Source organism: Canis lupus, chromosome 24 (assembly GCF_011100685.1).
Source record: "Canis lupus familiaris isolate Mischka breed German Shepherd chromosome 24, alternate assembly UU_Cfam_GSD_1.0, whole genome shotgun sequence".
Lineage (NCBI taxonomy): Eukaryota > Metazoa > Chordata > Mammalia > Carnivora > Canidae > Canis > Canis lupus.
In genome coordinates, this window is record NC_049245.1 from 10,931,904 (window position 1) to 11,003,992 (window position 72,089).

Sequence of the window (72,089 nt, forward strand, 5' to 3'; positions counted from 1 at the left end):
GACCCTGGCATTTCATTATTCTTCTGCATGCTGAGGGCAGAGCAGCACTGCCCTGGACATTTTGAGAGCACATACCATGTCGTATTGGATCCCTGACTTCCCACGGTTTCTCATACTGACTGGGATAAAGCAAAGGATCAATGAATGATCAGTGAGTGAATGAACACTGGGTTAATCCTTGAATTCATTAAACCTTTTTTTTTTTAAGATTTTATTTATTCATTCATGAGAATACACAGAGAGGGGAGAGAGAGAGAGAGAGGCAGAGACACAGGCAGAGGGAGAAGCAGGCTCCATGCAGGGAGCCCCACATGGGACTCGATCCCGGGTCTCCAGGATCACGCCCCGGGCTGTAGGCGGCGCGCTAAACCGCTGAGCCACCGGGGCTGCTCCATTAAACCTTTTTTATCTAGGAAACAGGGAGTAGTCCATCAATGCCTCCAAACATTCTTAGAATTGGAATACGTCTTTAATTTTGAATTGGTTAAGGCTCAGGTGTACTGTTTGTTCTGGCACTATTATAAGGGGCACTGAAATAATTTCAAGTTTAGAGCTGATTAAGCACAGAAATCGAGTATCCCTCAAAAGTACATTTTTTTTAAAAGTACATTTTTATGCTTCTACTGTACAGCAGAAGGTGCTACCCTCTGCTTCAAGCCCTGAAAGACTATTTGCAGCTTTCCTTAAATTGTCTTCTTTCTTTTGACTATTTTTTGAATATAGTAGTTTAGGAAGGAAAATGCAAATTGTACAGCTATGGTAAAGACTGCTACATATCAAAATATCTCATGGCTTCTTTGGTTTCTCACAACAGTCTCTGTGCTAGCTATCTGCTGCTTGTAAAGCTTTCTTGCAGCACTTCATGCTAAAATTAAGGCTACTAGTAGGACTTTTTTGACTTTTTTTCAGGTATAATTGCACTCCTCTAAAACAAACTGATGTAAGACATAGTCTGTTAAATACGAACTGCTCACCAACGCCATAAACAAAAATGTGCCTTAATTTTTTGTGTGTGCCTTAATTTTTAAATAATTTTCTGTACTGTTGTTCCATGAAGGGAAAAGGGACACCATTCTTGAGGTCTAACACACAGCTTTCATAGCAGTTAGACTGGTTACTACCAAAACCAGCTTAAAGAGAAATCAAAAAAAAAAAAAAAAAAAAATAAAAAAAAATATTAAAAAAAAAGAGAAATCAGCTGTGGTAAACTTGTATTAAGTGCTGGTAGTTGAATAGTTAACTTTAATCACATCCAGTACACAGAACTGTTTAAAGTACAGATTTGACAAAGTAAAGAGCAGGTGTTTTAACTCTTTATCTTGAGGTTAAGGACTTTATAGATGGTAGAGTACAAAATAGCATCTGCTAGCAAAACTGCTCTCCAATGGACATTTAAGTGAACAGGCAAACAGAAAACAAGGGTCATAAGGGTAGTTAGGGTTGGCACAGTCAACTCCCCTGCCACTCTTTTTCAAAAAAGGCTTAAAAGAGGCAGCAGAGGGGAGATGCCCAAGCTAGAAATGTACCCAAAGGTTCTTCAGCGACTCATCTATGCTGCTAGTGTCTTATGCTTGGTGTGTGACAGGGTCAACCACCACCTCCAACTCTTCCTCACAAATACTTCCATCCCGCCAACAGGACAGTATCTTAACTGAGAAGCTCTTTTCACCAACACTTACAGTGGTTATAGAAACAAGTAAGGAAATTCTATTTTTGAAAAATTTCCCGTTTTAGTTTTGTTAGATGATATATTTTAAGAAGTGGAGAATAACATGAGGTGAGCAAAGGGAGCAGTTGGTCACTAAACATAAAAAGCTCATTAAAAAAGATGTTGAAATGTATTAATTAGAAATCAAAAGTGTATTCAACTTCCACGGACACATCTCAAAGGCACCCAGAGTCCGACTCTAACGAACACTTAGGGGAACCACAGATTTTTCAGGGCCACTTACTTCTTTTGGCCTCTACGTTTTATGACTTAGTTCCTCAGGAATACTTTCCTCCTTTCAATTTTTTGCCAAGTTTAAGTTCATTGCTTTTGTAGACAAGCCACAGAGTCCACAAGGAAGAAAGTATAATTTCAGTGACATGTTGCTCCTGGATGCCAACAAAGGGGGAGGATCATTTCCAATTGTTTTGGGATACTGAAAACAACCATATGTGGATTAAGTTTAAACAGCAATAGAGAAAACTGCTGACCTTCCTGGATTAAAGACCTTTGCAATTCAGGTTGTATCTGTAATTAAGCTGAGTAGAATGAATATTTTCAGTTTCTTTATTCTCTGGAATAATTCCAAAAATCCTTTGAGTAGGTATGCTGCTGTAGAAGCTGAACCCTGAGTAGATGAAGGATTAAACAAATATAAAGGGTTTCACGATAAACTCTAGTATAAAAGCAACAGAAAGCTGCAGAGAAAAAATATATGTATGTGTATTATATAATTATGTATAAATGTGTACACATGTGTATATATTACTTATATGGGCAAATAAAATGGAAAACTAGTTGAGCACATAAAAATTATATTCAAAATTCTCATATGACATTTATTTTTTTTCATTCAGACACTCCAGCTATTATAACACAGCAGGAACAAGCAGCACTGGTTACATCTAAAGCTAGATGTGATTCAGTATCCACACCCCTTTATACAGTCAGATCCACAGACATGTGAGCAACTATAGCATCAGACTGCCAGCAAAGCACGAGTTTCATATAGGGAATATAAATGCATCCATTCATTTCCTCTCATTAACTTCACAGTCAGGCTTTGAACAATGCGATTGATTAACATATTCATTGTTCTCTTATGCTTTTACCTCAAATTTTTACATCTTTAGGGATCAAAGATATCTGAATACTTAGCAAACAAATGTTCCTGCAAAACCATCTCTGCAAAACGTAGTGGCACCAAAAGTGCCAGAATGGATTTTTTACTGTTTCAAGGGACCTACAAAAATGCTAAGGAAAACAAATCTATGAACCAATTTTATTTTTATTTGCATTTAACATGATTATACACATTCATGTGTCTAACAAGATCTGCACTGTTACATTAAAAATACAGTACAATAACATTCAACATGAGGTACTTCATATTTATATATTTTTCCTTCATAAATAATGCTGTAAGCTACTAAATTCAAGCACTCTGCACAAATGGCTAGTGTCTTGAATTAGCCGAGCTTATTTAAACACCTTAAAAACAAAAAAGACAGTTCAGTGCAATAATTATGTAGAAATTAGACCATTTACTTAAATACTATATTAAGATATGCTTAAAGAATGTTACATTAGAACTGCTAGCCTAGTTCCCCTTTATCCCCAGTATGAACAACGACAAAGACTGCCAGATACATTGGGAAAAGCATCTACAGAGTATTCTGTTTAATAAAGATGTGTTTTTACACTAGAGTTGCCTGTCTTGTCAGAACAATGGTTTTCTAGTTTTAAAAGCTACAAAATTCGAGATTACCAAAGAAAATGAAGCAAGCACATTAGCTTTCATTCCATGTTGAAAATGCAACAGGGAGAATAGGATTCAAAATACAAAATTTCTTATTCTAAATACAATTTTCAAATTTAACTCATGGCTCTCAACACCAGCCAATTAGGTGATGAATCTGTCTTTTGTTTTTTAGGTAATAATAATTAACATAAAATCAAGCTCTTATACCCCCAGTGTACAAGATCTCCCTCGGCTTTCACCCAGCAGTTCCCTAGCCACATGGAGGGCATCTTGCTAACAGGAGTGCTGACAGTGAACGTTACTAAATGAACAATCTTTAATCTAAGGTTATCACACCCACCTCAACAATCTGATCTGATGACATTAGTGTTAAATCAGGTTTCTTCTTCTCTGGCTTAAAAATGAGTGCCTTCTAATCAGGTATATAGTCTACCAATTTGCATGGTAGCTATGAGTTACCGAAATGTTTAATCATAATTTAAAAGCAAAATCCTTTACAGAACTATTTTTAAATTGAAAACACACCTTTATTTCATAAATACTTTGCCAAAACTACTATCTGTCATCTTCCTAATAAGAAATAGTTGTTAGATAATTTTGGAAAGTTGTCCTGGGAGTACTCATCTAAAATCACCAGTAACAGCTTTTGATCACCTATGCTAACAGGCATAGGTAATGGCAAACATGATTAAAACATTTCCCATAATCCAGTGTTCTCCTCCACCAGGGAAGCTGGCCAAAAGCAAAAACCCCACGACTGGGGGGGAAAAGTGGCCCAGAAGCACAGTGAATAAGATAAGGGTAGTCACTTACTGGGGCCTTGCTAGGGCCAGCATGGGGACCATTTCTGTCTGACCTCTTATACTGGCCAGGCAGGGAGGAGACAATGCCTGAGTCGGCAAACACACTTGCATGCACATGGACGTGCATGGACGCCCACGACGTGCACACACCCACCCACCCACCCCAGGACTAACCCCTGGCTCCAGACAAGCCAGCTTGGGACTCGCAGAGCAGGAGAAGGAGGCGGCCAGGGACCACACTCTGGGTGGTGGGGGAAGCCATCTCAGGATCACACTGAGCAGAAAAGCTGCCCAGAAAGACATGGATACTTCAACTGGCAGTGAACACATTGGACACTACCAGGGTCACAGGCACTAAACCATCACAAGCCATCACTGAAGGAGAATTTTTGGATGAGCTTTTCCCTCCTTTGTTTACATTAGCCGTGTAAAAATAAGAGGGCTGGATGTGATGCTGATGCAGTGAATATCAGTTACAATCAAATGTATCGCTCCAGACTTTTTTTAAAAAACCCTGCAGGCATATATTGGCACTTTAAGATAGCCAAAGACCAAATTCTAGCAGTCTAGGAACAGGACATAATTATAACTAAGAAGATAGTATGTGGTCAAAGTAGATCAGGTAAAGTGTATTTTGGATTAAAAAGAAAAAAGAAAAATCAAAGAATAAAAGTATCTTATTACATTAACATGTAGTGCTACAAAACTAATTATTACTCCACACATCTGAAGAATTGTTTGGTCCTCTTTTCATGGGAAAAAGGGCATAAGAATTCTATACAGTATGACTTATAAAAACAAGCAAATAGTGGGGATCAGAAGCAAAGTGGGGAGAAGACTGGCTTTTTCAAATGGTGTGTTCTATCACGCCATCAAATAGACTATTTGTAGAATGGGACTTCTTTAGGTTTCCTTTCTAAGCTGTTTTAGTTTAAATTAATAGGCTTGTGATTTTCCCCAATGACAATAAAAATGTGTAATTTAGTTCCAAAAGAAGTGTCTGTACTGCAATAGTTTGTCTTCTAAACTAAAAGGATAAAAACCTGCTTGTAGTAGAAGTCCTGGCCTAAGCAAACATCCAATTTCCTATTTTACATTGATACTTTGCAGTGTTTAACATTTAACAATCTTATGAATTTTGGATTTAAGAAAAAATAATGCCCAGAGTAAAATACTTAAAATGAAACAAGAGCTAAACAAAACTATCGTCTACTTTCTAAATTATTATTTATTACGAAGCAAAGCTTCTTTCAAAATTGTACACTGAGGTTTACATGTAATTTGGGGAAGGGGGGGAGTTCTCTTTAAAAATAACTCATTATTATTTTAGAATATTTATTTCTATTGTCAAAATAAAGCCCTAAAGGAAATTCAAGGTGACCCAGAAATTCTGAGAGAGACAAAACTGGGAGGTCAATGGAGCAGTTGGAAAAGAGCACAAATTCTCCTCGGGTGTATAGATGCAACTCTAAAAACCACAAAGCCTTAAATAAGAACTTGGCTCTTTTAAGCATATAGTTAAAAGCTGAATGCTGCATTTTTGCCTATACATAATTAAAAGTTTGAAAGAAATTAAGAAACTGCCTACAGCTTCATTCATTACGAATTACCTGCGCTGATCTGCAGATGAGCTAAGTATAAGCAAGTAGGAACCAGATGCGCACCTCAGAGCTCACACTGCTTTGGGAGGTGTTTTCAAGCATAGAATATGAGTTCAGGGATCTGCCCTCCTTGCACCCCAGTGCCATTGGTACTATCTGAGGAGCACTGAAACTGGACAGTCACCTTGCCACACTGAACTTCCGTCATGCCTTCTTGTCCAAAGTAGCTGAGTTCATTTCCATCCAGTATCACGCTGGCTGTGTAGAAGGTGTCTGGTTCAATCTGCACTGGGTACTCAAACCACACGGGGAAAGTATTGCTGGAGCCATCTGAGAAGTACTTGCTCAAGTTCTGCCCCAGAACAACGCCCTGCCGCTTGAGTTCAATCTTGGCGCTATACTCTGCAGAACCACAGCTGGAGCCATACAGCCCAAAGCCAGCAATGAACACTCTCTTATCAACTGCGAACTGGATGCTGTCACAGCGGCCCCGATAACGCCACTGGTTGCTACGATAGGCACATGATTGGAAACGGTGACAGCGCTGGGGGACGAGGCCCTTGCGGGCTTTACTTACAAACTGCAACTCGGGCTTTTTGGCTGCAGTGTACCAGAGGAAAATGTCATTGGTCTCATTGAGAGTTAAAACTCCTGACTGGGCAGCACCATTTGCAAAATCATCCAGGGCCATTGTGGGTATGCGGATTAAGTAAAGTGCCTTTCCAAGGACCTTGCGTTTATTTTCAATGCTCAAAGCTAGATCTTGTCGCTGGCATTCCACTTCAGCCCAGTTGAGAGCTGCCTCAAAAACCACAATTTCTTTGGCATTCAGAGTTTCCCTGCGGAGGATACTTTCTAGAGTCTGGAAGTCGATATCGCAGAATCCCTCAGACTTGAGAGCTAACTCAGCCTGGGCATCGATCACCTCCCAGCAACGCTGGGTCAGGTCTGGCTCCTCAAACAGGCAGCTCTGGGAGAGGAGTACACAGGCGTTCTTGGCGCTCAGGCTGGTCTCCAGGAAATTAACGCAGGCTCGGGCGAGGTGAGGGACAATGTACTTTTTGGCAGCATAAAGAGTGGCCAGCACTGTGTCAGCAGCCAAGTCAATTTCATCACAATAGATATATCTGAAAGAGAGCACACAGCATGTAAATGGAATTTTCACAAAATGAATGTGTCCAACAAGATGCAACTACTTTCAAGTTAGTTCCAAGAAAGTCATCTTATGTGACAGTTATTATAAAAATGATTGGGATTAAGGGAACATCTGAAATATGTTCATTAATTATTAATATTCCAACTCAGCAGTAAATTTGTATAACTAAAGATATTAACTTTCTGTTACCATTCTAGCCTCTATTTTATAACCTGCATTCAATGTCTTCTCAAAACAAAAAAAAAAAAAAAAAGATACTAGAGCTGTTTGAAAAAAAAACTATATACCAAAGTTAGTATTAGCAAAAAATAGCAAAATTTCTGTTAAATACACCATCTTATATTTAATCAAAAAATAATCTCCAGAGTACTTGGTGGCTCAGTTGGTTAAGTGTCTGCCTTTGGCTTAGGTCATGATCCAGAGGTCCTGCCTGGGATTGAGCCCTGTGTCCTGGAGCCTATGTCCTGTTGGGCTCCCTGCTCTGTGGAGAGTCTGCTTCTTTCCCACTGCCACCCCCCTCCTTCCTCATGCTCTCTCTCTCTTTCAAACAAATACGTAAAATCCTTTTTTTTAAAGAATAATCTTATGTTTTAGAAGAGTGCGCTCTCTCTCTCGATATATATACACAGATATACATAGTTTTATTTTTAAATTTTCTCTGTACATTCAGAAAGAAACAAATGCCTTTAATACTATAATGTTGGCAATGATTACATCTTAATTCTTTTAACTAGGCAGGACTTGAATTTTTCCTTAACACAAAATAAAACCTGAAATTAAGCAAGATATTTTTCAAGTAGCTTTAAAGTTCAACAGATTATCAAATATGAATTTCAACAATCCGACATAGGCTTTGTATCTGGCTTTTTTTTTTCCTTCAAACTCTAAACTCTTTCTTCTCCACACATTTCTTCTACCTTCAGAATTAAAGACTATTATTTCTGGATATATTTAATTAAAAGACAAAAAAGCAAGAAAGCCTAAATATGCACTTATTTTTATGATTCTGTAAGGTATCCCTATGTCAGGATGAGAGAACATTTCTTGTGATTTGGGGGAATGGTGGCAGCCTCCCAAAATGGTATGTAAAGACAAAAATCATCTGCTTCTTTTAGACTGGTATGGTTGAGTACGAGAGTCAGTGAGAACTACATACGGGTGAAAAATACATGCTGTTAATACTTAATTTTTATATTTTTCTAGCTAATGCTAAGATGTTTAGCTACTTGCTGTGAAGTTTTCCTTTAATTTCTACATTTTAAAACAGTAAAACATATATGACAAAAAATTAGCAATGGCTTCTGCACAAGTAAAAAATCCCACAGTGATGACAATAAGAAAAACATCCACAATCACAAATGAAACTTCCATTTTTGCTCCCTAGAAGCTCTTCTCTTCTGATATGCTAAGCCATAATATACCTGGCAAGACTAACTCACAACATACCGGCAGCTCAGTGATGTTCTGACCTGAGAACCAGGATGCTGGGGAAGAATCTGAACAAGGTCAGCACGTTGTGCCTCTTACCCCGGATTGTCAAGTGAGCAGTCTTCCCCCTTTTCTTGACAACTCCCTTTCTAGGAATACTGGCTACTCAGCCATACAATGCATGGTCTGGAAAACCTGGCCCCCACTGTCCATGGCAACAGTGCAGTACTAACTATGGCCCAACAGCAAACGGCACCTTACTTCATTTCTGATTCTTACCACTGTATGTATCATTTTAAAAAGCTGTATTGAGATATATTCTAGGTAATGTATTTGTAAGAAAAAATGCCTACAGAATGACTTGAGTGAAATGTAACTTTATAATTCTTACTTGTGTTTCTTAATTATGTATCTATTCTGGCTGAAACAACAGGACACTCTACTGGACTGCAGTGCAGTCAAAATGCTGAACTAGTGTTAGCGTTCTCCTCAGCAAGAGACAATGTCAAATATACAAAGCTGATTTGACTGGAAAAAAAAAAACAAAACCCTCAGGTAAAACTGGTTTCTGTACATGTACCTCTAGAAGATTATAAAGGTCACTAAGTGTTGGTTGTTTAAAAGTGGTGGATTAGTTTACCTTTTGGTACTTCACATGCTCACTTATCTTTCATTTCCCTATTTCCCATTGTGAAGTTTCAGTCAGAAGCAATCTGATTTCAAAACTACAACATAAATAAAGAATTGAATACTTTTAAGTTCTACAATTGACTAGAGTACTTATTTCTCAGTAGAAGTAGACAATAAATATCTTGCAACATTTTAAGCATTTGTGGGATTATCGTCCAATTTGTTGACACAGAAAAATTTAACAAACACATTTATTCCAGGGAACCAAAATGCCCACAGCAGCAGATAACCTTGAACTCTTGATATACTTGGTGTGCTAGAATAAGGATTTAACAAAAATCATAAAACCTTACTTATCACACTAACACCACCAGTGCACATCAAAGAAGCTGATTATATTTTTTAAGTATATATCTTACATGTTTATATTTTTATATTACCAATTAAAATTTTCTTGTAAAAATACATATAAAACTATAGAAAACTATTCATATCTCTCAAAAATGTTTCTTCTACTATCAAATATTTCTTTATCTTTGAGAAATGGTATCTGGTTTTATGTAAGAGTACCTGTATGTATGGTATGTATGTACATACAAAGATCAGATATTTTAACACAGTAAGTTTTAAATAATTTTTTTTTAAGATTTTTTATTTATCTATTCATGAGAGACAGAGAGAGAGAGAGAGAGGCAGAGGGAGAAGCAGGCTCCATGCAGGGAGCCCAATGTGGGACTCGATCCTAGGACTCCAGGATCATGCCCTGGGCCAAAGGCAGACTCTCAACCTCTGAGCCGCCCAGGCATTCCTAACACAGTAAGTTTTATATCTGCTGACAAGAAACAATAATTCCTAGAAAATTCAGCAATCTCTTAACTAATGGTACTTAAATGGAGTGCAGAATTTCTGGAATTGTGAAACAAAATATAATTTATATCTTTAAAGACTTCATACACAATGCTGTCAGAGAGATTGTAATAGACAATCCTCCATGACAAAGTGATTTTTAATTTTAAGTCGTTAAAAATCAAATCACTATACGTGCCACTTGGTCTCAAATCCCATGCCAAGGTGTCATTGCAAATGCCTGCACCATTCCACATGCTTTTGTCCCAAAAGATGCACAGTAGTTTTCTCCAAAAACATTTACAAGGTAAGCAGCACCCTCTTTCTTCATCAGTCTCCCTTTCAGTTACACAGAACTTATATTTAACTGTGAAGCCAGCAGAGTACAAACACAGCATAAACAAACTCTTTCTAAGCAAATGAACGATGCTTACTTCAGCATAGCGAGAAAAGCAGCAGGTTCGACATCTGGTATACGGATTTCATCTTTGTCCTCAGCAAGTTCTCCGTAAAACATTGCATGGAACACAGAGCTCCCAACAGCTAAAACATACTGTGGAGAAAAGGAAATCTTATTTCATGCACTAAACTGAAAGCATTTTCAGTAAATCAGTCCAGAAAAACAACTCCAAGCAATCAGGTTTAGTGGACATGAAGCAACTACACCTGCTCTTTCTTCAAAGCCAAGGTCTAATGTGTATCCTGCTGTGAAAGCAGAAGATAGATGTTCATGCAAGCCAGCCTTTATGCTGCTAATTACCTCAAAGCTTTAAGGAATTAATGTGTAAGTTCCCTCATTACAAAATAAATAAAATAAAAGCTTATCTAACCAAATTTCTAGGGGAAGAGTAAACATGACTTTCCTAACCTGTCACAACAACTTCCCATGACTGGAGAGTTAAGAGGGCATATTTTTGTGTGGGATGTAAAGCAGGGTAGAAAGAAACAAAGAAAAAAAATTAAGCGTGGCTAAAGACCCTTTGGAGAGGCTATGCCTTCTCTGTGATGGGCGAAACACGCACTGCCTGCCATCAGCAAGCTGCCCACCCCAACCAAGTTTCAGGCTTATGAAGAGGAGAGGGTCCCTCTTTGTAAATCTCAGGACTAAACCGGTAATGCAGCTGTTGCTTACTTTGTGTCCTGGCAACCGCTGAGTCCCACCTGGTGGCCCAACCACAAAATGTACATCTGCCATCAAATCATTATTGAACATCACTGCATTTCTATAAACAGAGGCAATTTATTAATTCACAGCAGCCAGCATTTTTAATACCCCCTCCCAACATGCAAATCCCACAAGACTCACAAGCTTAGCAAAGTTTAGTAACTTCAGGGCAGAACTACAAATACAGATTCCACTAAACAACTGTTTGTAATCATTGCAAACACATGGGAAGTAACTAAAGTTAAAAAAAAAAGGCAAAAAGTTATCCAAACTTTTCATAAGACTAAGGACAAATAATAGGTTTCTATCTTCAAACCTTCCATGGTCCGTAGACACAAGCCTGTCACTTAAATGTTACAGCTTGCAGAAACATTTTTATCTAAGAGGAAAACAGCTGTACTGTTTTGGAAAAGATACAAGGCAGTTTTCCATTACCAATAAAGCTTCTGGGAAAAGAGGAAACACAGATTTATGTTAAAATACATTACAGGTTGTGCAAAAGCAGAAACTTCCAACACAGGAAAACTTTTAAAGTAAATATGCTGGTCTGGCACTTACCTTTCTCGAATGGTAGGATAAAGACCCTGCCAGTTTGGGGCCGGAATAAGGTTGTTATTACTGAGATTCTGCTGGTGGTACTGCTGGACAGTGGTGCTGCTGGAGTTGGCTGGTTTTTTACGAGGGAATATATCAGCAGCCATCTTCTTCTTCTTTTTAGTCTTCAAGGTAATTATTTCATAACAAACTGGGGGCAACTTGCTGCTGCTGCCGCTGTTGCTGCTGCTGGTATTTGTCTTCGAGCTTTTCTTGGACCTATTCTTTACCGTCTCTGGAAGCATCAAGAAGAAGGTGAGACATTTCATGTTCTTTTCCTTGTCATCTACCATGAGTACAGTATGTCTTTCTTTATAGCTAGATATCCCAAATTGGTGCAAACATCAAAGAAAAGAGGCTAGCATGAGCCAAGATGTTAACAGAAACCAACAAGCTGCTATTTTGCTTCTTCTCTCAGCCGGACAAGGTGACCTTTTCACTATGTTCAATAGAAACTGGCTTTAAGTTTTATCCAGTACTGGGTCTGCTAAATACATCTCCATCATGATTCCTATTGCTCTTATGTGCTCATAAAAATAACCCAGTTTCCTAGATCACCTGAAAATGCTACGCTGAGCACAGATGACAGGCAGAGAGAGACGTAGCACTTGTTTTCTGAATTAGGTTAGCAAGATGTGCTGGAGCCGTGCGAGTCTGTTCAGCCGGCTGAAGTTGTATGGTGAATGGATCGGAGGAGAGTAGGTATTACAGCCCTGCAGATGGAGTCAGACAGCCAGTGCTGGGAGCCAATAGCTGAAGTCACCAATCATGATTGGACCAAGCAAAACAGTGACACCTATTGTAACGTGCATAGCTCTGATATTAAAGGAACAGTAGTTGCATTCTGTTGTCTCCTGTATTATTGTATATTTAGGTAAGAAAAACAACCTATGAAATACATCTGCAAACAGGAGAGGAATAGTTTGTGCCCACAGATTTCTCTGCAGTAGATGTACATTTTTATTTCCCCAGTTAAACAGGCAGGATCAATTAACAAAGGGTAGGGACTGGTAACTACTCTGTATTTCTAGTAAAATCTTTATCCCAGCAGCATTTAGTTTCAGATACTTCAAACAAAATCCTCCATTCTTCCAGCTAAAAGGGATTATTAATAGCAAAACCATACTCAACAACACATTTATGACAGCTTAATGGAAAGGAATGTTGTTTTTCTTTTTCCAGTCTCTTTGAATGCAAGTTATAGTCTAGTATAAAATAAGAGAGATGAGGTCATGTGTTCATTTTACCTCCTAACATTTTCTAGTTCCTATGTTGATCTTTGACAGGAGTCCCAGATCAGAAAATACTTTTAAATTTGACTAAGATTATACCACTAGGTTTAGCTGCACGTTGAAACAGACAAATTTTAGATATGAAAATAAGATTCAAATGAAACAAATCTGTAACCTTTAATCAGTATTTAAAGGTTATAATTCACTAAAAATACATCAGATGGGCCCTGCGCAGGATCTCAAAATCCAGCCTCAACGTTATGGCTTTATTTAACTTGTAATAAATTGAAAGAATATAATCCACAACTTCTAACACAAACCCAGTAAAAAGGCTATTCAAAATGATAAATGTTCTGATGCTGCCTAATTAAAATGCAAACAGGTTCTCTCTGCTTTGAATCAGAAGAATATAAACTACTACATATGTGGTTTTCATGGATGTGAATCCCACAACAATCTCTGGCTTTGTTGAGCAAGAAAAAACAAACCCTGCTACAGGTTCCACATATATTTATTTCTAAAGAGGGACTAATGAGGAAATTTAATCCCACCCCATCTATCTGGATTACTCTCATCTGTTCCAGGTGCAGCAGCCATTTGCTAACCCCCACTCCTGGCTCAATCTTCTCGGCCACGGCCCTGCTTGTTGCACAGTATTCATCTGAATAATGAGTCCCTGACAGAGTAAGGGCTGAACGAATGCACTATGATGGTCACTGTAACTAATAATCTACTCAAGAGAACAAACCGAAACCAAACTTTTAATCCCTGAGGCCCTAAATCATGAGACTGAACCAAGGAATATCCTCTTTATTGTCATCATTATTACTCTTAAAACTGCAAAGCCAGTACAAGATAGACTGTGTATAGAAGAGAACCAATGGTCTTTACCACAAGGCTATTCATCCCCATTTTAGATGGACCCTGAGTGCTCTTATTATAATTACTGTGTTCCCAATCACAGGGCTACCCACCCCCCTACACACACACACCCTTTCAAGTCACACATCACAGAGAGAGATCTAGAGACTAGTTTTTAAAAGCATGTGGTGAAAGGTATGAAGAAACAAATCTGTTCCCATTTGACCTAACTACCCAGGATATGGTTAAAACCAAAAGATTTTTCTTCTGTTTAACTGCTACTGAGCTTCCTGACACCAACTCCTTGGAAAGCCCCCACCATAGGCAGGTCCTTCTAACCAGGATTAGACCTGGCTTTCAGGTGAGATAGTGACCAATTAAATTTATTTTTTTTTTTTATGATAGTCACAGAGAGAGAAGAGAGAGAGAGAGAGAGAGAGAGGCAGAGACACAGGCAGAGGGAGAAGCAGGCTCCATGCAGGGAGCCCGACGTGGGATTCGATCCCGGGTCTCCAGGATCGCACCCTGGGCCAAAGGCAGGCGCCCAACCGCTGCGCCACCCAGGGATCCCCGATAGTGACCAATTAGAATGGAAAGGGAAATAAGCTGCTTTGAGACAGACATACTAATAATTGTCAACTGGAAAGACAAAATATAACAAGCATAAAAAGCAGATACAAGATAAAAGTAGATATAAGCTCCTTAGAAGGCTTTGTGGTTTTTATTCATTTCATATGCAGTTCAACACCTTTTACCAAGAAAGGCTTGAACACTGCTCTTACACCACTAAAATAAAAAGTGTGCGCAATAGCTTAAGAAAATTATATAATATTTTAGAAAATGTTCTTTCTGACATTAAAGGTTTTAGGTATTTGGAAAATTAAGTTTTGTGGAAAAGCTTGAATATACTAATTACATGAAGCACTGCTCAATCTGAATCCCCTAGAATAATACTGCAAAGAGGGTCATTGTCACTCAAGAAATGTGGGACTGAGGAGTATGGCTGTTTTAAAGAAATGTTAATACAGAAAAATGTTCTTAAATACAAAAATTAAATGGCATTTTAACTTTTATAATCAAATTGAAAAGCATGAAAATGTTAGTAAAATCATGACATAGAAAGCTTCTTAAGAGCTTCGTTTTCCTACCACAGTTTAAAAAGTAACACCAAGTCCTTGCTCCTCAAAGTGTGGTTCATGGAGCAGCCTCAACAGCAGCAGCAGAACCTCCTGGGAGCCTGTCGGAAATCCAGAATCTCATCCAGATTCTGGATCAGAAATGCATTTTAACAGGACCCTCTAGTTAATCTGTAGGACATTCAAGTTTGAGAAAACCTCATATGAGAATAAAATAAGGAAGATTACAGGGTCTCCCAATGATCCAGTATCAACATCTGGAGCCATGTTTCGCATTCAATTATCAAGTGAATGGTGAAAAAATTTAAAATGATTTAACTTGGTTTGATCATAAAACTTAATCTTCATATCTTATTATAAAATTAGGGCCTTCTGATTAGGCCCTAAATGTCAAAATTCTAGGATTCACGTGTGTGGACAGCCAACTAAGAGGCCTCAAAATATTTTTCGACTCTCTGGAAAAGAAGCTCATGCTCAGATTATTTTATAGGACAACAGAGATCACGTTTGTGGGAAAAAATAAAGGATTAAGGAATTCCAAGTTGAAATAAATTAACCATTTAGTATTTTCAAATAATCTACTTCTCAATTTTCTTTCAAAAAATATATATTCTGGTACAGCAAAACCAGCAATCACATAATGTGGTTCAGTCCCCATTCGGCCACAAAAAATTGAAGCGTGTGTGTGTGTGTGTGTGTGTGTGTGTGTGTGTGTGTTGGAGGGGAGGGGAGTCTGATAAATCATTTAGCTTTTAAGGGCCTCAAGTTCTCAGCAATAATATGAAGAGGTTCTCTAGATGACTGTTTCTCAATCTTTACCTTCAATCCTCAGTCAGAAATGCATTATATATTTGGACTCAGTATTAGCACATATTCACGCACAAATGGAAAGATAGTTCACAGAACAAAAACGCTTAGCTTATTAGGATAGTATAGATATTTTCGATCTGATTTTTCTCTTTTCTTTTTAATGTTGGTCTTAATTCATTTTATTGCTTTCATAACCACAGTTTAAGTGATACCGGTCTAGATGATTTCTAATAGCTTTCAGAATTTAACATTCCAGGGCTCTCTTCTATCAAGAACTTGGGCTAAGGGGAAGAAAGCAATAGCTGCATCAACAAATGGAATGAACAACTTGGAGTGTGCATTTATTTTCCTTGAAAAAGGAGCCATAGTTATCATCCATCATTCAGAGCAATCCATGACCCAGACCGAACACAATAAAATGTTATAAAAATTTTTAATTGATTTGATTATACAAAATATTTATATGTCACTTTCCTCTCTGCTTTCATATCTATAGTCCACTTCTTTAAACACAAATTATGGCTTCTTTTCCCCCTGAGAAATTAAATTTGGAGTTAAAACTCCATCTATTGAATCTGCAACCCAAAAACATCACCCATTAAGCTGAAGGGTGGATAAATAAAGGATACCAGCTCCAAATGTACTTTCATATCTTGCCTCCAAAATTTCAACTAGCATTGTATCATTTATTCTTTAAGATTTTATTTATTTATTCATGAGAGAGACAAAGAGACAGAGGCAGAGGGAGAAGCAGGCTCTACGAGGGGAGCCCTATGTGGGAATCCATCCTGGGACTCCAGGGACCACACCCTGAGTCAAAGGCAGATGCTCAATCGCTGAGCCACCCAGGTGTCCCAGTATCATTTATTCTTATAATTCTTATATTCTTATGCCTCCTGAATTTTTTTTTTTTTTTTGCCTCCTGAATTTTAAAGCTGTTATAAGACATGGTTAATCTGCCCTAATGAAGTAAATTGGTCAAGAAGTCCATCAATCTTTTATAAAGTATATACATGTATCTCTCACTTTTTGAAAGTCCACATTTTGAACTTTGCTTTTACGGAAGACCTACATTAGTATCTATTATGACTAGCTAAAGGAAATCCAAAGAATTTTTGCTTTTATGAAAAAAGGTAAAAAGCAAAAATAGCATTCAGCATGTTTTGCAGTGAGCCATTACAGAGGCAGCACACATCCTGAGAAAAGTGGCCCCACCAAAATTCTTCCCTGGGAACTACACTCAGCATCAAGCCATCAGAGCTTTGAACTCTGTGAACATCTGTGCTTTATCTTGATTTATTCTGTGCATCTATTAGCAAGATGTGTTCTACTCTATCAGAAAAGCCAGAGAGAAGTCATTTTTTGGTTCCAGGGACACTCAAAACTTTTTCCAAACGAATTAATGGTATTTGCTTCTTTATGCCTTTTTGGCTTACAAAGGGTTTCACAGGTATGCTGTACTTTCAGATAGAGGCAAAACCTGTACTTAAAATACAACATGCTGATCATGCACTGTGTTAGGTGGCTGGCATATGATAGTGAGCAAGATTAGGAACCAACTTTAAGAGATTAGCCAGTCATTGTGGGTTTTGGATGATTTTTACAATTGTCAGAAAGTTCAATCATCTTTATTTCCTTTCATTCAATTCCCAATAACAAGATTATCAACAGAATTTAGGCTCACTTAGATCATCTTCTTCACCACTGGAAGGTCTGCTTGACATCCCTCTTTATTTGGTAGAATCTTATATATTCAGTTTGGGGACGTGAATGAGGTTTGGAACTTGAAAGGGGCTCTAGAAATCATTTAATGTAACTCTCTCTATAGGTAAGATGACTAGGTATCCAGAAGGGATTTGTGAATGGTTAAGCAGTGGCACAATGTCTGGACTAGAATGCAGATTTCCAGACTGGTCGCCTAATTTTGTCTGTTCCACTCATTCTAATTTCCATCCACAGTTAATTACCCCTCATTTTTACCTTCATATTTCTCATCTACTTAAAATGAAAATATGCAAAATTTACAGATATGAAAAACATGAACATATATATTCTGCACCCTGTAGGAAGAGTTCTAGGATACTTTCTGGGAAGAAATGGAAAGGAACTATAACAGGAAGGAACATAAAAAATGCCTAAGGGCCATGAGTAATCTGCTCAAAAACATAAGAGGCTCTCCAGTAAAATGAAAGTTGGGGAAACCAGGCAGTTATGGTTTATACCAACAAATCCTATGTCGACAACTAATAACGGGGGCAACTCTTGTTTAACTGCTCTAACTCTGAACTCCTTGTCTGGACTTGTATTTGGTTTACCACAAAATATCTAAACAGCTACAGAGTGAGGTTAACTGGGGTTTAAACAAGGTAGGGTAGACTGTGGAAATCAGTATCACTTCCAAAAATTACTGACAGACCATCACAGAGGAGAGTAATTTTAACTTAACCTGATAAGCCGTGATGGAATAGTGTTTTGTTTTTGCTTACTTTTCAATACTGAGCTAAAGTTATGCTTGCAATTTAGGAGGTTAAAAAAAAAAAAAAGGCAACAAAATGTTGGCAGTCCCTAAAGATAGCAACAGCTGCTGGAAAACGGACTATATGCTTTCTAAATATAAAAATAAATATGGAATCAAGCATTGGCAGCATGATATAGTGAAAAAAGCAAGAGCCAACAAGAAGTAACCTTAAGGTTATTTAGTATTAGTATTTAGTATTTAGTATCCATTAGACTCGTTTTTTTTCATCTGCCAAATACCCATTCAACCCTCAGGTTTAAAGAATGAAGGCAAGATTACCTGTTTGGGAAAGCATTTTGATAAATGTTGAAAACATTTTGCAAAAGGCAAGCTTTCACTATTAGTAACAATTGTGCCCAAAGCAGGAAACATTTGTGATACAATCTTCTGGGACAACCAAAACCCAAAGATTAATCTGGCTCCCTGCCTTTATAATCTCCCCGGCCTCACAACTACTGACATTTCATCCCATCTGCAATCTTGCTCAAGCCTCTCTCACTGGCCAAGAAGGTCCTAAATTGCTGACGATCTTACTGGGATTTTGGTGAGGTTCAACTATTAACATCTGTGTTGTACACTGTGATCAGGTCCCCACCCGATGCACAAATCTCCTGCACCTGGAACCCATACTCTAGGCTAGTTGTCCACTGGACTTCAAACCTGTGAGACCACCTGTTGGCAGGTCTCTGCTGTACTCACTTTATGAGAGAGCCCAAAACTACAAGTAGTCCATCTATGGAACACATAATGATGTCTATACTAGCAACTCAACTTGGCCCCTCTCAACAATGAACTAGTTTTAACTGTAGCACCAAGGGTGATAACTAAGACTGATGGCATACCCCAGTGCTGGCTAGAAGAATGAAGCTCATGGACAGATTCACTAAGTCATTTCCTTTTCACCACAGAGCTCCTGTTAATCTTAAATTACACCAACTTGGAAAATATGCAGAAAGGTAGAATGTGTCTATTCTTTGAAGGCAGAAACAATAATTCTTTTAAAAATTCCATATGGTATTTAATATGATATTTCATGCTTATAACTGTGTCTATATGCACACTTGGGATACCAAACAACTTCATCTAAATCCCAAGTTATTTTCTTCCTTCCTTCCTTTTCTTTCTTATTTATTTAACTCATAAAGATTTTATTTATTTATTCATGAGAGACAGAGAGGGGGGGGAGGGGAGAGAGAAAGAGAGAGGTAGAGACAAGCAGAGGGAGAAACAGGCTCCATGCAGGGAACCTGACATAGGACTCAATCCTGGGTCTCCAGGATCACACCCTGGGCTGGAGGCAGTGCTAAACCACTGGGCCACCAGGGTTGCCCTCTCTATCATATTTAAATGAAGTGATCTTGAGAAGGAACAGTATATAAAATTTATCATGAGATACTCTAAAGATAGCTATTTAAAAGGATTACTATGAATTCTTTTATAGAGTTTAATATACTTTGGTAAACGATAATCAATTGCTAATTTTTATATACTCTAGATGTTCTAGTAAATTTCCTCATGTATAAAGTGCTGACTACATAATCTTATTTTAATTTTTTACAATTCTAGATTTCTAGGATTAAAGAAATTTTATGTTTGGCAGAATTACTGATTTATTTAATATAATCTCCTTTACATTTTAATATTATCTTTACTCAACATTACTTGAGTAATCAACTCAGCTAATATTTAATATTTCTGAAATTGGGTTTATCTTATAATTGATGGGAATCTCGTAAGTACAACTACTAGGCCTTTTTCTTCCCTTTCTTCTTGGTATATAGAATAATAGCATATCTTACAACTGATGGCAATTTGTAGTCGGTGAATAAGGTGAATATTCAACAGAAAGAAAAGGTGCTCTTCTTTAGGTTTGTTAATATTCTCCTAACCGGGCAAGATGGCAGCTCAGAATTCTGGCTCAACTACATTAGAATAATTAAGCTTTCATCAAATAGTCATTTTTGAAACAGTATATAATCATAATTCTCAATTGAGACTGCTACTATGATAATCAATGATATGGTAGAACGTCTACATGGAAATTCCAAAATGAGAATTTCTATTAGTAAGAGTTCCAGCATTAATACAATGCATTTCTAACATTTTCTCATGGTGTACAACTATACATTTCTATAAACTTGATTAACAGAAGCCTATTAATTCTCTGGGTAATATCTGCTGAAGATACTTTATCAGTCAATCAAAGAATAACTTACAACAACACTATATATAAATTAAACCTAGAGCTAAATGACTGCTTAGGAGTTATTATTTTCAGGGCACCTGGGTGGCTCAGTCGGTTAAGCAGCAACCTTTGGCTCAGGTCATAATCCCAGGGTCCTGGGATGGACAATGGAGCCCTGCATCCAGAAAGAAACATTAGTATTGTAATACAATGATCCCATTAACATCTGACTTTGATCTGGGTACTTAAAAACAATTTATCCAAACAGAAGTAAAATCAGGCTTCAGGAAGTCTCTTCTGAGAAGGCCAGAAGGGAGACTGTACTGATCCAACAGGGGACATTAATCCTACTGGAAATGCTAGAATGGAACAACTTTGCTGTAGCCTTCTTTAGGTTGGCTGTTGGCTTCAGTTGACAGGAAGAAAATTGTATGCTAATCAAAGAAAAACATTTTTTCATAGTTTTTTTTTTAACTTTAGGCAGGTGCTATTTTTCCCCCTGATATTAGGAATAACAAAAAACATTTCCACAATCAGATTAAAATAAAAGCCAAAGCCCTTTTTCATTAAGAGTTAATGCTTTCCTCTATTTGGGAAAGCCACTCTTTTCCAATAAGCACATGGAATGGGACATGCTCAAACCACCAGATATTGTGTATTGATACTGGTTATTAGTGGGGTAAATGTCACAGACCAATTTCCCCAACATCCACAACTCTTAGTAAAAAATATCTACAGGATTAACATTTTTATCACTGTAAAGTGAACAAGATAAGGTTTTGTAAAGGCAAGGCTGGGGGAAGGTAAGAGGAAGCTTTTATTTCTTATTTTAACAAAATCACATAGAAAAAAATCAGTTACCGATTTTAGGAATTGATTGTCATCCACAAGGGTCTCCAGTAATGAAATGCCTTCCTTCACTTTTACTATGTATATGACTACAATAAAAGATAGTTATTTTAAGCAAATAGTGCAAGATCTAAAAGTAAGAAATCTCCACTGAGAAAAACTGTGCTTTGGGAAAATACAAATACATGTGAAGTTATACAAGGCATCTTCATACCCAATTTCCAACCTATCTCTTCTGGGGTAGAGACCATCAAACGAAAATGAAAAAGGCACCTAACTTTTCTAAACTAAGTCACAAAAATGTTTTCTAACAAGAAATTCAAGTAGAATTAGAAGCCTGTAACAGAGGATTATTATAGAAAGCAACTTCTGGCAAAAACTCAAAGTAAAATCTGTTTTAAAAGCAAATTTAAGAAATGGGTTCTATGCTACTTTTAATTAGCTTTAAAGTATACAATTCCCCATGACTGTTGTGAAGGACACAATATAAAGGCACATTGTCCTATAAAGGTTGGCAAAATCTTAACTATATCAACACCAAGTAACATTCAGAGACTGCTTTCATTTGCTGCAGAAAATAATTATTTGGCACTGATAAAGTACTCCCTTGTTTCCATCCCTCATGCTGTTGTAATCGGAATAAAAGTTGAGAAGGTTCTGTACTTAGTTTCACTGCATGTGCCAGAACTAAGAAAATAAGATATTTTAAACAAAAACTCAATTCTAATATATATTCAGCAAGCATTTCTTTTTTAATTAAGAGCTACCATATAAGTAGGTCAGTACTTGAACTGCCCAGAGGTATAGAATAAAATAATTTAATTGCTCATAAAATAACGCTCAAGTGAGTTTCATTTAGAGTCAAAAGTATTCATAAAAAATGTTTTTAAATTCGGGTTTCCCTAATTTCTACATCACAAAACAACAGGCAGGCAGTATTTACATGTGTACCTGAACTATAATGAGCAGATATTCAAATATATCCTCAACAAGTGGCAATTCAACTGTTACTTTGTTTTTTTAACACAACAACCATGTCACCACAGTTCAGAGTTAATGTGGACCCATACAAGATCTTCGGTAATGATCATGACTGGAACTAGACAAAAGAAAAGCAGACAGTCTCTGAAAATGGTGATAAAAATTAATAGATGTTAGATCTCTGCATAAGCATTTTACTAGCCAGCTATAGGGATGCCATGACCCAGTTAGAGTTTAGGATAGGAGACTTAGTTGATGTCAGTATTTAAGGTAATATGCTCTCATAAAATTTAAAATATAGCATCAAAAAGGAAACAAAAAGGAGTATTTATTAGGTGGTGTATAGCCAAGTTTTAACCAACTATTCTGTGCTGTTCTTCCTGAAGAGGTACCATGTGAAACAAGAATGGGTCTCCCCTGCTCCACTAGTACATCAGGACTGCAGACCAAGCATCTACACAGGAAGAAAAGAAACTCTGTCTCGCCTTTTTCAGAGAGAGAAAGTCACATGTTTTACAACACATTCTGAATCACCACAACATGTCTGTAAGCTCTATCTTATCTTCTTCATGGACTCACCTAGCAAACCAGACTGTTCCCACACTGCAAATGAGCCTGTTGCCTCTTGCAATCTTCACTGCTCTTTCTTCCCTACAAATCTACCTACCAGATGACTATCCATGCTTCACAATGCAGTCCAAAGACAACTCAATAAGGAAGATTTCCTGGTGCTTAGAGGCTCTCCATGCAGCCTTTTCTCACATTCCATCCTGCCTTATGTAGTCTGATTAGACTGAATTCTCTAAGGGCTACATCTCCCAGTAAGAGTTAATAGCACCACAAGCACCAACACTCACATCTGGCTTTCAATCATTGTGTAACAGGAAGGATTGAGTCCAGCATGTCCAAGCCCATTTAGAACCCTAGAGTGCATTGGTAGAGTGCAACTCTTCCTGGGTTTAAAATGGTCCGAAACTGAGGTCTATGATGTTTCTAGCTATCTTTTGAGTGCAGGTTTATGTGAGGTACAGTGGTAAAGAATCTAGATATCTGTGTCCCGAGGCTCTCCTGAACATGTCCAAGCACAAATGGAGTTTAGTAATACTGCATTCATCTTGCAGCTAGGCCAAATGACAATGCTAAAGCTCTACTTAAAGCAAGTCCCCACATGTGTTTCAAAGCAAGGCTTTGCTTCACCAGAAGTCTAAAACTCACTGTAGTACAGATATTCACATATTTAAAGTGTGGGTTAACCACAAGCAAGACCCAGTTACTAGGACAAAGCTGCCTTTATCAACTAGTCTCAATTCGTGGTCTGGCATATTTATTTATAGCACCAGTAGAGAATTTTAATAATTTAATGAACTGGAAAGGATAATAAATTCTCAGCAATTCACATGAAAGGAAGAAAGCAGTCATATGAATAATCTAAAAAAATAGGTAATTAAAGAGACTTTTACTTTGAAATGTGTTTCATTTGTACTTAACACTGAATGGATAAATTTCCACTACATTAGACACACCCAATCCTCAAACAAAGTAATAAAACAGGCTTGTGTGTACAGGGCTCCTATGTGAATAGTCTGGAAACTCACGCCTACATGGCAAACAAACCACAGTGCCAGGGATGGGCAACGTCCCATTAAAATTACCGCAGAAAATGAGCATAAGTAGAAAAGTGCACTTTTTACACATGTGCATTTCCATGTCATGATTTATTAAGAAACAAAAGTGTTTGATTTTTTCCCAAAAATAAAGAATTCTCAACTTCTATCAATATATTCTAAGACTAAAGGAAGAATAAATGAAGATAGTAATATCAATAGAGGAATAAATAGCTGAGTATCTTCTCCACAGCTGCCAAGTCTCTTGCATGTTAATAAAGGAAAATTTTTATCACCAGTAATGATTTTAAAAATCATTAGTAGGGATGATTTATTAACAAACCGTTAAAATGCAATGGTTTGAATTGTGGGCAAAACATAAAAAATAACTTGGATTTCCAAATAACTTAAAATGGCTATCAAAAATGTATTTTTTGAGCAGGTGGGATAAGGTAAATATATTATTTTGTGCCTGTTGTTTAAAGAATGAATGATTTTACGGTATTATTTTAAGCAGTTTTGAAATGCACTGATTAAGAAAGTATGTGAAGTAGGTAGAAGTGACTGAAGCCCTCTGAAACCTCTTAGTTAACATCTGGTAGTGGTGATACATAACCAAGAGCCCTCATGAGAGGAGCCATCTGCTCCAAATAGAAAAGGGAAGGTTTTCTTTGGAAGCTCCAAAAGAACTGGTACCATTGCCTGGCTGTGTGACTCTTCACTATTGATGCTGCTGGTTCCTAAGCCACCAGAGGTGACGATCACTCCCATGGTTCCTGAACAGCCAAAGGGAACAAGCACTGAAGGACCCGTCAAATCACCTATCTTTCCCCATTCCTCCCTGCCCACACCTGGGGAATAGGAGAATTTAGGAACTGTGGTAAAACAGCTTCAATAATGCAAATTAGCTCCTGTGCCTTCCTTGGCCATAATCAAGGTACTGTTTCATGGGGGAATCTCTGGGAGATGCAGCAGTAAAAACTGTTGATTTAATTAAACCTTGACGCTTGAGCACACATCTCTTAATATTTTGTGTGATGAAATGCACAAAGCAGTTCTAGTGAAATGCAGATACAACGGTTGCCTTGAGAAAAAAATACTCATGTAATTGTTTTAGAGGTGAACAACTCTTTTTTTTTTTCATGGAATATCAACCGTACTTGAGAAAATTTGCCAAATATGCTTTTTCACTTAAATATCTAGCAGACATCTTCTCAAAAACGAATGAAGTGTCACTTCAAATAAAGGCAAGCAAAAATTAAAATTTTGGAAATTTTGATTACATCACTATGTTTGATAGCTTCCCAACATTTAAAGACTGTTCTTGATGAGATTGGTGACATTAAATGAATGTAATATTTTAATATTGTGTAATTAAACATAACATTTGAAAGATTTTCATAACTCACTGAACCAATGTCTTCTAATAACAATGCACTCACATTACAAAATCGTGCACAGGAAAAAAAATGGTCCATTTTAAGTGCAAGACAGACCAATGGATTTCAGTATGACAAGAGTACAAGTTCACTGATGTTTTCACATGGCAATTAAACTTTAAAAAACTACCAAAGTTTGACAAGGTATTAAAGAATATTCTCAATAATCTGAAAAGGCTATTAAAATATCCTTCCTACCTACCTGGGAGAAGAGATTTTCATCATATGATTCGACCCAAAACATTTATTTATTTTTAAACATGTAAGTAAATAAAGTTTTTCTTTGCTTTCATTTCTACTCCTTAATAAATAACAATAGATATAACCTCTATAAACAAAAGTTCTCAGGGTTTCTCAAAATAAGAGTATAAGAATCCTGAGAACAAAAACTATGGGAACCACTGACACTCGACTTGCATAAGGAATTTGGATTTTACTGTAAGCATGATTGGTGGCCAGCCCTTAAGAGTGTTTTAATAAAAGTTCTTTTAAGGTGTTTATACCTATCAGTCTTTTGGTTTTACTCTTCTAGAAATCAACAACTCTGAGAGTAAAATTCTCAACTATTCACCCCCCAAAATTTTTTTGCACATTAGGTAGACAAAATAAAGAATACAAGAAAAACATGACAATTTCTGCCACAAAAATTAACAGCAAAGAACTAATATTGTTTGTTCTATGACCCTGTTTGGCACCTTATCTTTGCTCCAACCTCACAAAATTCACAGGACATGAGATGCAAGATTTATCAGTTCATACCTTCTTGGAAGACTTTAAAATAAAAGTTTAAATGGATTTTTAGTAAAAAAAAATGTCCTTAGAAACTTCACATAAGTTTTAACAGTAAGAAAGACATTGATAGGACATCTTCCTGATGGTATGCTTTTCCAGGTTTCCTTAGGAGAATTAGAAGTAGCAGCCTCTGCTGTCCCCCCAAGGTAAGCATTGCTGTCAACGTGAAGAGAAGTTGCTGTTCATTTTCTTTCATTTAAAGACAGACACATTTGTTTGGTTAAATGTGTCTGGTTAAAACTTGCTTCTCTCACACTAATTTAATATCTACCTTTGTATTATTTATCTATAGTACAGTGTTTGGTTTTATATAATGCCAATAATCTTTGTAACATACTAAGTAGTAAAAGATACTTTGTTGGAAATAAAGTTCAAGTTAGGACTTTGCTGAAGTCCAAGGGAAATATTTCATCTACCAGCAGTAATTTTTCATTTAAAAATAGCCTTTACTGGTGTGTCTGTCTGGCTGAGTTGGTGGAACATGGAACTTGATGTTAGGGTTGTGAGTTTGAGCCTCACTTTGGGTGTAGAGATTACTTAAAAATAAAATCTTAAAAAAAAAAAACACTTTCTTAGCTTCACTCATAAAAGGATTTCAGAGGTTGTGTATGTTGGTAGAATTGTAATCCTCATAATTACTTTATACCCAATAATTATGTTATTATACAAAGACAGTAATATCAAAATACAAGTTGTCCCAAACTTGAGCATCTGGTTTTCCTATAACTCAAGCCAGACACCATTATATACTGACATCCCGAACCGGCACCCAACCTCGTACAGAGTATATCACTGCCTGGTGATGATTCTGAGTACCTGCCAGCAGCTGTATGCTACCAAGAATTCAGGATCAAATTCTGCATTTTGAGGAGTCTTTTGTGGCACTGACAAGAGAAAGTAGATAAAATAACTCAGAATTGCAAGTAAGCATGGGCTGATCCCATAGGTCCCACAAAAATACTGTTGAATAGTAGTATTAAGTTAGCTAGAAAATCCACTAATTCAACTTAACAAAATTCTACATTTCTTGACAGATATGCTGAGACCCCCTAGGGGAGAGGTGTTGGGGGGGGGGGGGGCGAGCAGGCAGAGAGCAGGGACCAGTGACTGCCCAGTCTCTCCAACAGAAGCGTGCCAGCTTCCAGCACTTACCCACCCTGGCTCCTAAGGCCCCAAGGAACGGAGAAAGAAGAAACCATGGCAAAGGAGGGAGTGCTCAGGGATGCACCTCTGCCAGAAAGGGTGTCCTACGTGGAGGGGAGGAGAGGCGCGGGTTGGGGGGAGGGCTACACAAGAGGAAGCAACAGCTAATAACAGCCTGAACTTACATCTTGAGCAGGAGGTGCTTCTGGGTAGCTTCTCACCATTTTTAATGATGACAATAAGATTATTTGGGGAAGAGAAGCCTGCTATAATGCTAATTAAAAATTATACCATTTTCCAGACTTTCTAGGAATGTAGATCATTCCCCAAAAAGCCCTCCAATAATACATCTAAGTGTAGTTTAATTATTACAACTAGTCTTTTTACTACATTTTCCATGAACAGAGATGTGAAAATAGGTGGGAGCCTTGGTAATCCCTTGTCTATCCAGAGACCTAAAGTATAATGACTGAAGACCAAAATTAGTTCTTCACCAGAGTAGGTATGTTTGCTGGTGCTGGGTAGGCAATATCACCACTTCCAAAAAAACTGGATGGATATAAAAAGATGGGAATTTAAAAAAAAAAAAAAACAAAAACAAAAACTTTACAAATAAAACAATTACTATGTATGTCCCAAACCAAATGTAGAACCATAAAAATAAGGGATATTTTCCAGGTGGGCTATCAATTAATAGCTTAAACTAAGGGTTACTTTGCGATTCAGCAACAGCAAGTCAGGTCAAGGCTTTCCATTCAGACTTGGCCAATAAAACAACTGTTTGGGGTTAAATAAAATAAATGATTACCAACGACATTTGAAAAGAATGAATCTTCACAATAACAAAACCCAGATGTAATGCTAATCTGAATTTCAAAGGCAGAGCAAACTTATCAGGCAGGTGCATTCAAAACAGTGGTCCTTCAGAAATTTTATTTCTCACGTCTATGGTAATCATGGTTAAACCATTTACATCCTCTAACTGAATATAGGGATTGCTCTTGTTCATATACTACTATAGAAAAATTCAGTAGGTAAAAAATAAGGAACTAGATGTGCCTAGAGGAAAAGAAAACAAACTGAAGAAAAGTTTCACAAATTCTGTGTTTAGGTAACAGCTATTGGATTTATGCATTTCTAGGAATACATACACTTTGGTTTATTGTCTATTCTTTAGTTGCTTATATGATCTCTAAAAAATCTTTTTTCTTGCACATGAAATCACTTATTTGCATGGCAACTACAATGAGACAAACCATACAGATCTCTATCAAAAGAGAAGGATGTCTGATACTTTTGAAATACTCTCCAATTTTAATGACATAAAAGGAGACTCTAGAAACAACGTAAGCAAAACTCTAAAATGACTGCTCTAAGGACTGCTGTAAGAATTACTGTAAGGGTGACTGCAACTGACTGCAGTCTGGGAAGCTGAAGGTAAAGGACTGAGAATGCTTTGATTTTGTGGATTTAGTACCATGTTTAATCAATGTGCTTCTCTGTGGCTCTCAGTGATTTCAAAATCACTTTGTAAAGGAACTATTTCAACCTCAGAGGAAAAAAGTTTAAAGGGGATATAAGAGATGGAGAGATGCCTTGAAAAGCAAGAAAGCACAAGAAGAAAACAAATGGTTATATTCCATTTTAAGGGACTGGTTAAAAAAAAAAAAAAAAAAAAAAACAATATAGTAACAGTGTATCACTGATATTTACCAGGGAGCTCAGACATGTATTTTGAAAAGTTACCAAAGTGAGGCTACTATTCCCCCTTGGTTTAAAGCTGAAATCCAAAAAGCAGATCTAGAATGTAATTCACACCATTCAAATGTGAATTAAGGCAGTTGGCTACGTTTTCCTGACAGTTAAGCGACTTGTCCCTACACATTGGCACAACTGAGCACTTCACAGCCTCCGCCTTAATCCTCATAACCAGTCTGTGAGTTATTATATCCACTCTAAATCATACATGTTCTGGAACTTCTCCCTTGTGGTAGAATGCTCTATCATTAATGTTGGACCCACTGATGTCAAAGACTATGCTACTTTATAAGAAATTCATTGAAAAAAAAAAAAGAGAGAGAGAAGGCTGACTGCATTCATTCATTCAAAAAACATTTACTGGACACTTTCTATGTACCAGGCACAAATATACGTGGGACACGTTAATGAAGAGACATAAAATATATTTGCCCACACAGAACTTACAGCCTAGCAGGGGTGGGGAAAAAGACAAGTAACCATCAATCAATCAGTCAGCATTTTAGAAGATATCTATCACATAAAAAGAAAATGCAGAGCACTGCAAAAGGGATACAAGACATACCTTGCAGTTAAAAATAGGGCAGACCTCACTGACCAGGTGATATTTTAGTGAAGACTGGAAGGAGGTGAGGAAATTGGCCATGACTACATCTGCGGAGAAGATTCTACAGGCAGAGGGAAAACCCAACACAAAGACTTGAAAGTGGGAATGTGCCTAATTTATTTCAGGATCAACAAGAAGGTAAAGATGACTGCAATGGAGAGCAGGAGAGGAATGGAAGTGGAAACAGGGCAGAGTTACTGGTAGCCAGATTGTATTGGGCTTCATGAATCATTATGAGAAACTGGACTTTTATTTCTAAGACAGAAAGCCATAGGATGGTTTTAATGTAACCTGACTTGTTTTATTTTATTTTATTATTTATTTATTTTTTTTCTGACTTCTGTTTTAAAAAGATCTATCTGGTTGTTATGCTGACAATATATTAAAAGGAAGCTAGGGAAGGAGACCAGAGGGGCGACTGTAATAATGCAGTCAAGAGGTGCTGGAAACTAGGGACAGGATGTGAGTAGTAACAGAGGTGGGGAAAGGGTTAAGCTCCTGAATTTCTATGGACAACAGGATTCTGGGTACATTTTGAAGCTACAGGAACAGGATTTGCTGACAGCTTTGATGTGGAGAGAAAAGAGTAAGGAATAATTCCAAGGGTTTTAGCTTGAATACCCTGAGAGAAATGGAACTTCCACCCACCAAAATGGGGCAGGATGCAGGAAGAGCAGGTTTATAGAAAACTATAAAAATAAATCACTTTTAATCCTGTTAAAATTGAGTTATCTTTTACGTATTCAAGCTTTAAGAAGTCAAAAAAGTAGTTGATATGTTCTTCAGAAGTTTCAGGGCACTCACTACTCCAGCTGGAAATATACATCTGGGAGTCTTACAGAGCTACATGGTATTTTATTAAAGCCTTATAACTGTTTGAGACAAGAGTCCTACAGGAACTGAGCCCTGAAGCATTCCAAATTAATAGGTTGGTGAGAAAAAAACAGTGCAAATTTTAAAAAATGACTGAAAAAGTGAAATCAGTGATGCAGAAGTACAGGAGGAAAAGCAGCATATGGTGTTCTCACAACCAAGTGACTTATGTCAAAAAAGAGGGAATGACGACCAATTATATCAATGTTGCCAATACGTAAAGATGGGAAATGACTGCAGATTTAGCAACTTGGAGTATCTTCTTTTTCTAAAAAAAAGTCCTAGTGACTGTATCCCACCTCACCCCAGAAGATAATTATGGATTGAATATGATGTTGTATTTCAATGTGCATGTGAACTGAATGTTTTCCTAAAGAATTATCCAAAAGAAAGGATTTATTCCAATTTAACATTTGGGATTTGAATCAGCTGATCTGTTAAGAAATACGGTTAAGAAAGTGATAAACTATAAATGCTAACAGTAATTTGTTAAATATTTAATTCCCATCCCTTAACAAAACAGCCTCAAGGTAAATTGGAAATTAAAAATATAGATTTTGTCCTGATTAGGAATTATGATAAACCAAAAACCCATATCACACTACTGTTTTTCCTATTAGAATAAAGAACACAAGTTTGCACATTATGACCATTACTATTTGATAACGTTCTAGAAACATTTTGTAATGTTCTAGAACGTTAACATTAGTGCAGCATGCCATTAAACCAAAATAAAAGGTATATTAGAAAAAAAGTAGAAACAAGTGTTATTGGGAACTGATTTAATATAACCGGGAAACCCAAGAGAACAAACTGCTCTTGGAGTAAAAGCCAGCTATTAAATAAATACACAAAAATCAACAACTATCTTATACTAGCAGTAACCAGTTTGAAGAACCCATCACAACAGCAACAGCAACAACAAAATACCAAAGAAGAACCCTAACAAGAAATATTAGGGCTTAAACAAAAAACAAAATGAAAAACAAACAAAACCTCTTCCAGGAGAGTTAGAAATCTGGATAACCTGTATTGTCCCTTAAAAGACACTTACTCCATGTAAATGACAGTCCTTGCCAAAGAACAAGAATGCACATAACTGTAGTGGAAAACTGTAACAAAAGCAGGAAAGTGGAAAGCAGCTACGTAGCCCACCTAAAAGAGTGAATGAAATGCTCCAGGTTACTCACAAACTGAGGGAGTAAAAGGAGGTGAAAGGGTAGCAGGTTAAAATAAGGTTAGTAAAGGCTGTTTAGGAAGTCCTACCCCTGGATGCCCTTCCAACTGGCCATCAGGCCCAGAGCTCAGCAAGACTGGAGACTAATTGATAAGAGAGTAGATAAAACAATTAAGTCTTCAGGCTGTGAGAGCACAGGAACCTTCCCCAAAGTGGCTCTATAGAAAGAGGATGCTGAGACTCCTGCCAGATGCCTCGGGGAACCCTGGCAGCTAGATCCTTTCAACAGCTCAGGATGCTGAAGTCCATACTCTCTGACCAGCCCAAGAGGAAAGACCCTACAAAAGGCTCCAATAAACGACTGGGAAGAAACAGTAAACAGTGAAAAAAGGCTGGGGGAGAGGGAGACTCAGGAGATTGGGGGTGGTAGGGGAGAAAGGGGCAAGGGGCCATTTATTTTATAGTAAGCCTTTTAGTACTCTTAAACTATGTACATGTATTAGTTTAAAAATAGTAAGATAAAAAAAAAGATAGTAAGATAATGTTTATCTGAAAGGACAGATGAACATAATTCTGATTTTCCAAAGAAAATTGTGACTTGCTCTACCAGATATTTCTACCTAATCTAAATCTACAATTTAAAAGAGTTGGCGTTAAGTTTAGAGATCAACACATAGATTAGACCTAAAGCAGAAGCAAACCCAAAACTAGTCAAGATCTTAACATGTAATAAAGAAAAGATCAAAACCAATGAGGAAAAGATGGACACTTTAACAAATGGTGTTGGCAGAATTGACTTGCTGGTGAAGAAGAGATGGTCTAAGACAATTCACATCCAAACATTAGTACATACTTAATTGTAAAAATCTAATATATTTTCAAAATTTGTTACATTAAGGTAAATGTAACATAATGAGGTAAATGTAACATAAAACTTTTAAACATAAATGTTTACAAAGAAAAATCATAAAGGAAAAAACAAAGCTTGACTACATAAAAGTAAACCTATTTTGCTGTTTGGAAAACACCATTAAGTAAAAGTAACAAGCTATATGTGTGTGTGTGGGGGGGGGGGGTGAAACTGCAAATATGATAAAGGTATTAATACTCTTTATACAGAACTATTCAAAATCATTTAAAAAAATCATCAATTAAGAATAAAGGGAGCAAAGTACCCAAACAAACTCCTTTCAGGAGTTAAAACAAGAAGCAAATCACGAATTCCACTAGTTACCAAAGACTAGAAGTTAAAATAAGATCACATTTTTATAGAAAATTAGGAGGGATTAAACACTGGAATGCTGACACAGTGAGGAAATCATTAGGTGCATAAGGGAATCAATGTGTCTTGGCATAAGCAGTTTGGCAACGTGCCTCAGGAACCATAAAAGGTTCACCTCTGCCCCAGGAATTCTGCTATAAACCTAGCCTAAGCAAGTCTAAGACACCAAGACTTTCAGGCATAGGCATTTATTCCAGCACTGCCTGTGAGTCTGCTCTTCCTTGAGCCTACCTCCTTTGCCCGACTCTGTTGAAGGCTGTCTTCATTCGGTTCATTACATCTTTCCAAAACTCTATTGTTGCAGATACCATTACTATTATTATTACCCTGATTCCACGGATAAAGCAAACACAATCAAAGAACTAGTAGAATTTGGAACCAGCGTTTAGTGCCAAATTTTCAACCACTAAAAATGAAAATATATCAAACAACAGAAAACTACTTAAACCTTGGTATATCAATCATTAAAAAATCTTACATTCCGTGGCGCCTGGGTGGCTCAGCTGGTTAAACATCTGCCTTTAGTTCAGGTCAGGATCTCTGGGTCCTGGGATCAAGACCCACATTAGGCTCTCTGCTCAGCAGGGAGTCAGTCAGCTTCTCCCTCCCTAGCAACCTCTATGCCTCTCCCCTCCCCCTTAAAATAAAAAGCAAAATTAAAAAAAAAAAATCTTACAAAGATTTAAAAGTGTAGAAAACGTCTATGGTATATTAAATGAAAGCACGGTATTTAAAACTACAAATGAAACTAAAATTGCTAATTCTGTTTAAAAATATTCAGATAAATAAAAAGGGACAAGCGGAAGCACACCATCTCATGAATAGTTTATTTCTGATGATGTGATTGTGATTTCTTTGATCATTCCCTAAATATCTACAACAAGGGAGGATCTTTTATTTTAAAATGTTTAGAAACCATAGAAACAACAGATCCTTTCAAATGTATGTTTGAAGGCTTCGTTTTGAAACATGATGGAAAAAAGATTAGGTGAGAGGTTACTATCTTAGCAGCAGAGCACTGCTGTCGAACTACAACATCCATCAACTGAGAGGGATTTCCATCTATATTTTCTCAGAGTAAAATGGAAAAAAATCCTTTCAGAATTTGCTTGATAGTCCAGCTAATGCATACTTAATTAGCACCCAAGATAGGTGATAGCTGCAAGAGAAAAACCTCTTCAACTCCCAATGCATGCTTAGAATCCCTGGTCTACTAAAAACATTTTGGAATTGATGGACTGAATTCTGATTATTATTTACACAATAAAGTTTGAAAAGTTTCGAAAAGGAAAAAAAGCCTAAGACATGGAAACAATATACTTCTGTACTTTGTTCAGAACTGTTTTAACAGTTCCTTGCAATGCAAACTGGATTTAGATGGCTATAGAATTCCTGTTCTGAGCATAACAATGAACATTTAAAAAAATTATCTTTGTGTGCCAGGAAAGGGAAAGAGTGGGTGAATCTGTAGACAAACTATGCCTTAAAGTAGAACACTACAAGCGTTTAACTTTTTGTAAAGAATCAAATCAAGGCAAAGCACCTTCTAGGAACAAAACAATTTTAAGGGATCCCTGGGTGGCTCAGCGGTTCAGGGTGTGATCCTGGAGACCCGGGATCGAGTCCCACGTCGGGCTCCAAGCCTGGAGCCTGCTTCTCCCTCTGCCTCTCTCTCTCTCTCTCTCAAATAAATAAATAAAATTCAAAAAAAAATTAAAGACTGATAATGACTTTGGCGGGGGGTGCCCACAAACTGCCACAAGATTATTGCATGGCTGTAAGATTCTGTTTCACTTAGAAAACTTCTGAAATACAAGAGGTCTTAGGACTTTGAAGAATATATACAATTCTTAAGTTTGTGTGCCCCCCCAAAGGAAAACGGTTTCAAAAAATATCGTTTCCACCACAGTTTTAAACTTTGTTAAACAAGTTCTCGGTGCAACGACTGGAAGAATGATTAGTCCTCATAGCTGCTGGCAGTATCACCCCATACAACAGCATTAATAATTCTGTAATTACTTAGAAAGAAAAACTGGAACTAGTATGAGATCACCCTTACCTGAGCTGAGGCCAAGAACTGAAAAGGGTGATTCAAATTCTTCAGAAGAGTCCCACTCGGAATCCCAAAGGTAGGAGGACCCGCCCACTTCCCCTGGAGTAACCGTTGCCATGGGAACCCGCAGTAACCCTTCCGAGCCGGTACAGACTGGGGGAGGGGGAATCCTCCCAGAGGCTGGGGGATGGTTAAAAGAAGGGGATGGGGAGAGGGAAAAGATAAGGGGGGGGGGGGGGTTTGAGGCTAAAAGACCACGAAAACTGCTCCGCGGGGACAGGGGTTAGAGGAGGGCTGAGTAACCCCAAAGGAAACCCAAAACCATGAGTGAGAACAATAACCTGGACGCTAGAGTCACATTATAGTTAAGTTCAAATTCGAACCATTAGCCGCTTCCCTCCTTCGCGGGTGGGAAACAGACTACCCTTTGTCAGCTCCCGTCTACGGAAAACGAAGCTGGACTTTTATCTCCATCGGAAACTGAATGCTACTTGGTAAAACTGAAATCTTGACTTTCTTACGTTAAGTCACCGGTCCCCAAACTCTGCTGCAAACTGGAAACACCCAGGGATCTTTCCAGCGTGTCTAACTGGCCTGGGGCGCTATTTAAGCTTAGAGTTTTAAGACTCTCCGGTTTGGTTCTCTTCCGCAGCCGATTTTGGGAACTACTGTGGTCCGTGATTTGCTGAGGTGCTAGAGTATTTTCTAAAAAAAAAAAAGAAAGAAAGAAAGAAAGAAAGAAAGAAAAGAAAAGAAAAGAAAAGAAAAGAAAAGAAAAGAAAAGAAAGAAAAGAAAAGAAAAAAAAGAAATAAAGCACCATTATCTTCCTTTGTCTTTTTACGGCTAATAATAGAATTAGCTGGCTCTCTCCAAGCACACGCAGGACAATAGGTTTCTTGACAAATAGGAATCCCCGGCGTGTTCTCACAATGCTCTCTTGGAGATAAAAAGACCAGGCTGCATGACCTTTTTCTTCCCGAGACAGCAAACATCCTTCCCGCCCTAGCACCAAACTTACACACCTATTTTAAGCGCGAAGGGACCGTGAATGGTGCTCGGAACTCGGAAGGACGAGCTGCAGCACCAGAAGCAAAGACAACCCCGGCAAGCCCGTCCTCACTCGACGGGACTGGGAGGGCGGCCGTGGGTCCCCGGAGCCCGAGCCCCAGCCCGCGCCCCAGCCCGCGCCCCAGCCCGCGCCCCGCGCCCCGCGCCCCGCGCCCGCTGGCAGCGCCCCAGTAAAGTTACTCGGGCAAGTTTGCTGCCGCCCGCACGCGCCTCCCCGGCTCAGGCCCGCGGCGCCCAGGCCCCCGGCCGCGCCCCCTCCCGGACCTCGCCGCCTCCGCCGCCCCGCACCCGGCCGGCCGCCCGCCGCTCTCCTTCGCCCCGCCCCGGCGCCCCTCGGCCGCAGCGGCCCTGCCCTCCCGCCCCGGCGCCCGGACCCCGTCGGGAAGCCCGCCCCAGGCAGAGCCCCCGGGCGGCCCCGAGCCGCGTCCCGGCCCCGCCGCGCTCGGCACCCTCGGCCCGCGGCCCGGAGCGCGCCCCTGGCCGGCGGGTCGCTGCTGCGCACGCGCGGAGGCGCCCGCCAGCTCACCCGCGGCGCCCTCGCTCACCGTCCGCGCCCTTCGTCACCTCCGGCGCCGCCGCAGCCTGCGCCGCCCGCCGCTCGCCGCCCGCGCCCGCGCCCGCGCCCGCCGCCCGGGTCCGGCGCCCACTCCGCAGGCCCCGGCCCGGGCACTCGGGGATGCAGCGCCCGGCGGGCTCGGCGGGCACCCGCACGCAGGGCACGCTCCGCGGGGCCGCGCCCAGCAGGCCGCGCGCCCGGGGCCGGAGGGGGCGGGGCCGGAGGGGGCGGGGCCAGCAGGCCGCGCGCCCGAAGGCCGCCTAGGACACGGGCATGCGCAGTGCGCGTCCCGTCCTAGAGTCCGGCTGCGGGCTGGTCCCTGACCCTAGACCCGGGAGCGCGAGGAAGGCGGGAGGCAGGGCTAGGGTTCCCCGTCCCTGAGCGGCGACCCCACTCTTGTTCCACAGACTGCAGGCTCTTCCTCTCGTTCCTTCAATTACTGTGTTCGACATTTATTGAGCACCTACTTTAGCAGAGCCTTTGTGCAGGATCCAGGGCGTTCTCCAGTGAGGGGAAACCCCTGGCTTGAGATTCCTCTCCTGCGCTGAGGGCATCCTTCTCCTGGAACAGATAAGGGGAGTGCCCCGCCGGCTTACGCAGTTTGGGGAAGGAGAGTTGCTGCGGGGTTGGGTTGATGCCAAAAACCTCATTGAGGACCCTGGAAGAGTAAGAACTGGCGTCAGAAGTTCACCTGGGAGAGGAAGGTCAACGGGAAGGAATAAGCTGCAAAAACCAAAAAGTATGCACACGCGAACTCTACTGGGACAAGTTCAACTTGAGTGTATATTGTTCATAGTGAAGGGCAAAAACGGTGGCTGGAAGGGTAGTTGAATGAAGCTCATCTGGAAATTATTTTTAATGCTTAACCTCAACATTTTACCCTTTTTCAGTTCATAATTAAAAAGCGTTACAGACAGGGTGGGGGTTGGGCTGGGCGGTGTTGGTAGGCTCTGATTAAATGCAGAATTTAGAAATACAAAGACTAGAGACGTGCAATATTTGTTTTCCGGCAGGAAGTGGTAGAGTCTTAAACTCCAGTGTTGGCATCAGGAATGGAAAGCATGGAAAAGTTTTCAAGGATTGTGGAGGATAGGAGAATTCTTTAGCTTTTGTCACTGCGCTTTTGAGTGTGCGGAGCTGTTTATAGTAACAGATTCCAACTTCATAGGATTAGATGATCATCTATGGTAAGCATTTATCAGTGCATAAACTAGACCTCTAAAATACAAAGCTACGGGGGTCCCTGGGTGGCTCAGCGGTTTAGCGCTTGCCTTCAGCTCAGGGCGCGATCCTGGAGTCCCTGGATCGAGTCCCATGTCGGGCTCCCGGTATGGAGCCTGCTTTTCCCTCTGCCTCTCTCTATGTCTATCATGAATAAGTAAATAAGATCTCTTTAAAAAAATAAATAATTAAAATAAAATACAGAGCTAAGTGTCTCTTTTAACAGCCCTGATAGAATTTACTTACTTCTACTCAATTGAGAAACTTAAATTTGAGACATTATATGTGTGTCTATATGTGTATGTATATATATATGTATATGTATATATGTAAAGACAAATGGCCTTTGGAAAACAAAAAACCCCAAATGTTGTATAACAGACTGTCTGATACTGTGCAAATGACTAATATCTCTGAGTCTTACTGTGCTCATCTGTAATATGGATTCATGATAGTTAATTTTAATGTGTCAATTTGGCTATGGCAAAGCCCTCAAGATATTTCATCAAGCATATTCTAGATATTTCCATGAAGGTATCTTTTCAAGGTAAGATTAACATTTAAATCTGTGGACTTCGAGTGAGGCAGATTGCCTTCCATAATGTGGGTAGGCCTCATATAATCAGTTGAAGGCCCTCATAGAAAAAGACTGATTTCCCCAGAGTAAGAAGTAATTCATTCTGCCTCTGGACTTGAGGTACAGTTCTTTGCATCTCCAGTGTACCGGCCCACCCTCCAGATTTTGGACTCTCCAGCTTCCAAAATCACGTGAGTCAATTCTTTAAAATGAATCTCTAAGTTTCTCTCTCTTTTGATAAGTAGGTAGGTAGATTGACAGATGTTGGTTCTTTTTTTCTGGAGGACACTGATTGATATACCTTGCAAGTTGATGAAGGTTACATAAGTTGATTACCATCTGAATTTGAAAAACAGATTCTAATTTGTAAGTTGTGAGGTTATGAAAAATTAAAAGTAGGTAAACAGGCAGCGTACATTAGGGTGTGAATGGATTGGCAACTACTATTACTTGTGGATGAATAGCAGAGGCAAAACCAAAAGAGGAGATAAGGTAAAATACTGGTACTTTAAAAATATTTTCTCAGTTCAGTGGGTAATCATATTAGATTTAATAAAAAAATTTAAGTGGTAACAGAAAATTTTGGTCTTCCTAACTTGGACATACTATAAAAGCGATACATATGAATATTTTAATTATTTGCAAATAAATTCCAAATGAACTATTAAGTAAAATAGGCTTTAGCTCTACTTTTATTTTATGTTATTTAAGAGAAAGAGCCTGGGCTTGTGCACACACGGAAGTGGGTAGGGGAAGTAGTAGAGAAATCTTAAGCAGACTCCATGCTCAGTTTAGAACCCAACTGGGGCTCCATCTCATGACCCTGAGATGAGATCATGACTGAGCCGAAATCAAGAGTCAGATGCTTCACTGACTGTGCCACGCAGGTACCCTTTAGCTGTATTTTAAAACACCAAACATGCAAAGCAGAGATACGAATTCACATTTGAATATTTTATTCCAATTTAAGCATCAATGCAATTCACTTTACTTGCTACCTGAAAGGGGAAATGTAAGAAGAAGTTACTTTTGAGATAATTCCCGATCTCAGAAAGTGCATGATACAGCACTCTCTATTTATTGAATTCCTTCTGGGGCAGGCCCATAGCTTTTGGGAACATGCAAAAAATGGACAAAATGTTCCATTAAATCTACAAATATTCCACTTACTATGTACCAGGCAAGATTCTTGCCCTCAGGGAATTTGTCAAAGAGCCTAAAAAAAAAAAAAAAGAATAATGATACTTGTAATTTAAGGTATGGTGTGACAAGCTCCTTTGGAGGGATGTGGATGTTCAGGAACTTGATGGGGGAGACTCCCTCTCCTCAAACTGCCTCCATTGTGGCATCCAGCTTTGCACAGTTTGGTGTGAGACAAAGGGTTAGAGCAGCAAGCATATTTTAAAACTGTTTGGAGCAAAGTTGATAAACATCAAATAAAAGAACATTCCACTGACTCACTTGCTTCAGAGTTTATAGGATAAAGTCAGAGATGGCTGGGTAGGAAAGACCTTTACCATTCATTCAGATGTAAAAGCTCCTTTTCTCTTTGTTTTCTCTTTATTGTCAGGGCTGTTGTTTTGTTTAAAGGAGAATTTAACTTTAGAGTTAAGAAAAGACCCAAAACAGCAGAGATAAATTTTCCCTGACCTAATGGAGATTTATGAGGAAAATACTTAAAAACTAAAATGAAAATAGCAAAAGGTAAGGGTTTGGGTTTATAAAAAGACAAGGAATGATTGAGTTGGAAACCATTACACAGGAGGACAAAGATGACCATCATGTTTGTCCTGTAACCAGTGCTGTCATAATGTGACCTCCTTTTTCCTTTTGGCTGAGAACGAAATATTCCACCATGTGTGAGAGTAAACCAACTCCAGGATTTACAAAAGCAAGTGATTTGGGGAAAATACCAAGCATTTTAGTAACCATTAAGTACTCAGGATATTTTATTTTGAGAATTTGTGAATATATTCATTTCAGGAGCTTTGCCATGGTGAATGTGAAGTAAATTAATCTGGGATTAAAGAAAACCCTATACTAGAAAAGGAAGAGTTTTAATAAAAATTGGGAGGAATGGCCTCCAGCCATGAATGTTAATTATCATCTGATGAATAATAATGATGATAATAGGAGATGTGAAATAAGTTAAAATACATCCTGGGCCAGAATTTTTTTTTTTTTTTTTTAAATTACAGACCCTGGAATGTTGCCTTGAAAATTTAACCAGTGTGTAGCATTAAATGTTTTAAAATTAGACTTAAAACACAATGAGCTCTGCACTATTCATATGTAGCACTCCATGATTTTTTTAGTAATGCTATTCAAATGAATTCAGTTTGCTCAGTAACGTAAGTAGAATGCTGATCACCCGGTAGAGAGAATGGCAATATAAATGTTTCTTCCTATAAGCATATTTGATCATGAAAAATCAAAATTTAATAACATGGCACAATATTGGTTATTCTTTACAGGATTTACCTTTATTTTTGAATATTAAACTTTCTATCAGGATGGCATTTAAAATATTGGGTATAATCATAAAAACTAAATGCATATAAATTATTTTGCATTAAGCAATGATAAAACTGGTGCAACAAATCCAGTGTTGGGTTACAGAGGGTTTTTCCTTTGAACATGGAACTCATGGGGAGCCCTGGTGGCTCAGAGGTTTAGCACCGTCTTCAGCCCAGGGTCTTGGAGACCCCGGATCGAGTCCCACGGTGGGCTCCCTGCATGGAGCCTGCTTCTCCCTCTGCCTGTGTCTCTGCCTCTCTCTCTCTCTCTCTCTCTGTGTCTCTCATGAATAAATAAATAAAATCTTTAAAAAAAAAATGAACTCCTACAGAGCATTATATCCAGTTTTATAGAATGTAAACACATACTTCATTAAGCAAGGTTTTGTAAAGTCATACGAATATGAAAATAATTATTTCTGTACCTTATATTCTATTTTACTGGGACAGCCTTGGTCTCAGTACTAGGTGAGATTTCTTGGATAGTGGCACTTCTGTGTTTGTGTTCTGGATATTTTACTTTGTGTTTATTTAGCAAAGGTCCTGGTAGAGAAATCACCTCTGACAGTGGGGTCATAAAACCTTTCTATAATGCCTACACGTATTTGATATGTTTAACTCTTGTGTCCAATATCCCATTGCAAGTATAAAACTAATCCACATTCATGACAAATGTTTCCCATGTTGTTTTCTATTCCAGTGATTACTGACCATCTGTACCTAATATATTGGCTATATCTAATATTTCTCAGTGACAACACACTCTAAGACTTAGTGGCTTTAAAACAACAACCTTTGTTTTTTTCCGTCATAGGGTCTGCTATGCTGTTCTATGTCTGGGCCAGGCTTGGCTAATCTTGTTTGAGCTCTCTCAAGCATCCACATTTAGCTGGTGGGTGGCCAGAGGCTGGTTGGTCTAGGATGGTCTCAACTAGATCAACTCAGTTCTGCTCTTTGGGGTCTCATATCTTATGTAGTGCAGATTTGTTCTCAGAGCAGTGGTGGCCCTTCAGAGATGGTGTAAAAATACACAAACATATTTTCAAGCCTCTGATCAGATCAAGTTGACACTTTTACTGGCCAAAGGAAGCCACATGGGCAAACCCAGAGTCAGTGCAGAAGGGCACTACCAGAGTGTGGATACAGATCTTACTGCATTCAGTCTGCCATGTCTAGTGTTTTATTTAATTAGTCCTATCATGTTTTATTCTGTTCATTTCCACTTGTTCTTACACTGTAATGGTTTTTTAATCTATCTTGGCTGCAGTGTTGAAAATTTCTACCTGTTGTCAATGAAATCTTTCTTTCTCTAAGTTTAATTACTATCTGTCCTTTTGAACCTTTCTTTGTGGTTTAGCCATTTTTACACTCTTAAAGCCTTTTTAAAAATTTTAATTGTATGGATAAACAATGAAAATAAATATGATCTTTGATCAACTAAATGATCAATAAACAGATGCAATGTGCTTAAAAAACTTCATGCATTATCTTGGGTTTAAAAAAGGTTTTAAATGCTATATATTTTGTCAAAATTCTAAATCTGATTTCAGAAAGATTAAACAAGTAAATAAATGTTCATGTGCATATAATATTGATAAATATTTCCTGCTGCTTCAATGTCCACTTAACATTATAATTCACATGTGCATTGTTCACTACATTTCTTTACAATAGATAGCTCAGTTTATCATGTAAAACCATTCCCCAGTTCATTGTATAAAACCATTTCTGGTTAAATTTTGAGGAAGATACACTGATTAGTTATATATGGAGAGATTTATAAACCCACACATGAAATAAAAGCCATTGTATTTTATCAATTGGGTATATGACTAAGCTATGTTTTAAGAAATAGAACAAGGGACACCTGGGTGGCTCAGCGGTTGAGCGCCTGCCTTTGGCTCGAGGTGTGATCCCGGATTCCTGAGTTCAACTCCCACATCAGGCTCCATGCATGCAGCCTGCTTCTCTGTCTGCCTGTGTCTCTGACTCTCTCTCTCTCTCTCTCTCTCATGAATAAATAAGTAAAATCTTTAAAAAAAAAAAAAAAGAAAAGAAATAGAACAAGTACATTTCCATCTGTGGGGTTACATTTGGTGGAGATTCAGAGTCTTATGGAAATCTTCTTTCTTTTTCCCTATAAACAGGCATTATAAATTGTTTGTTACTAGATTATAACCTTATAAGAGTAAATTACAGTTCATAGAGCTTTGAATTACCATGCAACATTTTGTGCTTACATGAGTAAATGACAAGAAATAGACTAAGGAAACACCACATACTTATGCTGTTTGCCCTTTTTAAAAGGGTTATTACTGTGTAACTCCCCATAAAGCTGGAGAACATATTCTTTCTGATAAAGTAACTTGGACTAGGGGAGCCCTACAGATTCTAATTCTCCCAAGGTTAGCTTTGTGGATTTGGAATATTCTGGAATCTAATGTGACAGGTAAAGCTGTATCTCACCAGACCCACTTGCTCTGATTTTCCTTAGAACCAAACCTCCAAACAAGATTCAAGTGCAAGTAGTTTATTTGGAGGTGATCCAAGGAAGCACTGGTGGCGAAGTGGGAAAGTAAAACAATGAAGGGGAGGCAGCCAAGTTACAGGCTGGAGTTTAGTCATGCAGGGAAAACTCGGGGAGCCAACACAGAGCACATGCCTCAGGGATATTCCAGTCAAGGGTCCAGGGAACTGGGTTCATTATCCACTAATTCCCATTCATCAAGGGACAAGAGAGCTGGAATCATTACCCATCCATCTAGTCTTTCAGAGATTGAGGACTGCTACCAGGGAAACTATTCCCTGAACTTTGATTTAGCCCTTGCTCATAAACTGAAGATGTTTCTGTAGCTAGAAAAAAGTCAAAGAATATCAGTTGCTGGCATTTGTAAGCCAGGCATCTTGCACCAGTAAGTGTAAGGAAATAAGAGCAGGGCAGAACCAGTTTGCACCAGGTACAAAGGGACACAAAGTGGCATCATGCAGGTCCCTTCCCAGGCAGACCTGAATATTATCTTCATTTCCTTCAGTGATTGCCTCTTTTTCCATGTTTTCTTGTTCTCTGTGATGCTCTCAGAATTCAATACTCTCAATAAAGTTGTGTTCTAAAAATACACATACTAGGAGCACCTGGGTGGCTCAGTCCCAGTTGAGCATCTGACTCTTGGTTTCAGCTCAGGTCTCAGAATTATCAGATGGAGCCCTGTCCCTGCCTCCACACTCAGCAAGGAGTCTGTGGGAGATTCTCTCTCCCACCCTCTCAAATAAGTAAATCAATAATTTTTTAAAAAAAGAACTACAAATCAGACAGTGACCCACTGTGGCGCACAGGACAGACAACATGAGTTTGCCAAACCACCAGGCTGTTTGCACACCCTTGATGCCAGGCACCATGTATCCGAGACTTCTTCTAGAAAGTTTGGAAGAGGGGATCCCTGGGTGGCTCAGCAGTTTAGCGCCTGCCTTTGGCCCAGGGTGTGATCCTGGAGTCCCGGAATCAAGTCACACATCGGGCTCCCTGCATGGAGCCTGCTTGTCTCTCTCTCTCTCTGTCTCTCTGTCTCCTGTCTCTCTCTCTCTATCATGAATAAATAAAAAATCTTTAAAAAAAATAGAAAGTTTGGAAGAACTTGTATAAAGGTGTTGGCATCTTGGAGAAACCTGAAGACTAAACTGTTAGCAGATATCTATCTGGAGAACACTGGAGGAAAATTTACTCCCCACTTCCCTCCTTGGAGATATTTGGCAGTGGCTGTAGACATCTTTGGTTTTGTTACCACTTAGAGGGGAGGGGACTGTTGGCATCAGGTGGTTAGAGGTGAGGGATGCTGCTAAACATCTTACAATGTACAGAACAACATCCTTCCACCGCACAAGGAATTAGCCATACTAAAAGTTCAGTGGTGACACTGTTCAGACACTCTAGTCTAGAGAGACAGCATCAGTGAGAAAGGAAGAAGCTATAGGTCATGCCTTCCAATGTCCTCTTCTAATCTTTACTCCCAGGTTTTACTCTGACGAAGTTTCCATTGATTTCGAAAGCTATTGCTAAGCATGTTGAGAGGCATTGAAGGGAAGCTCATTTTGTTTCATGAAATTTTACTAAATTGAGTAAGGGAGTAGCAATCTGACCTTTTAAAATGTTTTCAGATGCTGAGTGCAGGATTGAAATGCTAAATCCAGAGAACCAACTATTAGTGATTAGTAGTGCTATGGCAAAAAGGGCAGTTTTCTTTTGACAAACCAAGTCATGAAGGACGGAAAGATACTGACACTCAGTGATTAATTTCTGGAAATGTAGTTGAACGAATCAAATTATGTATCATTTGATGCCATTAAATTTGAGTTCCCACATTATATGTGGACCTTTCGCTTTTCAAACATCCTCAGTGTGTGAAATTGAACGTGCCATTTACAAGCTATCATGTAATTTTCTGTTTTCTGAAACAAAAGCAACAATCTGGGTACATTAAAGACCATTATATAATTGAGAAACCTGCTTTTTAAAACTTGATCCAAAACACTTAAAATTACTATCATTTGTCAAAGGGAATTATTTTTTAACAGTGAAAAATCATTTGAAAATTAAAATTAAAATCCCCTTTTGCTTTGTTCCAACAAGAATACCATCCATGTGTACGCATTTTTACAGTTTACACAGTTTCTTTTCATGCCCACCAACTCACTTGATTTTCAAATCAACCTTATGAACAGAACAGATGCCATTTTCCCCATTTGTAAATGAGGACTCTACAACTCAGAGATGGTAATTTACTGACTGAGCTAGGAAGACAGAGTATCCACTATTTATTAAAAAAAAGACCCCCCCCCCAAAAATAAAAAAGGCCCAAATTTTAATCATTAATTTGAACTGATGTTTAATATTGAGATTTAAAATTTTTATTAAAGCAGCACACATAAAAAAGCATACAAATCACTAGTATGAAACTCAGTGAATTTTCCCAACTTAAAAACGTCTGTGTAACCATCACTCAAACCCTCATCCCAAAAGCCTATTTCATGCATCTTATAGACACTACTAACCCATTTCCCCCACAATAACACTATCCTTTGTTCTGACAGCATTCATTTATTTTGCCCATTTTGAACTTTATAGACCTAGAATCATGGGTATGTATCTTTTATGTCTTCTTTTTCTCAATATTAAGTTTGTGAGCTCCATCCAGTTTATTAAGTGTGGTTATAGGTTGTTAATTCTCATCATTGTATCATATCCTGTGTGTGAATATTTCAAAGTTTAGTCATCCATATGATCATTGATGAGCATTTGGTCATTTCTATTGTTTTCCTATTATAAATAGTGATGCTATGAACTTCCTTATACATGTCTTTTGATGAACATAGATAAATGTTTTTGTTGGACTTACACTTATATGTAGAATTGCTGGGTCAGAGGATTTACATACACTCAACTCTAGTACACATCACCCAACAGTGGTTGTACAAATTATACTCCCCCCAGCGTAGTTTGAGAATTCTTGTCATTTTTTATTCTTGCCAAAATTCACATAATTTGTCTTTTTCATCAAATTCATTCTTTTAGGTGCAGTATCACATCATGGAGATACTAAATTTTAATTTTAATTTTAATAGTTGAAACCTGAACCTCTTGGTATCACTAGCCTGTAGGTTTAAACATTGATTTTAACCCTGAAATTTGCTTTGTTGTCACTTGTCCCCAACTACATAAATACAAGGCATTAATATCCACTTCAGAGCCACGCAATTAATTTCAATTGTCCATTCAGCCCACAGGGACTGTCTTCTGGATTTTTGTTTCTGACCATTTATTAGTGTTTGGTACCCATGAGGTGTGTGGCAAGTGGTTTAATCAGTCCCATGGATGCCAAGCCCCTTAAGAGGGATTAAAATCCCAAGAGGGATTTTGCCCAGTACTTTAGATGCTACCAAAATCCAGAGCAACTGAAGAGCATATGCTATGTTCCATTCCGTTTTCCCTCCGCAAGAGGGAGGAACTATTATAGTTCCACTATAAAAGTCTTTGTTATCTGAGCTTCATAGCATTATCTCTGCCTCTGCTTCCAGCCCCTTGCATTGATCCAACTGGCCAAATCCCATCCAAATTCCACATTCCAACCAATGTCTCATGTCCTGCCTCTCTCTCTCTCTCTCTCTCTCTCTCTCTCTCTCTTTCTTTCTAGGGTCATTATACTTGATAGCCAGAGAGAGCTTGGAAAAAACATCCCCCACTGACCTCCACCCATCCCTTCATCCTTCCTATTTCTGACCCAGAAATTTACATATATAGTTTCCATCTAATGAGTGCCCTCATGTAACAACAGTTCACCAGTCACAACTGGTCTTCAGATAACAATTTAGTTTAGGTTGGGATAATGTACAAAAAAAGTATTTTCTCTTGGGGCACCTGGGTGGTGCATTCGGTTAAGAATACTATTCTTGGGGATCCCTGGGTGGCGCAGCGGTTTGGCGCCTGCCTTTGGCCCAGGGCGCGATCCTGGAGAGCCCAGGATCGAATCCCACGTCGGGCTCCCGGTGCATGGAGCCTGCTTCTCCCTCTGCCTATGTCTCTGCCTCTCTCTCTCTCTCTGTGACTATCATAAATTAAAAAAAAAAAAAAAAAATCCTATTCTTGCTTTCAGCTCAGGTCATGATCTCAGGATTGTGAGATTGAGCCTTGCAATAGGCTTTGCTTTCAGTGTGGAATCTGCTTGAGATTCTATCTCCCTCTCTCTCTCTGCCCCTCCCATTTATGTTCTTTCTCCCTAAAATAAATCAATAAATCTTAAATTCTTTTTTCTCATTAAAAATTTTTTTTCTCCTAAGAAGGAAACTTTGGAAGTCAGAAAATCACAAGCCATTCATGACAGTAGTGTCTCTACACTCTGATAAGTTACAGAACTCCTCAGAGTGAATGACACATAGTAAATGAAGAAAAATCTGTACTCTTTAGTTAGATATGTGCAACCTTCAATACCTAGGTCCCTAATGTCTTATAGTGTTACCAATGTCTGTAAAGAGTGACAATATTTTGTTCATTATCTTATCTAGTTTTAATTTTTATTTTATTAACTGGGTGAATTATCACAATAATGCTTTCTACAACACGACTTCCAAATTCAGTGGCTTAAAACAGTAAGCACGTTGTTAGTTAATGAGTCTGAGGATTGCAATTTAGTCTGGGCTGAGCTGGGTAGTTTAGCCTTGGCTGGGTTCACTCATGTGCCTAAGTTGTTAGCTGAATATATAGCCATGTTTTGGATGACTGATATGACTGTTCTCTGCTCTAGGTGTTTTCCTCCTTCCTCTGGGACCAACAGGCTAGCCTGGGCAGGTGCTTTCCATGGAGATGGCAAACAGAAAGAGCAAGAAAGCCAAATTGTGCATGGACTTTTCAAACCTTGGCTAGTAGTATTATGTTTGCTGACATCCCATTGACCAAAGCAAATCATGTAGTAAGAGCTAGCATCTGTGTGCAAGATACTGCAGAGTTTGGTAGCCAAACACTTGGGTACAGGAAAGAGTGAGGGACTAAGCTATGTTTGCAGTCTGTCACACAAAGTATACGTAGACGAATCACTTAATCTTTCTTTTTTAAAAAAATTTTGTTTATTTATTCATGAGAGACACAGAGAGAGAGAGGCAGAGACATAGGCAGAGGGAGAAGAAAGCTCCCTGTGGGGAGTCTGATGTGGGACATGATCCCAGCTCCCTGGGATCACAACCTGAGCCAAAAGCAGCTGCTCAGCCACTGAGCCACCCAGGTGCCCTCATTTAATCTTTCTAAGCCTCAGTTCTGTTGTCAATAAATTGGAGATGATCATAACCTACAAACCTCCCCTCAGATATTTCTAACTTAAAATATGATAAATAGCTTACAAACACTTATATGCTTCAAAAACTATTCAGTGATGTATACATGAGAGATGCCATAATTATTGTGTACAGTTTTCTCTTTTTTATGTTTACATGGTGGCTTTAGTAATTGGCATAAGTTGACCCTAAGCAGAATTCTGAGGTGGGTTAATGTGGCTTTCAGTGCCTCTGGCCCTGACAAAAGAAGTGGCCTCATTTTTATTAAGCCTTCTTGGGGCTTCCATTATAAAAGTCTGACCATTTTTAGGAAGCACCAAATGAGTGGATGAATATATGAATGAACAAAAGATGTTTTAAAGGAAATGACTAGTCTTGAAAAAGCTTTGTCCTTTTTTACATTCAGTTGAAATGAGTTGAGTGCCTTCCCTGTGCACACCTCCCTTGTCAGTAACAAGTGTCAGGGATGCAAAGAAAAATGGAAACAGCTACCCCCCTTGGAGGAGTTCACAATCTTGGGGTGAGAAACACTTCCAAACAAGTTTTATTACAATGTGAGGGATACTCTATTGGAGGTACATGCCAGATGAAATGAGGTCTTTTAGAGAAAGGAGGGTCAGTTTCAGAGAAGGCTCTTTGGAGCTGAGAGGAATGAGTGGGAGTTACCTCAGACAGAAGGTATGCATTCCAGGCCAAGGAAACAGCCTATGTAAAGAAAGTCTGAAAGAGGTAACATGCTTGGACATTTATAACAGGATCATAGGTGGAATGGGGAATGAAGTTAGACAGGTAGGCAGGTGTTAGAGCATCCCTGAAGGGCCTTTTCTGTTATCCCAAGCATTCTCATTTTGTAGGGAAAGGAGGGCACTTGAAGAATTTAAAGGAGAGTGGTAGGTTCAGAACTTAGTATTAGAAAGATCACAGTGGTAGGGGAGGACAATGGGGGTGATATTGCAAGAGTCCAAGTAAGAGATGACCTAATCCTGATCCTGGGCCACAGAGGGAGGGTTGAAGAGAGAAGGAAGGATATGATAGAAAGTCACGAATGTTAATGGGAAATTGTGATGGACTTGATGGATGAAAAGGATTTACCCACCCACAGTAGGAGCATGAAGAGTATTCAGTCAGACTCTGTGTGAATGAATAAGTCAATGATTGGCATTTACTGAGCACTTACTTTGGGTGGGTGCAGGAACTGGTCACTGTGGTGCATCTATAAAGATGAGGAAGATACAGACCTCTGACAATTAGTGAACAGGTAGCTGTAGTAAGTCACAGAATTAAAAACAACAACAACAAAACTTCTATCAAGGAACATTTGATGTACTATGATACTCTCAAGATAGGGATGAATGATACTGATTAGTCAGCTTTTCTTTCAAGGAGCTGGTGGGGTATCATTCTAAGCTTGAATTGTTCATGTCTCTATTCTTTGCCTTAATAGACTCTATTCCTTTAATGGAAAACCAGCTAAGTACCTTTCATTCTCTCTTTCTAATGTTTGAAAATGAGTAATACTCAAAAGTTGAGTTCTTCTAGAATCTTTACCAAAAGCAGCTGAGCTAGCACAGCCCTATCTTTGCTAGGTGACGGTTGTTTTGAAAGACATGTAAGTAAGTAAATTTACTTACTTATCTAAGACATATATTTTGAGAATTTTATTGTTAGCCAAGTCAATTCTGAAGCAAACCATTTACAGTTAGAGTAGAATATAACCCTTCTCAGAGGACGTTGAAATTTGCCCACAAAATACTGAGAGTGACTTCAGACAGATTATATACTTTTCTTAGAGTAAAGTGGACTGGAATTAGTGGGGATGGTAAATGAAAGGACTAGGTTTCTCAGCTACAAAGCAGATCACACTGGCACCAAGTCAGATAAGTACTTCCATTAGGACTGTGGAAAATTCAGTGGAAATCTATGTAACCCCTAAATGGTGCATTAACTCACAGTGTTTCAGCATTAGGTTATCTATTTGGACAGGTAGTCCAAAAGAACTTAACAGAACAATATTAAAAAAAAAAATCATTCCCTGAAATAAAATGTCTGAAAAGAGTGATAAAATTATTTGCTGCCCCTTTCAAGTATAATCAGAATCCATAATAAGTTTTCATTTCTTTGTTCTAGTAATATAAATTTATAAGGAATTCAAGATTGATTTACTTTTTTGAGCAAAAGGTAGGCAGGCAATATAAAGAAGGTGAGCTAGAGACTATGAAATTTGCCCCTTTGTAAAGGAACCTGCTACTTTTCAGCCCCTTTCTATAGTTGCCATGTGGGAATGAGAGGTCTCATGCTATCAGGCCTTCTGAGGATTCAGAAAAAAAATTGGAAATTTGAACACTTCCAGTATTAAAGTTTTGTCAATTATTTAAAAACTACTGTGTTCATACCAGGCCTCATAGATAGCAAGGACATCATTTCACAACAGAATAAACTATGAACTTATTGCTTAATTTTGCAGTTGTTATTATATTAACGTTTATAATTTAATGTTTTGATATTGAAATAAGTTTGAGGGGCACCTGGCTGGCTCAGTCTATGGAGCACATGACTCTTGATCTCAGGGTTCTGAGTTCAAGGCCCACATTGGGTGTGGAGATTACTTTAGAATATATATTTTTTAAAGATGGAAGTTTAATTTCTTGCTTTATTTTAACTTGTGCTTATTTTTTCCACATGTGTATTCATTCTCAGTGTTATGTTTATATTTCTGATATACAACCCATCGTTTAACCAATATTTGTTAATCCCTGCCCTGTTTTCTGGGAATTTCAATGTTAGAAGTGTCTCTTACATGCAAAGATGTCCATACAAAGACCACTACGACATCTAAACATCTCTAGCCAAAAGCCAATAATAAGAGCAATAAACAGACTATAAAACTTATATTCTATCTGTGCAGCCTGTTTTCTGGTCTTTTGAAGACAGAAGTAACATTGTTATACAACAGTTAGTCTTTGGAGAACTACAGAAAAAGCCTATTTGAATATGGCTATCTCTAAATTATCTGACAAAAAATTTATACTTCCTAATGTAAAATAGAAATTTGTCATAATCTCTTATTTTGCTTCAGTACAGATTTAATTCAGTTCAATAATCCAGTTAAAAAAAAAAAAGCAAAGGAGTATTTTACTTACTGGAGCAAAGATTAGGAAGATTAAAAATAGCTACTTTTGATTTGGAGTCTGACTATAGGTTCTCTGTCGCTCTAAGAGGAAGGATTTTTTTCTTCACAGATTTTATTTATTTATTCATGAGAGACACAGAGAGAGAGGTAGAGACACAGCCAGAGGGAGAAAGCAAGCTCCCTGCAGGGAGCCCAATGTGGGACTCCCGGGAACGCTATCTGAGCCAAAGGCAGACGCTCAACCACTGAGCCACAAGGTGCCCCAAGGAAGGGTAAATTGATGTAACTTTCAGAAACTCAGTTCAGTAATATGTTACCAAATTAAAAAATGTAAACACCTACCCTTACTTTGTTTTAGAAATTCTACCCTCAGGAAGCACATTGTTGACTCTTCCTAATTGTAAAGCAAAGGCAACAATTTATGTTTTTCTTTTAAAGATTTATTTATTTATTTGAGAGAGAGAAAGAGCATGAGCAGGGGTGGGGGAAGCATGAGCCAAGGGCAGGGGAAGCAGGGAGGGCAGACGGAGAGGGAGAAGCAGACTCCCCAGTGAGCAGGAAGCCAGACATGGGGCTCAATGTGGGGCTCCATCCCAGGACTCTGGGATCATGATCTGAGCTGAAGGCAGATGCTTAACGGACTGAATCACCCAGGCACCCCAACAATTTATATTTTTTTTAATAGGAAATAATTGTATGAATGTTGAAACGGCCACTCAGTGGAATATTTTACATTCACTAAATGTGAAATGGTGTATATTTTTATGTGTTGACATGGAAATAATAGATGTGAAGCAAAAATTAGGGTCCAAAACATTTCCATTATGTTTTTTAAAAATATTTTATTTATTTATTCATGAGAGACACACAGAGAAAGAAGCAGAGACATGGGCAGAGGGAGAAGCAGGCTCCATGCAGGGAGCCTGATGTGGGACTGGATCCTGGGATAACACCCTGAGCCGAAGGCAAACGTTCAACCGCTGAGCCACCCAGGTGTGCCTATGGTACCATTTTTGTTAAAAGTACATGTATAATATAAAATTGAGATAGAGAAGAACAGAGAAAGAATGAATAAATGAGGGAGATACAGGCAGTCCTTGCCTTGCATGGTGGTGTGGAACTGTACAACCAACAGTGCAAGCTGTTACTATCTGTTACATGTGTCTACAAAAATTAAAAAATAGTAAAGTTAATAATTCACCAATATAAAACATTAGAAGCATTCGATTTTATTTTATTATTTTATTTTATTTCTTAATAAAAAAATTATCAAGAGTAGCTTAAATAGTGCTTGCCTTCTTCTTATTATATAACTTATGGAGCAAACAAACATTGCCATGCTTTGGTGAATTATCATATTCCTGTTCTAAATTTTTAAAGAATTTTTTATTTATTTGAGAGAGAGAAAGAGATCACACATGCATGAACGGGGGTGGGGAGAGGAACAGAGGAAGAAGGAGAAGGAGAAGCAGGCTCCTCCACAGGAACCTGATGCGAGGCTTGATCCCAAATCCTCAAGATCATGACCTGAGCAGAAGGCAGTTGCTTAACTGACTGAGCCACCCAGTTACCCCTGTCATACTCCTTTTTAAGTCATCTTCTAGCACTTTCTCCTTTACACTGTTCAGTGCTGAAATATCTCTGAGAGGTTTTTTAATGGAAATATTTTTGCTGACATCACTTCCTCTGGCACATCTTCCATCTTTTCATCACAACTACACTCCTTATTTATGTCTGTACGTTTGTGTTCACTAAATTCCTCTCCAATAGCAGCAGTGTCAATGTGCTGAATATCAGCTATTTCTTTTAGAACTCTATTTATATTTTGTTTGAATTTCACCTTTGATGTTAACACTTTTGGGGATTTTTTTGGCTGAACTTTATGTTGGCCAATTTCCTCTTTCAATTACTGATTTTTCTAAAATGTCACATTGATTTATTCCTAGGGAAAAAGGAGGTAACATAGCTACAAGTTTTGCTGTCTGTGTCAATAGACTAACAATATGCAATGGACAATCACTGACAGACTTCCAAAGAAATAATGCTGTTGGTTACCAATCATGATTGATATGTATCTGGTATTTGTGAAGTGACTGGTGGACCAAACAACTAGAAACAAAGCTTGTACTTTATACAATTACTCACAGTTAGTATGGCTTTAGAGACTGAAATTTGAACCATTTTGTTGGCCATTGAGTTATAATTGAACCATGGTAACAGAGTTTTACCTATTAGCACCTGCAAATCAATGACTGCTTTAAAAAAACATGAAAAAGGGGCACTTTGGTGGCTCAGTAGGTGAAGTGTCTGCCTTCAACTCCGGTCTTAATCCTGGGGTCCTGAGATGGAGCCTGTATCGAGCTCCCTGCTCTAGGGGGAGCCTGCTTCTCCCTATCCCACTGCCTATTACTTCCCCTGCTTGTACTCTCTCTGTGTCAGATAAATAATATCTTAAGGAAAAAAAAAGCATGGAAGAGCATGCGACAAAATGTACAAATGAGTAGTGGTCTCTGGATCTTCTATCTGCAGATTTTTTTTTTATTCAAAAAAGTCCTATATGTATTCTAAATTTTCCTGCAATTAATAGATATTATTTGTAAAACACAAAAGTAAACATTATTGAGAAAAAATGTAATTTTTTTACTCCTATAGAATCCAATTATGTTTTGATGTTAATCAAAATTAATTTGATTCAGATAACTTGAGGATAGTTCAGTTAATAAACAGTTTTGAAATTATTCTTTTAAATTTCTTCCCTCTGAAATTGGTTTTCATTTGAATGAATAAATTTGATTAATTTAGGGGCACCTGGGTGGTTCAGCGGCTGACTGTCTGCCTTCAGCTCAGGGCATGATACTGGTCCGGGGATCGAGTCCCACATCGGGCTCCCTGCGAGGAGCCTGACTATGTCTCTGCCTCTCTCTGTGTATCTCATGAATAAATAAATAAAATCTTTTTTAAAAATTTGACTAATTTGAGAAAATACTCTATTACAATATTTAGTATTTCTTTCCAAGGATATTGATATGTCTCTCCATTTATACTTGTCTCTTTTTTACCATTTAGCATGTTTATAGTGTTTTTCATAAAGGTCCTTCATATATTGTGTCTATTTGTACTTAGATGTATTTTTCCAAATGTACTGTGAATGGAAGTTTTTTTTTTTTCTCACTAGATTTTTGAAATAGCATAGCTATTAATTTTGTATTTTTAATCATTTATTTTGTCATCGTATTGAACTCTCGTCAATAAAATTTAGAAGTAGGATAGACATATATTTTTTATGTCAGTCAACAATCATGATCTGCTATATGATGGGTGAACTTCCAGTGTTGCATTTATAAGGTTCATATTTCAATTATGTGCAGAATCCTGTTGTTCTTTTTCACTTAAGTATTCTTCTCTCCTGCATCATTAACTTTTCTCTCCTTACTGGATAATTCCCTTAATCATTCAAACATCCTGTAATTTCATCCATTAAAAATAAGGTAAAATAAACCCTTTGACATCATATGTTCCCCCCATTTACCATCTGATTTCTTGTATCCTCTTTAAAGCAAAATTCATGGAAGGAATAGTCTCTACTTGCTGACTCTCCTTGTGCAGAAAAGAATTAATGTAGCAGGTCTGCTTTTAAAAGGCCTGCTTAAAGGGAACTTGAATTTTGGGAGAGTTCTAGCATCAGTAATTACAAGAATGGCTGACTCAGGAATCATAAAGATAAAATGTAATATATCAGATATATTTTAAGTTAACAAGAAAAAATTTAGATATTCCTTTAAAATTTAAAAATCTGTGTTGTGATATGATCAAATTTAATTTACTATATATATGTATATAAAAGTGGCTGACTGTGTCTAAACTGTTTGCATAAACAATGTGGCTTATGCTCAACAGCTGCTTTTACTCTGGGGGTCAGGAATTTTGGTACATGTCAGGCAGAGTCTGCTTACATGACCAGCTTCCAGTAAAAACCTTGAGTTTTGTGTCTCTCATGAACTTCTCTGGTTAGCACAGCTTAACTCATGTTGTCACAACTTGGAGTATTAAGCATGTTCTTTGTAACTCCACTGGGAGAGGACCCTTGGAAGCTTGTGCCTGGTTTCTCCCAGACATCACCTCTTGCACCTTTTCCCTTTGCTGATCGATTCTGTTTTGTATCTTCACTGTGGTAACTCAAAGATGTGAGTACAACTCTATGCTGAGTTCTGTGAGTTCTCCCAGCAAATTGTCAAACCTGGGGAGATCTTGAATACTCTCTGTCACTATCTTCACTTCTTATTTTCTTTTGAACCCTCTCCATTAAGGTTTTCCTTCCAGTGTCTCTGTGGGATCCACTGGTTGTACAGTCCAGAGGTCATTTCTACCTCTCAGCAGCTTTTGGATCAAGCCATTATTTTCTTCCTTTTGAAACTTTCTTTCCTTGGTTTCTAGGACTGTCCACAGGCTTGGTTCTCCTCCCACTTCATTGGCTTGTCCTTTTCATTCTCCTTTGCTAGCTAGATATTGTTCTGCTTCCTACATTTTAGAATAAAGGGGACTTTGAAAATACCAGTGTTGTTGGCATGATGGAAAGGGGAGTATCTAACTCAGATGATTCAAGGGACAAAGCAGAAGTTTGAGGCAGTGTAAAGAAAGAGTAGACAATTTTTCTGCAAAATTTTACTATAGGGATCCCTGGGTGGCGCAGCGGTTTAGCGCCTGCCTTTGGCCCAGGGCGCGATCCTGGAGATCCGGGATCAAATCCCTCGTCAGGCTCCCGGTGCATGGAGCCTGCTTCTCCCTCTGCTTGTGTCTCTGCCTCTCTCTCTCTCACTGTGTGACTATCATAAATAAATAAAAATTTAAAAAATAAAAATTAAAAAAAAATTTTACTATAAAAGGGAATAAAACTGAAGTGCTACCTGAAGGGAGAGAAGGGGGCTAAGAACGAGGTTTTAAAGTGGGAGAAACAATGCATTTGAATGCTGAAAAGAATGATTCAATAGAAGGGGGAAAAGGATACATGGTATAAAATGAAAATAATGAGCACCCTGTGAACAAGCAGAGTGTTTACCTTGAACAGGAGCAGGAGAAAGGTCATCCATAATTAATACGAATGCAGGATATGTGGGCTCCTTTGCTTCTAGATTTGTTGATAAGATAGGAACTCAAAAGAGTGCTTCAGGGTCCTTCAACTTTGTTACTCAAAGAAGTGAGTTTATGTGTTGGAGATTAAGGAGCAAGGAGCTATAATGGAAGAATAAGCTCTAGAACTTGATGATGGATAAAACGTGGGGAGTGAGGGTTGCATAGATTCCCATTGACTTTCCTTGCTCTTCATAGATATTTTTTTCCAAACTTATACATATACATATATATATTTTTTTTCTTTTAAAGATTTTTTTTATTTATTAGAGACAGGGGGGAGAGAGAGAGAGAGAGAGAGAGAGAGAGAGAGAGAGGCAGAGACACAGGCAGAGGGAGAAACAGGCTCCATGCAGGGAGTCTGACATGGGACTCCATCCCGGGTCTCCAGGATCATGCCCTGGGCTGAAGGCGGAGCTAAACCACTGAGTCACCCAGGTTGCCCTTTTTTCCAAACTTGATGTCAGTGGGATCTGCTTTGTTTCCAATCAATCTGCTAATGTTAATTTATTAATCTCACTAGTATCAGTTTAATTTTCTTTAGGATTGCTGGTGTGTCATCTGCCTGGCAGTATATGAAATGTTTTGCAATTTCAGTGCACTCTGAGAAGTATTAGGCACTTCTACTTCTTCTACTTTTACTGTATATAATTTGATTTATAACTAACTTGGCTAAGGCAACATTCTCAAAGACTTTAGAGTTTGAGGGGATTTGGAGATATCGGAGTAGACACAATAGAGAGGAAGTTGCTTACATATTCATGTCTGGGGGTCAGAGAGATGACCTGAGCTGGTGAGCTGCCTATAAGTCTTTTGCTGGTAGCTAGTAATTAAAATTCTGAATGTATGGCTTAAGTCTAAGGTAAAACAAGCCAGAGCCTTATGGACTACCATATTCATTGTGAATTATGTAACTGTAATTATATCCTTTCATTTTATAACCCCCAAGACTTGAAAACAGATGTTTCTGATTTCCAACTGGTTAAGGTACATTTTAGTTATTTTTCCTTATTAAAGTTTTGGTTTTATTTACTCTGTGAAAGAATGTGAATGGTATAATTCCTTTTTTTCAAATTTAAATTCAGTTTGCCAACATACAATATAACACCCAGTGCTCATATCTCAGTGGTATAATTTCCACAATATAGAATCAAGGTCATATTTATTTCCTTACATGTGATTAAGTATTTCTAAAGATTATATTTATTTATTTGATAGGGGGAGGGGCAGATAGAGAGGGAGAGGGAAACTTCAGCAGATTCCATGCTGAATGCAGAGCCTGATGTGAGGCTTGATCTCATGACCTGAGATCAGGACCCAAACCCAAACCAAGAGTTGGATGCTTAACCAACTGCACCACCCACATGCCCCTTTACATGTGATTAAATTTTATAATCATTTCACAGACAGACATTTGAAAATAATGTATATGGTTTATAGGGTAGAAAATTTGATAACCATTCCTTTGTATGGCAAGCACTTAATGAATTTCTAATATGTATAAGAGATCACATTAGGTATAGGGAATGTAGGGAGAACATAGGATAGTCAGGATCTCTGACCTGATGGAACTTATGTTTTAGAGCACAAGTTGGGAGGGGAGTATGTGTTAAATAGAAATATTTGTAAGTTGCCATAAATGCTATGAATGAAGCAAGAAGTTGAGATAGAGATAGCAAGTGGCACTTAGATCAGATAGGATGGTCAGGAAAGGCCACCTAGAGGAACTAATACTCAGAATCCTAACAGGTTATAAGCTGCTGGCCAAGTAAAGGTTTGGAGGAGGAGCATTCTCTGGAGAGAGAATGGGAGAGAAACAAGGGAGCAAGGGGTTCTTGCAAAAGAGTGATTATAATGAGAAGTCATGGAGATTGGTTTGGATAAGGAAGGGAGGAATAAATAGACTGTGAGAAAGTTAAGAGAATTAGTATTTTGGAGGTCTCCAAAGAACTAAAGAATTGCAGCAGTGAGGGTTTGTGAATAACTAAGAGAGATGCAACAAAGGTAGTAGTCCTGCCTGGTAGGATGCTTAAACTCAAGATTTTAGAAATAGTGTGGTTTTTGATGATGACTGTTTCTAAGATGTGGCCAGGGCAGCAGGTGACTAGATTGGATTGGGAAGAAGGCATTGTTGATAAAGGGGTAAGGATCTAGGGGTCTGGAGTGTTGGGAAGTTCACTGATGTGGACATTGCTGTAGTATTTTGTGCAGAGAAGATAGCTAGTGGCCAAAATAAATGTATTGTATGCATTATTCAGGTTCTGTATATTTTAATTAAAGTTAGTCTAATGATATATTGAATTCTCAGAGATATATTCAGTTCTCCAAATGTGATTGTGATTTTGTGCTCTGCACATTTGATTCTCATTATCTGTGGTAGTTATATTCTAAAAGTCAGCTTGAAGACTAAATTTCAAGCAATACTGAGACATTGCTCCTTGGTGAAATATTAGGTTACTTTAAGCCTCTGGTCACAACATTTTCATCAACCAATCAACGTATAATCTTGTTTTATATGTGTTTCTGCTTAAAGACACTTTATTTAATACATATCATGAATTCATGAACATTGAATTCATGGACAACAGCACAATAACTCATGCCTAAATGAAACTTAGCTAACACACATATTTTGTCCATAAGGAATATTCAGCCTTCTGGTACTTAGGAACTCTAATGGCACTTCAGCACTCTGCTTAGGGGTTATTTTATATAGTGAAATCACCAACAAAAAGCAAAAAAAGTATTAAAAACATGCCCCTAAATAGACCATGGGAAGGATACTTGTTTACAGTACAAGAGCTGAAATAGGAAGGCAGAGCTTTGCTTGTTTGACCTCCACTGATAACTGCACATGGGGTAACTCAGATTTTTTGCCACTTGGTGCATATCTGTAAATAACTGCAAAATTGCCATGCATACTGATTTTAGGGTTAGAAATAAAATTTAACAAGCAAGCAGACTCACAAATATGGATTCTGTGAATAATAGGAAACAATTGTATATCGTGAGATTATTAATTGGCTCATGACTATATTATACTTAGTGAAGTTTTTATAATTTTGGAAAATATAATTAACCCCTTTGTCCAAATTAAAACTTTCAAATGTTTATTTTGGCTACTGAATTAGCTGAATTTTGTTTTATTTATTCAAACAATCTGAAAATCATTTCCTTATGATAAACAAATTTAACAATAGTTATTATTTTAGTTAATTTTATTTGTGCTGCTAAGTAAGGGACAGATAGGCAAGGCTAGTTAGGGAGAGGCAGGTAGGGGGTGATGTGACTAGGCTGAGACAATGGGTTACATAACCAGGCTCACAGAAATACCAGATGTGGGAAATAGACATGATATTTACAAGAACACCTTGTTTTCTTTTATCTCATGATAGTTACAAGTACATCGTGTTTGTTCTAAATATAGACATAGGGTTGTAAATCCACCATGATATTGACAAGAAATTTAAGATTTCCCTGGTCAGTTTCCTATAAAAGACCAAGCGAAGAAAAAAAAAAAAAAAAAGACCAAACGAAATGCTCTCAGTGGCAACTCATTCTGGACCTCTCTACTCTAGAGTGTTCTCTTTTCTGTTCTAACCTTCCCTTTATAAACTTTCACTTCACTTCACTTCACCCTTTTTCAGAGAGATTCATTCTTTGACTCCCTAAGACAAGAGCCCTGCAACACTACCTTATATTTTGACAACTTCTGGATGTTTTTGGATTTCTGTTTTCTTTCTTGCCCTTTGTTAGGTTGATCAAAATTTATTTGTATGTAATTTCTTCCTATGGCCACTTAAAAATTATACATCATAATTCTTTTCTACTGTCATGACTTCAGTATTTGCTGTCTTTTAAATCAAACATTGAGATGCAGAAAAAATGGACAAAACAAGGAGACAATAATGCAATGACAGCCTAGTACTAGTCACCTGATAGGACTGAACATTGCTATTAAAATTGAAGTGCCTCTTGTTCCATTCTAATCCCATCCCTGCCATTTTTATCAGAGGTAACTAGCTTAAATGTTGTATCATTTTTGTTTTTCTTTTTTGCTTTACCACATATGTTTGTGTGCCTAAACAACATGTTGTTTCATATTGTGTGTTTTTAATTTTGTATCAATGGAGTCACACTAAATGTATTTTTCTGTGACTTGCTTTTTTTGGCTCAATATTGTACTTTTGAGATTCATCCAGGTTGATATATTTAACTGTTCAATTTTACTAAAAATTAAATTACACAGTTTATCCAGTCTACTGCGGAAGGAAATTTGTCTTTTGTTTTCTTTGGCAGTGCTCTAAACATTATTATATAAATCTGAAAAGTGCTTCAGGGTGTATTGCTAAGTGAACTACTGAGTTATAAGTTATGAGCATCTTCAACTTTCCTCAACAATGGCAAATCATCCTTAAATTATTTGTTTTCTTTATACTTTATACTTTATTTGTATAAAGTGCCTGTTATGTCCCTTACATACTGCCTTTATATTTAATTTTTGTAAAGGATAGGTGGGTGGATGGATAGCTATTTTAACACTTTGGGTCAGTTATACTTGTTGCAAATACCTTCTCCCAATTTTCAAATTGAGTTTTCACTCTCATCCATTTCTTTTTATAAAATTTATTTTAGGAACACTTACATATGACAATTCTCTTGTAAGTCATTTAATCTTCTTATCAACTCTTTGATATAGGTAGTTATCAACCTAGCCTTCTTTTGAGGAAAGAGAGGCAGTGAATACAAATAACTTGCCCCAGTTCACACTGGTGGTCGATAACAGAGCCAGGATTCAAACCCTGAGCATTAGTCTCTACAGTGTGAGAGCCCAACCTGTATTAATGCTGCTTTTCTATCAGAAAACTGTAATTTTAATGTATCCAAATTTATTACCTTTCTTCTTTATTGATTGAAGTTTTTCTATCTTGTTTAGGAACTTTTCTCAATATCATAAATATTATTTTTTTAAATATCTCTTCAGCATTTTAGTTTTGCTTTTCATACTAATGTTTTTAATTTATGGAGGGGGCACCTGGGTGGCTCAGTGGTTGAGCATCTGCCTTTGGCTCGGGTTGTGATCCCAGGGTCCTGGGATCGAGTGCCACATGGGTCTCTCCCTTTGGGGAGCCCATACTTTTTTCTGCCTATATCTCTGCCTCTCTCTGTGTGTCTCTTATGAATAAATAAAGTATTTGAAAACAAAACAAAACAAAATCCATGGAGAAGTGCGTGTGTCTGTTAATGTGTCTCTGTGTGGTAAAGGATCTAATTTTATGTTTTTCCATAAGAATAGATAATTGCTAAAATGTTTATCTTTCTCTGTTAATATATAATATCATCTCTGTAAATAAACATAGAACTATAACTACTAGAAATAAGTGAATTTAGTGATGACTGGGGATTCTAGTGATGGATTGGAAAATTAAATGGGAAGGTTACCATAAAAAAATAGCATAAAAACATGAAAAACTTTAGGGTAACTTTTATAAAATAATATGTAATAGATCTCTATGGTGAGATCTCCAAACAGTGTTGAGGGAAATTAGAAAAGACCTGAATAGAAGAAGGAGATACACGATTTTTAATGATTAGAAGACTCAATAATGTTAAGATGTCAATTGTTTCTAGATAGATGTATAGATTAAAAGTAAATCCAACCAATATTATCTTTTGCAGAAAGTCCCAGGCTAGTAATAAATTTTATTTTAAGTGTTTTTTTGGCTGATCAAGATTTCTAACTATTCTTGATGGTTTATAAAAATATAGTTAACTATCTGTATTGATTTTGTTCCAGCAAACTTCTGAACTCTCTTTTTCATTATAATAACATGCCTGTAGATTTGCGGAAGTTTCTATAGATATCATATCAGCTCTGAATTACAACAACTTTATTTCTTTCCTTCCAGTTCTTAATGCTTTATAGTTCTCTTTTTGTTTTTCTTTTCTGGATAATAATCAACAGAAGTGGTGATGGCAGACTTTTTTTTTTCCTTTTTCTTTTTTTTTTTGAGAAAAATTGAGAGAGAATGAGCAGGGGAGGGGCAGAGAGAGAGAATCAGAATCTCAAGCAGGCTCCACATCCAGTGTGCAGCCTGATGCAGGGCATCATGACCTGAGCCAAAATCAAGAATTGGACACTTAACTGACTGAGCTCCCCAGGCACCCCATCCAAAAAAATTTAAAACAAATACAATAACTAAACATAATTTCATGCACCATCCTTTCAAAATCTACTGAAATTACTTTAATATTTTTCTTTTTGTCCTTTATTTAAACCTTTATTTCTTTTTTCTCTAATGCTCTTCCTTTCTTTATATAGATTTGAGTTTCTGATTTATGTTGTTTTCCTTCTCTCTGAAAAACTTTTTATAACCTTTCTTGCAAGGCCATTCTACTGGCAACCAATTTCCTCAGTGTTTGTTTACTTGAGAAAATCTTTGTTTCTCCTTTATTTTTGTAGGACAATTTTGCATAATATAGAATTGTAGGTTGGTGGGGTCTTTTCTATCACCACATTAAATATTTTGCTCCAGTCTTTACTTGCATATGTGGTTTCTCAGAAGTTGATATTATTCATTTCTTTCCTCCTTTATACGTAAGGTGAGATGTCTTTTCCTCTGGCTTCTGGCAAGACTTTGTCTTTGAGATATATATATATATATATATATATTTTTTTTTTCCCCCCCAGTTAGGTGGGACAGGGTGGCTAACCTGGATGGAGATCCATATTTCCCTTCCTCCAGGTCAGTTAGGCTCTGATGAAATACAAAAGATTAGGCTCTGGTTGAATAATTTCTCCTGGGAGCAGAAAATTAATCAATCAATCAATTAATTAATTAATTAATTTTTGGTCATTTGAATATAATATGCACAGCATAGGGTTTTTGTTGTTATTTATTTGTTTGGTTTTTGGCATTTTTTCTGTTCTGTGTTCTCTGAGCTTCCTGAGTCCATGGTTTGATGTCTGACATGAATTTGGGGGAAATTCTCAGTCATTATGACTTCAAATATTTCTTCTGTTCCTTTCTATTACTTACTTACTATTTACTTACTATTACTTTTGTGGTGGTCCCACCATTCTTGGATGTTCTGGGTTTTTTTTCACTCTTTTTTTTTTTTATCTTTACTTTTCAATTTCTATTTACATATCCTCAGGCTCAGAGATTGTCTCAGCGGTGTCCACTCTGAGCTCACCAAAGCCACTCTTTGTTATAGTGTTTTCATCCCTAACATTTATTTTTGATTCTTAGAATTTCCACCTTCCATTGTGCATCCATTCTTACATGTTACCAGCTTTTTGCATTAAAACTATTTACATATTAATCATAGTTATTATAAATTGTTACTCTGGTAATTCTAACATCCTACCACATCTGACTCTGGTTCTGATGCTTTTTCTGTCTCTTCAAACTATTTGTTTTTTTGTTCTTTGTTTTTGTTTTTTTGCCATTAGCATGTCATTTTTTGGTGAAAGCTGAACATGATGTACTAGGTAAAGGAACTGCAGTAAACTGGTCTTTGTGATATGGTGGTAAAGTGTGGGGGAGAAGAATGTTCTGTAATCTTACAATAGGCTGGTCTTTTAATGAGCCTGTGCCCTGAGCTATGAACTTCACAAGTGCCTCTCAGTATTTTTTCCCCAGTTAGGTGGGACAGGATGGCTAATGTGGATTGGAGATCCACATTTCCCTTCCTCCAGGTCAGTTAGGCTCTGATGAAATACAAAAGATTAGGCTCTGGTTGAATAGTTTCTCCTGGGAGCAGAACAGGCTACATTTCCTCTCCCCTTACTGGAAGCCCCAGGGGATTTTTCTCTTATCTTCACTGTGAGAACCTGGTAGGACTCCAGGAGGTGAAACTCACAAAAGTGTGATACCCCACCCCACCCCCCTGAAAAACACCTTTGCTCCTGAAGTTCTTAACTCTCAGTTTTTTTTTTTTTTTTTTTAATTTATTTTTTATTGGTGTTCAATTTACTAACATACAGAATAACACCCAGTGCCCGTCACCCATTCACTCCCACCCCGCGCCCTCCTCCCCTTCTACCACCCCTAGTTCGTTTCCCAGAGTTAGCAGTCTTTACGTTCTGTCTCCCTTTCTGATATTTCCCACACATTTCTTCTCCATTCCCTTATATTCCCTTTCACTATTATTTATATTCCCCAAATGAATGAGAACATATAATGTTTGTCCTTCTCCGACTGACTTACTTCACTCAGCATAATACCCTCCAGTTCCATCCACGTTGAAGCAAATGGTGGGTATTTGTCATTTCTGATAGCTGAGTAATATTCCATTGTATACATAAACCACATCTTCTTTATCCATTCATCTTTCGTTGGACACCGAGGCTCCTTCCACAGTTTGGCTATCGTGGCCATTGCTGCTAGAAACATCGGGGTGCAGGTGTCCCGGCGTTTCATTGCATTTGTATCTTTGGGGTAAATCCCCAACAGTGCAATTGCTGGGTCATAGGGCAGGTATATTTTCAACTGTTTGAGGAACCTCCACACAGTTTTCCAGAGTGGCTGCACCAGTTCACATTCCCACCAACAGTGTAAGAGGGTTCCCTTTTCTCCGCATCCTCTCCAACATTTGTGGTTTCCTGCCTTGTTAATTTTCCCCATTCTCACCGGTGTGAGGTGGTATCTCATTGTAGTTTTGATTTGTATTTCCCTGATGGCAAGTGATGCAGAACATTTCAGTTTTATCCACACTCTGCCTCTAATAATTTACCACTTACAGTTGAGGTTTTCCTTCCCCTGCACTGGTTCTAGAAGAGGTTTCTACTCCTTTATGTTGTGATTCTTTCCACCTGCCTTGTCTGTGTTTTCAGTATTTATGGCAGCAGTTTGTGCGGTGACCTCAATTCTCTGATAGATCTAAGAATAGTTGTTGATTTTCAGTTTGTTCAACCTTTTACTTATTGTTAGGATAAAGTGATGACTTCCAAGCTCCTTTCATGCCAACCTGGAAACTAGACTCTTAATCTGTCAATGTAGTAAATTATATAACTCAATTTATATAATCTACATATAAAGCATATAATTATATATTTATATACATTTTTTTCTTTTAGAAAAAGAGAGAGAGAGAGCATGAATGGGAGGCAGGGACATAGGCAAAGAGGGAGAGATAATCTTAAGCAGACTCCACACCCAGTGCAGAGCCTGATGCAGGGCTCTATCTCACCACCTGAATTCATGACCTGAGCCAAAATCAAGAGTCAGATACTTAACCAACTAAGCCACCAGATGCCCCAATAAATTTATTTAAACCAACCTCACTTTCATGGGATAAATCCAACTTGGTTATGATGTATTACTTTTTTTTTTTTTTTTTACTCTGCTCAGTAGTATGCTTAAATTTTCGTTCAGATTTTTACACAGACATGCATGAGTGAAAATATGCTGTAAATTTCCATTTCCTGAGCTTCTTGTTTGGTTTTTGTAACATAATTATACTCACCTCATGAAATGTTAGGGGATATTCTTCCTTTTGCTGTTCTTTAGAAGAGTATGAATAATAGTTAAATTATCCTTTCTTCAAATGTTTTTTAGAACTTGCTCACTTAATCTGTCAGGATTTGGGAATTTCTTTGTGGAGAAGCTTTTAAGTACTGATTCCTTATCTTTATTGGTTATAGGCCACTCACATTTTCTCTTACCCTTGAGTCAGTGTTGATGCATCATTATTTGGGAAATTGTTTTATTTTCAAATTTTTGGGCATAACATTCTCTTATGTTCTTATTAGAAAGCTGTAATAGCCAGAGCTATGTCTCTTGTCCTTAGGCTTTTTTTTGGAACTTTGTTCTAATTCTTTGAAGTCTAAAATAAAGGTAAATTCCTTCAGACACTGTTTGTTTCTGCCTCGGCTAAGTGCTTGGGAACTACGGTTCAGGGACCATTTCTGTAGTAGAAATAGCTAGTTTTTCACCAAAACATGTTCTTTCTCATCCTATGTATGTAGTTAGATTCTGTTTCTCAGCCGACCTTGGAATTGGGTATTGCCTTGAGCCAGAATTTTTCCCAGTGGATTGTGAGTGGAGTGATGCATCCATTTCCAAATTTGGCTGATAAACATCTTGCCACTGAATGAACACCCACTTTAATTGCCTATTGCTATGTCACAAATCACTTCCAAGACTTAGTGCCTTAAAAACAACAACCGTTTTTTGGGGATCCCTGGGTGGCTCAGCGGTTTAGCGCCTGCCTTTGGCCCAGGGCGCGATGCTGGAGTCCTGGGATCGAGTCCCACATTGGGCTCCCTGCATGGAGCCTGCTTCTCCCTCTGCCTGTGTCTTTGCCTCTCTCTCTATGTCTATCATAAATAAATAAATAAATCTTTAAAAAAAAAAACGTTTTATTTCTTATGAGCTTATCTGTTGACTAGGCAGTATTTTACTAGTCTTGGCTAGGCTCAGTTATGTGACAACATTAAGCTGTGAACTTGCTTGGGCTGGAAAGCAGGCACATCAGAGGCCTGGTCACTCATTGTAAGCTGGAGTGCCATGATTCTACCCTTTGTGGCCTGTCTCTCCATGTGATATCCTACATCTCATGGCCTTTATGTAGCTTTTCTTTATAACAGGATTGTCTGGATATCCTTTCAATATGGTAGTTGGACTATCAAGAGGGAAAATGTGGATACTGCCAGCCCTCATAAGGCTTGAGCTCAGAAGCCCCACAAGGTTGCTTCCACCGCATTTTGTTGGCTAACACATGTATTAAATCAACTCTCATTCAAAGTTGAGAAGGTAGATCCCACTCTCTGTGGGAGGAGCTAAAAAGTCACAATGTGAAGGGGCAAAGGCAAAGGGAGACATGATTCATTGGGAGCCATTGTAATGTTTTACCCTGAATGTCTGCGCACACAGAATCCTTTCTGTCTTCCGTTATAGGTAGAAGCAGATACTCAGGGAGCCCTTATGAGTCATGTCAAGTGAAGGCAGAGTCACCTCTTTTGGAGAGCTCCTCATCTCCAGCCCCTATTCCCTGTCAATTGGACATGATGTAGATAAGAAATAAAGTGGTTGTGGTAAGCCACTGATATTTCAGGGTTTATTTATTAAAGCAGCTAATCTTACCTTAAAAAGTAAAACTATAAGCTTTTAAATTCTCAATTTGAGGTTTTTCAGACCATTCAGGTAATGTGAGTTGGATTATAAACATTTCAGAGGAATGTTTTATGACTATAATCTCTGAGCTGATGTCTTTTCTTTTCTACCCAATGCCAAATCAACTTTCCTTGTTGATTCATGTGGTGTGAAGCATGGGAGGGTTTGGAGGGGGTAGGCAGCAAGGAAATTTTCTCTTCATTTATTTTTACTCTGAGAGTAGCCCTTTGTAGGTCCTATTTTATATGGGTGAGCTTTGGCATCTCCTGGTCCCAGCCAACCCTGTCCCAAAACAGGCTGTGAAAGCTGCCAACTCTCAAGTTCTGTTGGATTTGCGAATGCCTTTAGCTTGAAGCTGGCCTTGACTCTTTCCTGGTGTGTCTGGATTTCTGCTCTCAATCAATGTTTGGCCTCTGAGAATTCCACTTTCTCTCCCACTTACACTTACATTTAAAGATATTTTATTTGTATTTTAGTGAGCATTTTAAATCGTTTTCAGTAAGAAGGTCAGTCTGGGTTTGTAAATTTCAGAACTGCCAGAAGAAGAATCAGGCATTTGTTTTTAGAGGAATTTAAATTTATGATAAATTTATGTGTTTTTCATGACTTCCATAGATAACTCATCTCATTCTGCTTTTGTGAATTTCCTATTCACATCTGCTTTTTTAACTGGACAGTAATACAAAGTGCTCCAAGCAAAGTCCTGATGATATTTCCATTCACTGTGATCTCTGGTGGCTAGTTTACATCTCAGAACCACTGGTAAAATAAAAATTGATACCACCCCTGCCTTTCTTTGCACACGGGGACTTACTGAACAAGCCATTCTTGCCTTCAAGTCCTGCCTTTCAGAGTGAAGTAATATTTATTTCATTCCACTGGACTTTCCTCTATTTCCTAGGTAGTCTGCTGTGAATTTCAGGTTTAGCATTCTTAGCATTAAGTCTATGTCTTAGTCTGAGAACTCCCAAAAGCAGACCCTGAGTCACGGATTCAAAGACAAGCAGTTATTTGGGAGGTGATCCCAGAAAGCGGGATCATCCATACAACTAAACTCAGTTTGCATTATGAAAAGAGTGTAAATGTAAATGTCTGGGAGGTAGAGAATTTAATAGACAGTGGGTTTCACATTATAGTAAGATATACGCCAAGAATACAGAAGATTAAATGAATAGCGCCATGTTTTATAATTGCCACAGTAACAAAAATGATGATGGTGATGATGATTAACACTTCTTGAGCATTTTCCATACACTTTTCACTAAGTTTAGTTAATCCTCAAAAAATCCAGTGAGGTGGGATGCTTATCTTATCCCCATTTTTCAGAGTGACCAACTAAGGCATGGTAGATTGCTTAGCTGCATAATGTCACACAACTAGTAAACAGTGGAGCAAAATTTGAACCCAGATACTCTCAAGAAGTCCATGCTCCTAAATCCTATGCTGTATATTGCCTCTCAGATGTATTCTAGAAATGTTTGTCCACTGTAGAAAATTTGGAAAATATGTAAAAGCAGAAAGGAAAAAGTAAAATTGTGGACAGTTGTTTCAGTCCAAACCATGATCCCAGGAGCACTTATGAAATTTATTTATTAAAGGTAGGAATTTTCAGTCTCTGTTTTAAAGTGGAAAGAGCTATGAATCTAATAAATTAGGAAAGCAACTCAAGGAATTGTAGCAAAAAAGAAAGGAAGAAGAGAGGGAGGAAGGAAGAAAAGAAAGAAAGAAAGAAAGAAAAGAAAGAAAGAAAGAAAGAAGAAAGAAAGAAAGAAAGAAAGAAAGAAAGAAAGAAAGAAAGAAAGAAAGAAAGAAGAAAGAAAGAAAGAACCAGAATGTAAACCAAATTTTTCTCCATCCAAAGTGCTTCTTTATTGTAATACCCTCATTGGCATAAGGGATTTATTTCAGGAACACATTTTGAGATCTAAGGACAATTCTGTTGGAGGCTGTGGGTGTATGTTTAGTTGTAAGAGCTCATAGATCTTTGAGTCTGCACATGGAGTGTGTGGGGCTTTTTGTTCCAGTCTTTCCTCTAAGGTTCCACATTACAGAAGCTAGCATTTACTTTTAAATCTATACCTTTGAACTGGACACCTAAGTGACTGTAAACTCTCCCATAGCCATTTAAGAATATCTTGCTCTTTGAGGCTGACTCCATATTTAAAACAGATTCAAAATAATATTCAGGTCATTTTCCTACTAATAAAAGGAATATGATCTCAATGATCAAGATAAAATGAAGGTACATTATGCAATTTTAAAAGGAAGTGCTCTTTTTATTTTAAGCACTGAAGTAGAAAGATGAGTAGAAGAAAGAAATCATTGAAGAAAATTAAATTAGGGATCAAGGAAGGGCAGGGTAATAACAACCAACTTAATTATAATAATTTATAAAGGCTCATTATAGGATGATTTTCCAATATCATTCATTGGATCACAACAGATCTGACCTGATATATCTTAAGTAAACTGCTTCATTAGTGATCAGTCTGAATGCTGATCAGACTGCCAAAAGAGCATCAGCAATCTATTATTAGTGGGGAAAAATATAAATTATTTTGAGCTGTGGAGTATGTGGTTGTCACTGAGCACACCATTATTAGATATTTTAAAGAGAATTGGACAAATGGCACAATTAGGAGGAGGAAACCTTCTAATTTAGGAAAACCTCAAGATGGATTTTTCATTTTATATACAGGCTAATAATTAAAACCTCATATGTATATTTTTGTGTGTGTGTTTTGATTTCTGACTTAGGCTGGTGGTTACTGTCTTTGACCCAGATTAACTTCTTCCTCCTGAATAAACATGAATTATCTGTATGGAAACTTGTACTTAAAATGGCTTGTGGTTGTTAATTGGTCAATTCCTAAGGCACACTTCTGAGCTTTTCCACAAAATGAGTTGTTTTGTATACGTTTTAAATTCATTAATAACCTTGCCATTTAAGAGTAAGGATTTAGTACAATTATGTTAGCTTAGATGGTTAGGTCAGTGCTACTTAAAGTATGGTGCCCAAACTGGCGGCATCAGCCCCACTTGGGTACTTGTTAGAAATGCAGCTCCTCAGGCCTCAGCCAGATCTATTGGTAGTAGCATCCTTGGCAGGTGAGACACAAGAATCTGTGTTTTTTTTTTTTTTTTAAAGATTTTATTTATTCATGAAAGACACACAAAGAGAGAGAGAGAGGCAGAGACACAGGCAGAGGGAGAAGCAGGCTCCATGCAGGGAGCCTGATGTCGGACTCGATCCCGGGTCTCCAGGATCAGGCCCTTGGCTGAAGACGGTGCTAAACCGCTGAGCCACCCGGGCTGCCCAAGAATCTGTGTTTTAAACGAGATTTCCAAGTGCTTTTTATTTGCAATAAAAATTTGAGGTATAAAGAGATTATTTCTAAGGTCAGCAAACTTTTTCTGTGAAGGGCCAGATCATAAATAACTTTAGGCTTTGCGGGTTGTATGAGCTATTATAATTCCTCATCTCTGCCACTGTAAAATGGAAGCTGCTATAGACATGAGTGTGGGTGTGCTCCAGTAAAATTTTATTTACAAAAAGACAAATGGGCCAGAGTTGAACCATGGCCATAGTTGGCTAACCCCTGGGTTAGAACATGGAGTGCCAGTTGTTTTAGGTTTTAATGTTATGTCCATTATTTCAGGAAGATGGAAGGAAGGAGAGCTAACCCTTAATAAATGCCTACTATGTATGTATTTACCCCAAACAACCTCTGGCTGCCTGTCCAACCATGAAGCTTAAGTACTGGAGAACAACAGTTGGTGGCAGTTGGAACTGTATGGTTCACAACCTGGACAGGTTTATGTGGGAGTGCTTGGTTTACATTATTATCTTTATTGTACAGATAAAGAAACTTGCCTGAAGATGTACTACTAGACAGTGTCAGAACCAGGATTAAACCTCTGGATGCTCTGATTATTATGCTGAGAATAGGTAACATAGTTGACCC

At 38.1% G+C, this 72,089-nt stretch overlaps 1 protein-coding gene across 5 annotated transcripts; it reads right to left on the reverse strand.

The window, feature by feature from the left end:
* Positions 1-2,521: 2,521 nt before the first annotated feature.
* Positions 2,522-36,655, reverse strand: BTBD3 (BTB domain containing 3). 5 transcript variants are annotated; one of them, XM_038571601.1, is made up of 6 exons: positions 36,017-36,143; positions 35,515-35,698; positions 11,658-11,928; positions 11,067-11,157; positions 10,369-10,487; positions 2,522-7,001 (listed from the first exon to the last, which is right to left on the reverse strand). In XM_038571601.1, exons 3-6 carry the CDS (start codon positions 11,798-11,800, stop codon positions 5,969-5,971), a joined length of 1,386 nt encoding a protein of 461 aa, XP_038427529.1. In that variant the 5' UTR covers positions 11,801-11,928; positions 35,515-35,698; positions 36,017-36,143; the 3' UTR covers positions 2,522-5,968. The 5 variants fall into 5 exon arrangements, with proteins under 5 accessions (XP_038427529.1, XP_038427532.1, XP_038427531.1 ...); XM_038571604.1 differs by lacking the exons at positions 35,515-35,698; positions 36,017-36,143 and adding an exon at positions 36,608-36,655; XM_038571603.1 differs by lacking the exon at positions 35,515-35,698 and having other exon boundaries at positions 36,017-36,035.
* Positions 36,656-72,089: the final 35,434 nt, after the last annotated feature.

Coding starts and splice junctions, on each gene's coding strand:
- BTBD3 (XM_038571600.1), bottom strand. CDS start 35,111: ATGGCAACGGTTACTCCAGGGGAAGTGGGCGGGTCCTCCTACCTTTGG. Junction 11,158..11,657: donor TATCCTACCATTCGAGAAAG/GTAAGTGCCAGA, acceptor CTCTGTTTATAG/AAATGCAGTGATGTTCAATA. Junction 7,002..10,368: donor GCTTTTCTCGCTATGCTGAA/GTAAGCATCGTT, acceptor GCTCTCTTTCAG/ATATATCTATTGTGATGAAA.